The 56,847-nt window shown below is 27.9% G+C and overlaps 3 protein-coding genes across 4 annotated transcripts; 2 read left to right on the top strand and 1 right to left on the bottom strand.

Moving 5' to 3' along the window:
• Window positions 1-696: 696 nt before the first annotated feature.
• On the top strand, window positions 697-9,299 carry COX5A (Cytochrome c oxidase subunit 5A). The gene is made up of 4 exons (XM_016052794.5): window positions 697-1,028; window positions 3,020-3,282; window positions 5,571-5,731; window positions 8,178-9,299. The coding sequence occupies exons 1-4, from the start codon at window positions 953-955 to the stop codon at window positions 8,188-8,190; spliced, it is 513 nt and encodes a 170-aa protein (XP_015908280.2). The 5' UTR covers window positions 697-952; the 3' UTR covers window positions 8,191-9,299.
• A 5,617-nt stretch (window positions 9,300-14,916) lies between these two features.
• nac (GDP-fucose transporter nac) lies at window positions 14,917-25,990 on the bottom strand. Its single transcript, XM_016052793.4, has 7 exons — window positions 25,779-25,990; window positions 22,763-22,823; window positions 21,066-21,206; window positions 20,068-20,184; window positions 18,613-18,721; window positions 16,118-16,410; window positions 14,917-15,344 (listed from the first exon to the last, which is right to left on the bottom strand). The coding sequence occupies exons 1-7, from the start codon at window positions 25,838-25,840 to the stop codon at window positions 15,093-15,095; spliced, it is 1,035 nt and encodes a 344-aa protein (XP_015908279.2). The 5' UTR covers window positions 25,841-25,990; the 3' UTR covers window positions 14,917-15,092.
• A 61-nt stretch (window positions 25,991-26,051) lies between these two features.
• Window positions 26,052-45,575, top strand: Amacr (Alpha-methylacyl-CoA racemase). Of its 2 annotated transcripts, XM_087167673.1 has the most exons (6): window positions 26,052-26,354; window positions 30,022-30,160; window positions 33,244-33,387; window positions 36,102-36,259; window positions 41,235-41,427; window positions 43,075-45,575. In XM_087167673.1, exons 1-6 carry the CDS (start codon window positions 26,247-26,249, stop codon window positions 43,467-43,469), a joined length of 1,137 nt encoding a protein of 378 aa, XP_087023799.1. In that variant the 5' UTR covers window positions 26,052-26,246; the 3' UTR covers window positions 43,470-45,575. The 2 variants fall into 2 exon arrangements, with proteins under 2 accessions (XP_087023799.1, XP_087023800.1); XM_087167674.1 differs by lacking the exon at window positions 33,244-33,387 and having other exon boundaries at window positions 26,072-26,354.
• Window positions 45,576-56,847: the final 11,272 nt, after the last annotated feature.

A 56,847-nucleotide genomic window follows, 5' to 3' on the forward strand; every position in this document is an offset into this window, starting at 1 on the left:
TTGAAACTAGACGATTGAAGATTATTTTTCTAAGATAAAGTTTACGTATCTATAAATTAAAGCAAAATATAAAACAACAAAACAATGTTATATCAAAATAAAAATAGCTTGGTGGCCACAAACGATTGAAAGCAGTGATTCTTGCTAAATGTCACTTATTTTTATTTAATACTGTTTGTTGTAACACTGTTTTTTATTTAATACTTAAACCAACACAAAGCTAGCCCACCTTTCATTAGACTTTTTACAACTTTTCGAGGCCCTCAGAAATTGTGGGCCCTAGGCCCATGCCTATTGGGCCTAAGCGATGATCAGGCCCTGTGCACAGCTTGTAACAAAAACAAACAGTAATAAACAAACGGAATGGGGCCAAGTCAGGACTGCCAAAAAATGGAGTTATTCAAAATCTAGCAACCATGTCACCTTTTTTAACAATATATCTATAAATAACTGAAACAAATTTCCACTTCAAGCTAACCAGAATTACTTAATAACATTAATATCTTATGAAATACGGCAGATTTGAGATCAGAAATTATCTAATTTATTTCTTTTATTGAAACAAAATTATCCGTTTGAAAATATCGGCTCGCAGAATTAACTTGGAGCTCGAGATTGTTATTGTTTACATTTATATAGAAAACACCAACGAGGAAGGAAAACACCATCCATAGTAACCATAATTTTTGGTGTTCTAAAAATTTCAGTGCGAATATTGGAGCGTGACCATTTTATGTCCGAGTAGATGCTTGAGTAAAAGTTAAAGTGATTAATATTTTTCATTGTACGCTTTATAAATTATTATTTTTTTTATCGTTAATTTATGTTTTAAATGTTGGAGTTCATTTTAAATATCGATATATAATAATCGATAGTTTGTTTAAGGATACATCAAGACCAAGGAGTTTTAGAAGGGCAAAAATCTTCGAGACTCGATCTTCTATATTAGAAAATGTTACGCCGAGTTACTACTTGCTTAGTTCAAAATATTGGGCCTAAATTGCTTACAAAACCTAGTACTTCTAGAGGTAAGTTTTTAATTCGAATATAAAACTGAATTCGCTATCAGAAATCTCAGTTTTCTATGCACATTGCAAAAATGCTTTGGAATTTTGAAGAATATTTCATAATTTCCACATCGGTAGCTTTGAATTTATAGGTTTAGATTTTATTCCATACATTTGAAATTATTGGCTGTGAACTATTTTGATCTATGTTTTTTCCCCACCATGTATTACTCATTTAGCTGTTTCTTATACTACTTACTTGACCTTAAAACAAACTATTAAAGGCTTTCGTAACAAATAAGTAGAACAGAAGTAGTTTTAAAATATTGAAGTTAGTATGATGGGACTATTTTTTTAATTGTATATATGTTATTGATATTTTAAGAAATTATACATATATCATGCACAAAGAACAAAATATACATATGGGCAATTCCACGATTGCGAACGTAAAATTTATAGACTTTATAACTGAATTAAAATGCATCAAATATTTGTAATGTTTTTGTAAGGATAATTCTTGGTCTTCAGCAGGAGATATTTCCGGATCATAATCTGTCGCCAAGGTATACCAAATAGATTTTGAGCTTGCAAAACATGTAGATGTTGGGTGGCTATAAGTTATACCTTTCCAGTTAGTCCCTATGATGCTTTTTTTAGATTCTCGCTGGCCACTGCCCGGAAATTGCCCACTAATTGCTGTCTAGCACTAATTGAGTTGCTCTATAGCACTAATATATTTCTGCAAGATACTTTTAATAATAACCAACATATATGTTACTAATTTCAAATAACAAAAGCTCTGTGTTTAAAAAAAAAAAACTAAACAATTTTTAGAAAAATTGAACATGTAATTTTTATTAGAATATTATGTATTACAGTTGCTATTCTCGCATTTTGTTCGGAGTGGGGAACACACAGATTATTTCCTTCGTATTTTGTAAATAATCATCACTATAAAAAAATAATTAAAAATTATAAAATCTGTAGTAGTACTTGCTGAATCTCGACGAAATCGTGCGAATCGGAGACCTCAAATGCGTGTTTCGTTGCAAGATTAGGTTGTGGAGAAGTCAACTGCCAAAAATACGATAGAATTATTGCCTTAAATGTGTCGAATTTTAAATATATCGGGATATTTAAAATCCGTATGAAAATCAATATCGGTAATTGCTGAAAATACAATCGTAACATTACATCGATTTACGATACTATCGGCGTATAATGAGTGCGTCAAAAAGTGATTATCTAAATGCATCAAATATTATGTGTAAATTTCTGTACAAAACAAACAAATAAATAAGGAAATATTTTTTTTCTTTTCAAGTGAAAAATCTTTCTGCAAGAACTCAGTGATGTTCTGCGACAATGTCGCCTTGTTGCTGCGATTCTGCAACAGGGAATTTATGTAAAAAATTATATTTCTTTCTGTAACTAGTTAAACTTCTTAAAGTGTATGCAGTATTTACCAAATAAAGTTTAAAATACTGGCCTCGTCAAAAAATTTAAAGTTATTTATTTTTACTTCGATTGGTGACATCTAAAAACTAAAAGAATAACACAATCAACAAAAATAACATGGTATATATTATCAGTGATCTGTCTAGGTTTTTCTAAAGGGTATCTATTTTGGGAAAATGTAGACATAATTTGTGAAAATTAAAAATTATATGCAAAAATTTACACACAATTATGATAAAAATATAGATTTATCATTTCTAACGAGACACAAAATAAAAGTTAAAAAAAAGGTATTTTGTGAAACTACCGTTTTTCCTACAGTTGAATTTGTGAAGGTACCTCTAAATGGTAGTAAATTTGGCTTGGATAGACCTCTGATTATAATATGATGTTCATACTCTCCTGTTAGTAAGCCTCCTGACTAAGTTGATCAGTATAAGGAGCAAGTGTTTACACAGGTTTCACTGTATCATATTTCTTCAGAAGATAATGTGGTTTAGGTTTTATGTTATAAAAAACTGATCCAAATACCCTCTAATTTACTTGTATAGGGGTTCCAGCCTCTCTTTTACTAAGGTATACCCCAAGGGTACAATATTCATCAAAGAAAGAAGAGACAGATGCTGAATTTGATGCTCGATATGAAGCCTATTTTAACAGACCAGAAATCGATGAATGGGAAATACGTAAAGCCATGAATGATCTTCAAGGTATGGATTTAGTGCCTGAACCCAAAATAATCATTGCCGCTCTCAAGGCCTGCAGAAGGCTCAACGACTATGCTCTTGCTGTACGCTTTTTAGAAGGCGTTAAGGTAAGAAAAATAAATTTTATCTGTAGATATTCTATCATTTGTGATTTAAAAAAGTTTAATAGAATAGTAGATGTAGATTAAATTCAAAGAATTTCTATTTATAAAAGTAAAATTGTCTTAAACGTCTAACTTTTGATTGTTACATGGCAGTATTTTATTTTATTTTTTAAATTTTCTGCATTTAAATGTGTTATTTACCTTATATAGAAGTGAAAACTGAAAGTGAATTATTAAACTAAATTTTTGTAGAGTACAAAATTCAAAAATTATGTGTGATTTTTTTATTGTTTTTTAATTTTAGTTTATGGTGTTAAATGCTTTTAATTACATTGATTGATTTGGCTGAATTGTGTTACAGTGGCATTATTCAAATTTGATTACACAGTAATAACTATATATATTTGAACTCCTAGTAAAATAACTATATTACTAGGAGGCATCAGCCGTTATCGCTGTGCTTTCCTTTTCAGGCTTTGCAATAAAGCTTATTTTGCTTGTTCATTGGGTAGTGATTTGTTTTAGTCGAATGAATTTTGATGCTTATTTAAAAAGAAAGTATAAAAATATCGTAAGAGTATTTTTATAACTTTTTTATTTACTTTGAATGAATTTTGATACTCTTTTTAAAAGAAAGTTATAAAAATAAAAAACATATATACTACATTTTGCGACAATTTTAACTTGCATACATTATGATTGGATGTAGATACATTTCAATATTATTTGGAAATTTCATTTGAAACAAATATTTCATAAAAGTTCCCTATATTCCAAATTTCAGAATTTAGAGACATAACAATTTTAAGTCCTTTATTTTGCCACAAACTCTTCGAAACCAAAGAAAAGGTAAATAAATGGAAAAAGATAACATTTTACAAGATCAGTAAACATGACTAGTATTCTACAGTTAAAACAAACATTTAGGTTGAATTAATGAGTAACATCATTCAACATAAATAGTAAAATGATGTCTGTCTATTCTTCTCTTGTATAAATTATTAAGCATTCTTAAAACTGAAATATACAACTGAATTATGGCATAACCTTTCATAAATTATTAAACATTGAAACAAAAAGATGAACAATTTACTTTTAACTTTCCATTTCTGCCCATCTTATTTCTTTCAATTCTCTGTTGCCAAAGCAAGAAAATAAATTTCACTGGTTTTGTATAGTCACTAAAGTTTTTTGCATTAAAATTTTTTTTAAACATTTAAAAAAATAAGAGCATATGCATCACATATTTGTGTAATATTCAAAGATATGTAGTAGATAAATTATCTCTATGTTTTTATCAAACTTGGCTCAGTCCCGACAGCAGGATTAATGTTATTAAATGTGATTTTTTTTTATTGTATAAAGTTTTAGTTTATAATTTAAGATATTAAAGTTACACTGTAACATTTACAGTTTGTTTATTATTATTTTTTTTATACGAATGTTATAGCTGTGATATTTCAGGTTATATAACAATTTTTCCATAACTGTTCTGCATTTTTCAATTATTTTAAAAAATCCTTATATGGAATCTAATGAAATTGAGGTAATTATTAAATTATTTTTGTATTTATGTATAAATTCAATATTCATGTAAGTTTTCAAAGTAGTGTTAGTTAATTTCAGGAATTGAATGAAATCATTTTAGTTTGTTAATGCTCATTTGAATTATTCTTTGATAACTTCCTTTTTCTTTTAGGTAGACATCACACTAGGCCTCAAAAAAATTAAATTAGTATTATTTTTCAAATTATGGCCATTAATGGATAAGAAAAATTGCTCTTTCTATCATAATTTTTTTTTTTTACACATCTGCCAATTCTAAAAGTTTTTATTAAAAACTGATTAATAAGTATTTTTATATATCTCTATGATTAACAAAATTCTTTTGGTGATTGTCTCTGTGTTTAGAAGAGACAAAATGGAATTTCTTCATAGACATTTTTCCTCATTAATTTCACATAGAAAAAGCTAAAAAAAAAAATTCTTCATTATGTTATATATTTGTAAAATGATTATTTTTTAAAATTTTTTAGCTTGTTTTTAATTTAGCTGAATTCATGTATCAATAAGGGCTTATAAAAGTTTACTGAATTTGTATGAATTATAGGTGTAAGGGATTTCTTTACTTCATTATTTAGGAGTTTGTTTCTAAAATTTCGGTATTTTAATACAATATTACAACACATCGATTTCAAGTTTTGCTATTGAGTAATCTTATTTTTAAGCATTTTTTGGCAAATGTTTGGATGTTTTGGAGTATGTAATGTAATACTATATTGTTCTAATAGGATAAATGTGGTTACCGGTTGAAAGAAATTTATCCTTACATCTTGCAAGAAATTCGCCCAACTCTAGATGAATTAGGAATTTTAACTCCTGAAGAAATGGGATATGATAAACCTGAATTATGGCTACCAAACCATTTTGAAAAGCCAATGTTTCCAACCAGGTAATTTTTGATTGCATATTTTTCATGTAAAGCACCTCAATTATTTTAAATTTACTTTTGTTGCTCAATTCATAGTTGTATGAATGACAATTGCGAGAGCTAAATTATCCTTTGGCTAGAATGTTTGTGAATATAAGTTTTCGATTTAAATGTGTTTCCATGTAGTCAGCTTAAATATATACATAATTATATAGACAGGGTATTTGTACACCTGGAAAGTCATGAAAAATCACGGAAAGTCATAGATTTCGGCATTGAACAAAATTTGTCATGATATTAACTATTTTAAAAAAAAAAAATTCATGGATTTAGGTTGCCGAAAAATCTCATTTTTAAGATGGTATTTATCCCCCCTCTCGATTTTACAGTGTTCCGAATATCTAAATTTGTAACAAAATCCCCCTCTCATAGTCATATTTTATTAAAATATAAAATGTTTTTATCCTGTTCTTTAAAAATTATGGTGTTCTTTCAAAAAATGAAAGAAAGAACATTATTTCTAGAGCGAATTATCTTTTAAACTTCTGTGATTTCAGAATTTATCTATTTATTTAATCAATTTAAAATTCTAGTTTAGGCTTTTAAGAAGAGATAAAACTGTTTATATCGGACTGTATTTAGATATTTGCTTTTGTATTTTTTTTTAGCTATTTTGTTGCTTCAACTCTTTCTCTACTCTGTTTTTTAAGTTTATAATGAATAAATATGAAGATGCAGAGTATAACAGTTTTAGTTATACCTATAGTTTCAATTAATGCTATTATAATGCTTTTTTTAAATTTATTGTTTGTGTTTTGTCGGAGAAAATAGTAGCTTCGGTAAGTCGTGAAATGGAAAGTCATGGATTTTAAAATTTAACAGATACCCTAATAGGCTAATAACTAATAACTAGGCTAATAACTTGTTTAATATTTTGTTTATTTAAGTTATTATTTTAAAAAATAATTACACCAAAAAATTTTGAAGCATATAACAATTGAAAAAACTGATTATTTATCTAGTGATGCTCAAACGACTTTTCTGTGAATAAACTGTTTTATGAATTTTTATTTATGACCTAAACACTTGTTGAGTCATAGACAATGACTAGTCTAGTAAAATAATATTACATAATTCCCAATTGTACAATATTTGTTAAAGTGGTAATTTTTATTTTTAATTTCATCTCGTGAAATGTTTGTTGATTAAGCTTTGGTTGTGATGAAGCTGTGAATTGGCTTGTTAAAACTAATTATTTACTAAAGAATAAATTTTTTTGAAAAAACTACTTTTACATAGTTTTTCTCAAAAATTTAAAATAGTAATAGTATAGTTGACATGAATTTTAATTTTTCTGTTCAAACTTTTAAACAGAAATGACAATTATACAGTAAAATCTTAGTATTGTGCATCGTTAGGGATAAATGAAGTTGAAAGGTTTAGGGCAATAAATGTAAGGGGGAAAAAAGTCTACAATTATTTCTTGCTATAAAATATGTTACTTTGCAAAAAAGGTTAATTAAAAATAATCGGTTTAATGAATTAATAGTATACTTTTACACGAAAATACAATCAAATTGCTTTTTGTATTTATTAACTTATGTGGCATTATATCGTAATATGCATTATATCTTAAATATGCTGCTCCTCAACTTGTACAGGCGATATTTTTAGTTAGTACTAAATTGGGCAAAAAAAAAAAAATGTGCTTTCTATGGATTTATAATGAGGAAAATATTGTTCCAATATAGTTCAATGGGGAGAGGTGTTGAATGTTTGGACTTCTTAACGATAATTTCTCTTTTTATGTGCTTCATAATACGTTTTTCTGTTTATTTTAGTGTATCAAAAACATTTCGCTCACCATTGTAGAATGCCTTTTTCGAAAATTAAATTTATCAAAAAAATAATTTTATATGATAATTATTCATTTAATAATAGTTGAAAAATATTAGTAATTTTAATAGTTCTAAAGATGGTATTTACTCAAAAAGGTTTTTAAAAAAGGCCAAACTTTTAATTACTTTCCTGACTAAATTTTTGGGGCTATATTTTCCAGAGTGGAGCTACCTTCCTTATTTTGCAGGTCAAGAATCTAAATATTTTGAGGGGGGGGGGGGAGAAAACAAAGGAAAGTGTAAAATTTTGTAACTTAATTGATAGTTGGCATTTATGATAATTTTAACATCTTTGAGTTCAACCCTTTTATTAAGATTGACTGTTAGTACTTAAAACTAGTACTTATGATTAGAACAAAAGTTTTTCAAGGGGATAATTTTTTTTTTTAGCTTACAGTGAATGAGACACTGTTTTCAGTACATTATGTGGCATATGTATATCCTGATGACTTGGTTTAGTAATGCTCTATTGGGTCTTTATTAAATTATTATTTTAGAATTTTGTTATAGCTTATTTAAATATTGTTGTAATTTTATAGTGTTTTGATTACTATTTTTTTTCTTTTTAGGAACGCTAGTTAGATTTATGATAAAAGAATCAAGTAGAGAAAAGCTACATCTTCTAGTTGTAAAGAATAAGTTGTTACAAATCAAATTTAATTTTTCTTTCAAAAATATGTAAAAGGAAAAAAGAAGTTTTAATTTCTGCTTTTTATTTTGTGGCTATACTGTTACTATTTTCAAGAAAATATAAAACAATCACATTTAAAAATTGTGTTTTAGTCATTATTACCAAAGTTAATATTTTTGTGATTTATACAGTAAATATTTAAAAAAAACATTACTAAATTTTGAATATACTTACTTTTCTAGAATATAGTGTAAAATATTTCTTAGAAAATGAGCCAAACCACACTTTTTGCAATAAAAATTGCAAGATCCCCAAATGTTCCTCTTTTAATTGATTTGAAAATCAGTCTATAAAAAAAGTGTTTAGATAAAGTTAAAATTGCAATGCATGCTAACTTTGGACATTAACCAGTCTCCTCAACATTCAACATCATATTGCTGTATTCATAGATCAGTACTACAATCCTTGAACTTGGGAATTGTTCGCTATTCAAAATTTTTCATGTGAATTCAGGAAAGTCAGTGATGCTGAAGCTTCATCACTTCAAAATTTTTGTATTCTTTTAGATCATTTGATTTAATACAGATAAGATCAAATATTCCACAGCATTCGGCTTTTTCAAATGCTTTTAAACAGAAGATTTTATTAATAATATTTATAAAAAAAGTGGGGGCAAAAATTTTGCAGTTTTTTCTACATAATTTTGAGCAATTGAATAATGGTAAAAATTTTAAACTTCATTGCACAAGAGACTATATTGGATGCATTCATGCCTAATAAATTCACTTTTTCTATTTGAGATAGTTGCACTAAAATTTCATCTTTTGCTGGCAAGTTTCACAGATCTAAGATATTTTCCAAACCAGTTGACTTCATTTTATTGCAAGTCATTCAATGTCCTACGAAAACTGTAACTATCTTTACTGTGATACAAACCTCTTTTCTTATATCTGAGATAATTGTCTGCCCACGTGTACAGTATGTCAGTAATTTTGTGACAAAAGCATACAGACTGGTGAGTCCTTCAACTACAAGGTGTTAATAAATTGTCTACTTCTAACTTTTCAGCTTTAATGTTCATTATTATTTTTCAATAATCCTGGTGCATTTGTAGAATAAATGCATGTATAAACATTCATTACATCAAAAGTAATTAACAAGCAAATCTTTTTATAATTTCATTTAAATCTCCTTAAATTTTATAAACAAAGTATAAACAATTGGCATAAAAGAAAAGACAATTTATATGCAGGGCTGCCAAATTTTTACGCTTTTTGTGAAAATTTGTTCTAGTGGTAGCTAAGTATTATTCAATGTATTATTTTTTATTCATTTAAACTTATTTTCCACAACACGACATATAAATGATTTAAAAGTTCGTATGCAACACTACTTTGTTTCAGCTCTTTCGTGGTGAAGCTTTTAAAATGTTGGCAAAATTACCAAAAATTTGGAAAACTTGGGTTTTTAAATGCCTACCACTCTATAAAATATTTTGCAAAAAGCATAGTAAATGGCAGAACTGTATATGCATCACAGAAAGTAATTGTAGAATGCAATAATAAAATATATACTATTATAGGTGTAGCTTAAGGTAGGGGGTGCACATTTTGTTTTTAGAAAACTTTATTTTAAGTTTAATGTGTATATATGCATAGTTATTTTTATATGCATGTATATATATAAATGTATGGATAAAATTTAAAACAGGCAATTTTCTAAAATCAAAAAGTGTGTGTCCTCCCTCACACTACATCTATGAATAATATTATCAAAATTAAATCAGTAACACAGCCAAATTTTTTTAGATTTTCAATAAATATATTCAATATGAAATTAAATTTTAATATGAAAATATATATAATTATAATTTAAGCATATTATTTGTATAATAATAAATTTCTAAAATAAAATAACTAAAAATTTGTTAATTTCTAGAATATAGTTTTCTTTTCTTTTTTTTTTTGCTTTAGATCCATAAATTTAAGTAGATTAAATGGAAAACAATTACCCTGGTAAGTTATTCCATGATAAAACTGTATTTCTTTATATTTAATAAAAATATTTAAAATAATCAATATTTTTTAAAAAGTGAAAATGATAGATTAGTTAAAATTGAGAAAAGAAATAAAAAAGGAATACCTTAAAGAAAGCAAAATTTCATATCCATAAGACGATCAGAGAAGGCTATCTTTATAAAAAATAATCAAAGTAATAAAAAAAAGCATGGAATTAAATCAAACTTTTTAACCAGCTTTCTCTCTAAAATATAATCTCAGAAGAAATTTGTGGAGCAATATTTTCAGGGTTGCCACAGTAAAAAATGAGCCAAAATAGTTGCTTTTAGTAGCCCCAAACACGAAAATAGTTGCCTAAAACAATGAAAATAGTTGCCTGAACAGAAACAAAAATAGTAGCCAAATAACTAAAATTATAGCTTAATTGAAAAATACTATGACTAGGATTGGGTGATGTCAGAAATTTTAAATTGTGATACATCGTCAGTTAGACATCGCATTAAAGTGATGTATCGCGATTTAGCATATGTTCAAAAATTACCTATGGGAAATCTTTCAATCAATCAAAAATTAATAAAAAGGAATAAATTTATTACGAAAGAAAATATTAATTCTAAACATATTCTACTAGGACTCCAAGCTTCATTTCATTTTTCTTGAATTAAAAATAATTTTAGATTTATTGTTTTAAAAATAATAATACTGTAACAAAATATTTTACATACATGCAATGAAAATTAAAATAAAAAAAAACGAAAGTGGAAGACAAACCAAAGAAATGCTCACTTTAGAAAAAAACATTTTTTTAAAATTATTTGTTGGAAAAAAAACCATGCTTTTGAAGCATCATTAGACCCTTTTTTATTTAATTATTTAAAATAATAAAAGGTAGTATTAACTAATAGTCAAATTCTGTACTTAAGAAATACTTATTTATTATTATTTTCTTTGAAAATAAAATCGACTAAAGATTTATTTGTTTAAAAATGATACTGACTATCTAACAAATTATAAAACAAACAAATATTGAAAGAATTTTAATAAAAAAAAATTAAGTATTAATGTCAAATTATTAAAAAAGCGACAAAACATTACTAAACTCTTTTCAGGGGTCTGTCCAGGCCGAATTTACTACCGTTTAGCGGTACCTTCACAAATTCAACTTTAGGAAAAACGGTAGTTTCACAAATTCAATTTTGGAAAAACGGTAGTTTCACAAAATACTTTTTCTTAAAATTTCATTTTTGTATCCCTTAAGAAACGATAAATCCATATTTTTGTGTTAATTTTTTAATATAATTTTTAATTTTTCACAAATTACGTCTAAATTTTCACAAAATAGGTACCTGTCAGAAAAACCTAGACAGACCCCTGCTTTTATTTAATTAAAAAAAAGTTATTTGTTTTTTTTTTCTTTTCTTTTTTTAACTAATAGCCAAATTTTTTTAACTTCGTTTTAATTTTCTCAAAAATAAAAGAAAACTAAATAAATGTAAGCTTTGTTGTAATTTTTTTATAGTTAAAAACGATTGGACATTTATTGGTTTAACAATAATTAAATTATTATACTTACCAACATTTAATAGATTTAAAAAAAACGAACTTTTTATAACAAAGTTAAATACGAAATACCCCTATTAAATTGTATCGCTTAAAATGAAAAACAATAATGGAAAAAAAATCTATGAAAATCTCTTTTTATTTTATTTATATTTTCGTTTCATTGATCTATTGAGTTCAGAACGAAAATTTAAGATAACAGCGATTGTGCAGCAATCGCAAAGTAACCGTAGGTCTACTAAAAATAATTGACAGGAATCGTTTAACCCAGACAGAAAAAAAAAATGGTATATCTGATGGTAAATCTGACTGAAAATAATTTACAAAGAACCTGACAATTATTTCTGACAAAATAAAATGCACAACAATTGCAAAATGACTTGCCGCGATTGTAGCCTTATTCCGGCTGTTTAAATCAAATTTTTGATGCATCGCTTAAAACGAAAGTCACTACATCGGCCTACCGATATATGCGTTAAATCGATATTTCGCGATACATCGATTTATCGCCCAGTCCTATCTATGCTCCAATTCTAAATGTATACCTTTTTATATTTGTACAAAAAAGTTTTGTACAAATATAAAAAGGTATACATCTTAGAAAATAGGTACCTAAATAAGAGTCGAATTACAATAAAGGGCAATTCCACGGAAGTGTCAACTTTTAAGTGAATTTTTTTTTTTTTTATGAATTGCATATTTTAATTTTAAAAATATATTCAAAAATAGCCAAAGTCTACATATTGCCGTTTCATTTTTGATAATTTTAAATTTTTTGAATCTGGCAGCATTCTAAAGTAATCACATGGCTGACAAGTGAATTGTTCACATTTGTGCTCAAATTGTTTTCTTGAAAAATACTTTTAAAATAAAAGAAATGTATCTTTCTTTTGCAATATTTTGATAAAAATATGCATATAGAACAAAATTTAAACATTTTAAGTTTAATATATAAAATAAAAGTAACTTCTTTTACGTCATTCCGTCACATGTCTTAATAATGCATAAATTTCCTGAGAACGAAGATAAGATGTGACATTGGCAAGTTAGATATAAAACCTCTTCAGAGACAACCTAATTTTCAAAATGTTGAAATTTTTACTAATTCTTACATAAATATTAATCCTGTTTATCTGTTACATTCTGTTTATCATTTACATATTAATAAAACATTTTTTAAATGAAGGTTTTCTTCTAGTAAACTTTTTGTCATTCCGTCACAGCAAATAGATGTTAATAACTGCTAGCCAACCTGAGGTTAATTTTCCAAATTCACATTTTACATTGCTTACACATTATACTAAAAGTATAAAATAGTTCAGAAAAATAATAGCTGCAAAATTCGCAGAAACTACCAGTTCTAAGCGGCATGCCAAAAGCTTGGTTGCCAAAATGTCATTCCGTCACGCAAATAAAAAGTTCGTAAATTTAAAAGTAAAAAAGATAGAAAATCCTGCTTTTTTAGTTTATGAAGCGCATTATGCCAATAATAATGATATGCATGAGGAAAAAAAAATTTATTTGAAATTAGATACATAGAAACTTCAATTAATTGTTATTTTGCCAGTCAAAATGTCATTCCGTCACATATGGAATTGCCCTAAAATATGAATGTTAATAGAAGGAAAAAAACAATTAAAAATAACAAAACTGCTCCTCGGAGAGAAAAAATAACAAGTATACTTTATTAAATCTAATGGAAATTAAAATTTTTGGCTTTTTGGACATAAATAATTGTATAAAAGTTTGCTTTCTTTTATTAACGTTTTGAAAAGTAACGTTCATTTATGCGAAAAAACTTCGCTAAGAGTAAAAAAGTCTTCTAATAGTCGCCTATTCCTGAAAATAGTTGCTTTTTTAGCCTTTTCTGACAAAAAAAGTCGCCATAGTCGCCTAAGGCTGAAAATAGTAGCAAATAGTCGCATTTTAGTCGCCTGTGGCAACCCTGTATTTTGAAGTTGGTAAGGAAAGTGCATAGTAAAATGTACCCTTTTGGCATAGTAAAAAACATAATTAAACTTCATAACAATTTTGAGCTTCTAGATAATGAAACCATTCATGTTATATACTTTTATACTCTGCATAAACAGAGTTTAAAAAAATGTCTGTATTTTATTAATACAGAATTTTGTTTATTTAATGATACTATCTTATCTTTATAGTTAAATTTACTTTATAGTTACACTTTATTAAAAACAGTATCAAAGGATTTAAAAAAAGAAACAATTAAAAGATACATAGTTATTAAAAGTTTAGCTGTTTCTTATTGCATATTTAACACAGAACAACTTCAGGTATGAAAAGTATAAGGAATGTTATTGTTACCTTGAGTATCAAATAAAATTTCCATTGTTGACAGAAAAAAATAGGAAGTTGCAAAAAACAATGCTTATCTTTTTGTTAATGCAAAGCCTATTAACCCATAATGAATACAATTGCATAATACATTTAAAAAATATTTTTATAGAATTATATTTTTTAAATCATTACAGCTTAAAGTGGTTTTTTTTATAAAAGAAAAGGAGGTGTCAATAAATGAATATATTTAGTCTCAATAATAAAGAATTAGCCAGTGATATAACTATCGTTGTTAGGATAAAGTTTAAAAATTCATAGAATAAAAAAATAATTAATATACAGAAGGGATTCAAAGTAGTATGATGCATAGGTAATAAATTTTTTAGCTATAATACTAGAAAATGGTCAATTTTCGAATTTCTCCATTATTCAAAAATATCGATAGATCATTATTATTTATTAAGTCTTTCTTTAGTTTTAAATTATGTACTTCTTTGATACAACAAAGCAAAATAAAGTTAACCTACTATGAGGAATCACATAACTAATAATCTTTCATAAACTCATATAAAAAACTAGTCACTGTTAAGTTTTTTTTTTTAACGTTTTATATAATACATTTTCTTAATGTTTTATTCATTATTTTTAGAATTAAATATAAAACTTAGCAAGTAAAAACATTAATGTAATCATTTCAGTAAAAAAATAATTTTTTAAAAATATAAATATATTTACAGATCCTTTGTTTTTCAAACACAAATCATCTTGTTAAAGGTGGGCTGACAAAAAGTTTATATACAATTTGCTGTAGTAATTCAGATTTTATTTTAATAAATTAAGTAAATATACATATATATTTGTGCATTTTGTATTAAATTAAAAAAAGTGCATAATGGAAACTAGAATTTTTGTTTAAATATCAACAATATATCCGCTATACTTCTAACCCATAATATGGCTAAATTGGCAGGCTAAAATCACAGTTTAACATTGTCTTTTGTACTTTCTACATTAATGTTCTCTAATTCTCTGTGCTGTTTTAACTTCTGATAATCAGCCATCATTTCCAGTTGCCGTACCCTTGTGTAAGCTGCAGAGCCAAGAAGAACAATGGAGTTGCTTATCCACCAAATTGGAGACTTGGTTTCATTAAACCAGGCAACTGCAAAAACAGTTTGTGCACACGCTTTTGCTGTTCCACTGATATTGTGCGTCAAAGGAGAAGTAACCTAAGAAAGAAAGAAAAGTACTATTAGTTGCTCATGCATAATAAATTTTACTTTATAAGGGGGATCTGCTGTTGCTCGCTGCACTCACTGAACCAACCACATTGTTTCCCAATTAAACATATTGTTGCATCGAAATTAAAAGCAATTAAATTTAGAGATGAAAATATTTTTTTGTTGTACTAAAACAAATTAGGTGCCACATATTTAAATTCTGATTTTATTAGGATAAAATTTAAGCCTAATAAAGGGCAGAGCCTAATTATTACCTCCTTGCATCATGATCATAATATAATTGGTGAGTTCAGAGTTGCAATTTGATCATTTCACTTGCCAAACAAATTACTGTAAATACAACTTACATGAACAAACATATAATGTTATGGATAAAAGAATAGGAGAAAAAAAAGAGACAGTGAAATGGAAAAGTCAAAGAAGAAAACATGAGAAGGGAGAGCAAGTTCACATTCAAGGAGAGCAAGTTCACATAAAACCATTTTCACATGTTCTGACTTGTATCCCTTCTCTTTATATTCCTTTCCCTTCTAATCTCAAGTTTTTCTCCTATTTTTAACATGTCTTTGTTTTTTTATTTGCTACTCATCTTTTCTGTATTGAAATTTCCTTTATCATGTTTGTCTTAGTGTCATTTTAACTACTTGATGAAAAAAGGTCTGTTCTTTTCAAAATGCTTGAGTTTTATTCTTCAGTTAAAGTGTTTATAAATATTTATGCTTTTCACAGCTATTACAAATTTTTTTTTAAAGAAAACTTACTTTAATTTGAAGTCCAGTAACATATCCAATAGCAAAACCAAATGTCCCACCAACGAGCATCAAAGCCCAAAAGTAGGAATCGGAAATTAAGTGAAAGTCCATAATAACAAATATTTCTCCAAATAGCAGCATCAGTGGTATGAATAGAAACACAGCATTAACATTATTGTAGAATGTTAATCTCCATATATTACCATCAACAACTGGGAGAATCTTTTTCATGTAGATGGAGTAGAGAGACACAAAGAGACTGGCAAGTATACCGTAGATCACTCCTTTGATGGACAATGAACCTAAAGAGAGAATTATTTCACATCACAAGCTATTCCAAAATTAAAATACAGCAAACTATAGTGTCCAATGAAATTCTGGTTGAAATTTCCCTGATTTTCAGTTTTCAAGACTTGTAGGAATCAACTCAGAATCACTTTTTTTCATAATATTTTTTTAAAAATAAATCTTAAAAAATATAAAATAAGCTACACAAATTTAAATTAAACTTCATGAGCACAAGTTTAAACAATATTAAATTTTTTATACTGTCACTGAAAAAGAAAATTTTAAATATTAAATATTTACATTTAAGCGTTATTACATGTAATATTTACCGTAAAGTAAATTGAGAAAATTACAAAAAGAAGTTAAGTTGTAGACTATTTTATTCTCGCGACATAACACGAAGTTATGTTGCGAGTATCAACTCATCTAAAGAAATAATTCAGCAATTTTAACGAAGCAATATTTTTCTTAAGTACAGCTTTGGTGAATAATAGAAAAATTGGTAACAATGCAACTTTTTTCCTATATATATAAAAACTAAAAATACCTTTTAAAATACTTCATTGTTCACAAATGTATTAAAAATAATACAATGGTTTTGGGCATATTATTCAAGCATAAATAACATATGCTTAAAGACCACATGCTTTAACTCAAACATAATCACACAAGGGGACTTTAGAAAAAGAATGAATTCAATTTTCACACAAGAAAAGTATGACTGATAATTTTATTGTATCCTTTGAAACAAAAATTACACAAAATAATGACTATAAATTACAACTTAATAGGATTCATTAAGAGGTTGTGTTTACTATTCCTTCATTTAAGGTGTGATCAGGTCAAAGGAAATAATGGTTTAAGTAATATCTTTGAAATGTTTTATAAATTATCTGACTAAATTTCCTTTGCTACATTGGAATTAACAGTTCAGCGCAGACATTCCAATGGACATATCTGTTGCGTTTGTGGAATAGCAAATGGGGTTTTATGCAGTGATTGCTACAATGAAAGCGTTACTAAAACAGGGAATTGTACTAAAGAGTATAAACTGCAAAATTATTATCTTATTTTTATCATGTATGCTTACTAACTGAACTGAAATATATAGATTAAAATTTAACAAACTTTTGCAGCAACAAAATCACCCTATCAAGAAAACATGCATTTGGTCTGGATTAACAGAAAATAATATTCACTCATCCATGTATATGTGTGAGAAAAAAAATCTATTTCTTGATTATGACCTGCATGAATATTTACACAGATATCTATATACACATAAAAAGGGGAAAAATTGGGTGAGCATTAGGTTAAATTAACAAAGTTTTTGACTTTTCTTCCCTAAGCAATTTTATACTTTGAACTAAACTAATCAAAAATTAAAAAATATTCTTTTTAGTCCAGTTGTTATAAGAGCAGCAAAGAATGATTGAGTAATTAGATGCAATGTTTTGGCCTTCAACTGATATTCTAAATTATGGTTTTCAACCAAATTATAGATTCAACATTCAAAACTTTGTCTTTAAGCATGGATTTTTCTTTTTTAAGAGCTACAGTAGATATAAACATGTACAGACTATAATAAACATCTTAATATAAAATAGGGACATTTTGGTCTAATCTTTTAAAATACTCTTTACCGATATTTTTAAAACTAAAAAATTACAATATCATATTCCTTTTGAAATATTAAATATATATAATGCCCATTGATTTACTTTAACAAACCCTGAAAGGTTTACAATCCAAATAAAATATGCAGCAAGTGTTACACATATTTTGTTTATAGATAAGTAATGTATTATAATTTGGAAATATGTTTTTAAATCATGTAAAAATTTTTTCTTCATGTATTTAGTTAATTTAAATTTTGTTTTCGAAAATCCAATTACTGAAATATATTGAATAAATATAATTAACTATAAAAAGTTTCCAAGTAAAATTTAAAAGACAATAAGTTGATAATTTCTAAGAACAATTTGGTTTTATAATTGCAAAGAAAATAAATTTTAAATTATAAAAATGTGAAAATACCCACTTAGTGGGTATATAGATGGGCTTTTTCAAGATGACTCACTATAAAAAAAAAAAAAAAAACTGCCAGGTTTTTTTGGACTGGACCCTTCTTGGTGAACCCTGTTATAGAATTTCTATATTTGAATTTTTGTGCTTTTTCCACGTTGTTTAACTTAATTATGCATGACATTACAAACCTTCCATTCCTTCTTCATTTACACCCAGCACAAAACCAAAAATAATGATGGCACAACAGAAAATTGCCTTGAAAGAAACTTTTTGATGAAGTATAGTAAAAGTCAAAATCTGAAGGAGAAAAAGATAAGATAGTTTTAAATACTTTTAACAGTCAATAAAAAAGTATTCAAATGCTTAGAGTTATACTATTTATATTGAGACAGCTTAATTTTTTAAATAATGTATATGCACAATTTTGACTAAAAAATAAGTTGCATTTTAAGTTCATAATATATATATATATATACATATTTTAAGCAATTTAAAATTAAATAAAAATTGTTACTAATATGTAGAGACAAACGCAAAAATTGCCCAGCGCCCTACCGACCAGGCTATCCCGGCCTCTAGCTAACCCATCTTAGTCTAGGCTTTTCTCAAATCTGTGTACCATTTGCTTTAAAATTAAAGACACAGGATGTTAAAGAAAATGAGTCCATTTGGAAAATGTATCTCGTGAATGGTTACAGATTTCACGGGCAAATTATTATAAATTTGATAATTGTTTTCAAATATAAAAATTCTGCTTATAAGTTGTTCCACATCTAGGCTTCTTTCTTAATGTTATACGATAGTGAATTATTACATTTTGATAAGTGTTTTTTCTTATCATGAATATAAAAATATTTAAAAATAATGTCTTTAAAAGAAAGGAAAATAACAGACTGAATGAAGATAAAAAAAAAAAAAATCACTCTTTAAACCAGAATGTTTGGGACTTTTTTATTATCTTTGGAGAATAATAAAAAATAAAGATTAACGAAGTAAAAAAATTTGTTTTTGCTTTTTTTTTCTGTGGAAATTTTCGTTCCAATTTTTCATGCAGTTATTACTACTGATTTTCACATAGCTTTTAAAATCAGATATTATTTATCACAACAACAGAATCTCGAAATGAAAACACACATTCAGTTACCCCTTTCTTGAAGAGCCCGATTCGCGTGATTTCGTCGTCTATCTTTTTTTATCGGCAGTTACTACTACAGATTTCACGATTTAATTTTTTTAATGTGATGATGAATTATAAAATGCGAGAATATCGCCCATAATATTAGAATAAAAAATCACATATTCAATTCACAAAAATTATTTTATTTGATCCAATTTTTATTTATTTATTCAATTAATTAAAATTTTTTTGAAGTTTCTATATTTGTTATTGTTAAATATCTTGCAGAAAGATATTAGTATTAAAGAGGTATGTCGCAGAAAGCCCGAAAAAATTTTGCCACAGGGGTTTTGTGCATAATGTATAACATTTCTGCTGAATGTTATACATTATTGCAGATGAACAACTTAAAACTTTAAAATTGAAAGAATAAAATAGAATTTAATATCAAATCACTTAAAAAAATTAAAAACATTCATTAATAACATTTATCAAAAAGTAAATTAAAGAAGGGAGTTTTACTCACAACATTAAAGACAGTAGTCAAAGACCGACCAATATAATAAAATGGCACTCCAACAAACTTAAGACACAGATTGTTGAATGTTATCATAGCTACAAAGACTATTGATAATGGAAGAACCTGAAATGAGAAAATTTCAGAACCAAAAAGAAAAACATAATATGATATTAAATTCCTGCATGAATGCATGCAAGGTTTCTCAAGAGGATCTATATTGCATTTTTCTTTTCATTATTCTTTTGTTACATTTTAATTTGATCTAATATTTCAATTTAATTCAATTCTCTAATGTCTATGTAGATATGTTTTATCTAATACTTCAGGTCTAGATTAATAATTAATCTAACAAAATCTTCTACATGATTGAAACTAAATGCAAATACATATGAATCCATTTTTACAAACATGAATTATGTTTCATTATTCGTTAAAAATAATAAAATATAATTCATGTTTTTTTAAAAAAACAAACAAACTTAGGAACATTCTTATTGAATCTGGTTTCATTTTTATGTTTAAAATACAACATTCAAATTCTCAATTTCTAAATGTATATGTCCTATGAATTTTCTAAATGTAATTTTGGTGAAAAAGTTACAATAAAAAATTAGTTGGTGCAGAGTTGAAAAATATTTTTTACTGAAATGAAAAGTTTGTTTTCAAAACAATTTAATTCAATGAAAAATTATTAGTTTATAACAAAAAGAATAGGAGGGAATATCCTGACTCTTCTCAAAAGATTAAAACCAATTAAACTTCTTTGTCAATTTTCGATTGGTATTATTAGAGAATCTTGGAGTGAACTTTGAAAACTCCAAGTCAGGGAACTGACCCAATGATAAAATTAATGACTTTCTTGTACAATAAAATACACAGTGGTTTGTACAAGAAATGTTTGGAACATTACATAACCTCACACAAAACAGCAATTTTGTTAGACAACAATAATTAATTTAAGACTCTTTGAACAATATTAACTTATTAAAAAATTCCTTACTTACAGATTTTAATATTTCAGCCGAAATTGTGATGTCTGGAAAAGAGACAATAGATGGAACAGCTGCGGACATAAAGCTTAAAATTATACATAATAATATAGTCACTAAGCATTGGAAGCAGGTGATAAACAAAGGTGCATCAATCTGGAAATAAAAATTTTAAAAAATTCATAAGACATTTTTTAAGATATGAAGAGGTTATGAGTTTTAATTATGACACAGATTACTAGTGATAAATTATTACTAGTGCGAACATACTTTAAGGTCTAATTATATGTTAACATACAACAATTTCATATTTAAATTTTCTTTCATAACTATAAGTAAAAGAATACAAAATATTTATTTCTATAATAACAGTACTTTCTTTCATAACTATAATTTTTTCTTCTTCTGGGATTTACAGCATTTATTCTCTTCATATTTATTTTTTAGAGAAATTATTTTTGAGATTTTGAAAAACTATTTCTAACAACATTATTTATTTTTTTGCAGTAATTTAAATAATAAAAATAAATTTATAAGTAAACATAACAATATCCACAATTATATAAATAAAAAAATTATGCTAATAATCAAAACTATTATGCATTATTACAAATATCAATGGTAATTAGTAACAACATTTATAATGAAATCAATAAAGTGAATTGTTTAATAATGTTGATTCAAAAAGTGTAACAATGCTGAACGCAAAAAAATTAAATTACTTTTAAAACTAAAGAGCTAAAATCATAATTGACTTAATAAGTTCAAAAATTAAGCTGGGATTTTTAATTAAAAAAATCATTTAAATATTTTAAGACATTATCACAAAATAGACAAAGCTTTGATTTTTTTTATACAAACCCTGTTGCTAGTGTTAGTAGCATTCTAATGGAATTTCAAGTTGCATAGCAAAATAAGTTTACATTTGAGTTACTCAAGCACACTAAAATCTTGTTTAGAATGGCATTTTAAGACAAAGTCTGATATAGCAGTTTAGAACATAATTTATAAAAATTATTAAAGAACATTAAAAAATTTTCAGTTCAAGTTTCCTGACAATTCTCCAAAACTGAAAACATAATAATACATAAAAATCAATAACTGCAAATTCAAGTGAAGAATGCTTTATTTTTTCTCTGAAAACTTCAAAAGTATAAATAGTAAAACATTATCTGCTTAATCACATGGCAATTAAAAAAATGGTATTCTTTCCTTTTTTAACAAATAATGCAAATTTATATTGTGTATTGAAGATTGAGCTCATAATTGCTTTTAAAATATAAGTATCATAAACTGGACATAGGTTTAATCAAAATTTTTATTTTTTAAAAAAAATAGTTACATTTAAAAATGGCTTAGCTTTATCACTTGGGCAGACATATTGGAGCCAAATAATTAGCATACTTCATTATGGAGAAAAAAAAATGTGTCCCCAATGAAAAGAATGAAACATTTACTATATCAGTTATCATTATTTTATATCACTTGTAAATCTCTGGGAGTATATCAAACCACTTAACTTAATCAGTAAGTCCTACCTATAGGTAACAAGTATTTAAAATCAATAGATTACATAAAATTGAGTAAGATTTGAAAAATTTGTATTTATTTTCGATAGATGCAACACACAAGACTTTAATGTTAATTGGTAAAGTAGTCACAAAGAAATTATAAACTAAATTTAACCAAATTAAAATATTGCTACTACTCACCTTAAAACTATCTCCACTAAGTAAATGCTTATTAACAAATACCAATGTAATGGATACAACCCTGTAAAACAAACAAAAAAATCAGAAAGGCAAAATGCAACGTTAAAGAAAATATATTACGATCCTCTATGACAAGGAGCCAAAATGTAATTATTCAGATTATTTATAAGAGATTTATGACATAAGATATTGAGTGAAATCAAGATTTATAAATCACGATTTATAAATAAAATAAGATTTGGAGGTAAATTTCGCAATTTACCGCCAAAGCACGTTGTTTTATGTCACAACATGCTTTGTTGCAAAATTACTGGCCCCTTCATCAATATCGTCTACGGTCGAAAACTTAAACATAGGGATTGATCAGGGCTGCCACTTATCTGAAAAAATTTATTAACTGGTATTAAGAACATTCACAGGAATTTTTCATTGAGGAGGCAATGGAATACACTAAGTTAAAAAAATTTGATATATGTATACACAAAAATAATAAATATTTAAAAAAAATTTATAATATAAGGGGTCTGTCCAGACATTTTCTGAAAGGTCCTGTTTTTGTAAAATTGTGAAAAGAATATTTATAATTTGTGAACATAAAATAAGCGTTAAGTCACATTCTTTCATCCAGGGTCCTGCTCTTGTGAATTTGTGCAAATAGGGTCCTGTTATTGCAAAAACTGCTGAAAACCTTTTCAAAAAGCTTTTAAATTGCAAATAGATACAAGATTCTGCTCAACAATTGCTGCTACTATATTAGAGATGCAACATACAACACAGACTATTTATTTCGGACGAATGATGGAAACATAATCACTCACATTTTTAATAATTTCAACTGACATATTTTAAATAACACAACTTAGTAATGTATCACTTTTAATGTGTCACACATTAAGTAAACTTAAACAATTCTCAAATTTATAATATTTTATTTAAAAAATTGCCAGAAAATTTTTTTTATTAACATAATATTTAATTAATTAATTTTATGAGTAAATATAAATTGATCAATTATTGAATAACGAAAAAAAATGATTTAAGATTAATAAGAATGCGCACACGAGGTTTGTAAAAGTAGAAATATTTTCTTAGAATACTACATTTGGAATTTAAACTTAGGGAAACTTTGTTTGTCTTTCTCCCCCCCCCCCCCGGGAAGGGTTTATTTGATTAACAAAACAATAATGAAGATAAATAAATTTATGAAGGACTGGATTAAAAGATAAATTATTTTGTGAAGGGTGCATTTTCATGAAAAGATATTTTGTGTATTTCTTCTAAACAGACCTCTGAATATATATTGTTTACCTAAAGATAATTTCATTGAAATGACACTTTTTTAATTATTACTTTTCATTAGTTTATTTACAAACAATTGAAAAATGTTGTTGATCTAAAATTAATTTCTTGATCACTACTCAACTGGTCTGTATACAATGTAATTCAAACACTCTTAAACTATTATTAAATGAAACAAAGGAAATAATTATTTGCATGGAATCATTTTAGGATATTGGATTTCCTAATTATGAACAAAAAATTTTAAATCTATTATTTAAAAAGTTCTTGAGTTCTTCAAAAGGTCTCTGTTGAGAATAATACAAGTAGAAATTTATATTTTTCTCAATAGGGACCTGTTTTGGTCAAAGAGTACCCAGAAATTTGGAAGTTTTGGGTCCTAATGACCAGTACTTTTCAAAGTTTCATATAAACCTAGGATTTGGGTGTAAATATAGTGCCAAAATTACTATAGTTTCAAACAATTTTTTAACTGTCATAAATGAAACTATCAAATTAAACCAGTATCCACTATATAAGATAAGAAGAATAAATTAGCAACAATGCAACTATAAAAGATAAGTCACGTTGTTTGGATAAAGAATAATGAAAAATCAATAAAATCGTAAAAATAATCCCCCAAAGTATAAAAAAGAACCACACAAGTAAATGCTTAATGCATACTTTTCCGATAATTTCATTAAGAAATTGTCACATTTTGAGAAACATATAACTAATTTTTCTCAGAGTTCCCCATATCTGAATTATTTTATAACTTAAGGAAATCCCGATAAGGTGACATTTATTCCGCTTTTGTCAATACAATAAACTTCGAGAACACGACTTTACAAAAAAAAAATTCTGCTAGAGTAAATTAACAACAAAGGCAAACACAAGTATAAAATTGATTATCTAAATATTAATTCTGTAACAGATATTTGAAATATCGTACACTAGAAAAAAAAGGGTGATTTGTCTCATTTTTTTATACTTATAGTTTTATGAGCAGCGGTTTCACTGAAGTAAAATAGCCTCAGTGTGCGAATCATGGGTTAAAGTATTCTTTCAGTCAGGCTAACCGTGGAAGGTTTTCGATTATCTCTCCATGTAACGCAAACGGGGATTAGTTCCATCAAAAAAAATTTCACGGAGGCGAATTTCTCCCAATACTTAACTCAGAAGCTCTCTTGTCTTCTGGATTGCGTTGAAAATTACAAGGCTATGGAGTAAATTATTGGTAATTGTAAACTTAAAATTATGTCAGCTGTTCAACGACAAAAATAAAATAATATATATAAATATTCTTTTATGTGCTGATGAGAAAAAATGTGTTAGTTAAAATTATTTTTGAATGTCACTTTGTGCACAAAAATGGCAGACTATTATTTATCTTCTAAGTAAAAGCAGAAGAAAATTAAGTTCTACAAGAAAAGAGAATTGCAGCTAAGTTCTTCTCCAAACAATCACATAACTGGGATTATACTCATTTACAAAATAATTGTATTTGATTTGCAAATATTTATCATATATATAAATATATATTTATTTCCGTAATGTTTTTTTTTTTTTTTTAATTTCCTGCGGGCGGATGCCCGGAAGTTGGCAAGGCTTGGCAATTATTCTGCCACAGATCACGTTACGGAAATCTCCCCAAATTACTTAACATTTGAAACACCATCAGCACTATACCATAATAATTTAAAAAGAAACGGGTAACATATTGATTTTAATATCGTACCAATAACTTGCAACGACTGCGATAATACGCATGTATTTCGAAAAAAGTGATTCCTGTTTCATCTTTGTACTGTAAAATGTGTCAAATAAATAAGTGGAAAAATTCTATTTCTCTAGTCAAAATTAAAACCTTTTACAAGACAGAAGTTAAAATTATTCATTATCAATGTGTTTATTTATTTAACAACGCATCGAGCTGATTACATTTGTGCCGGTTTAGGTTCATAAATATCAATAAAGGTATAAAAAGAAAATGAATAGTACTTTGCTTTTTGGCAACACTAAAAATGTAACCTTTTTGGTGGAAATATTGTTGCAAAACAGGTTTATAATGGCAATAGCAGCAGGATAAAGAACTGAAAAGAAAAAGTAGATTGTTTATTTTCTATCAAATCCGAATCAGATGATCAGATGACAATTGTTTTTTTTTTGTATACTTCATTTTTATGCATTGAATTAAACTGTCAAAATGGCCTTAAGAGGTCTTAAAGTTATCGAGCTTGCAGGTTTAGCTCCAGCTCCCTTTTGCGGCATGATTCTTAGTGATTTTGGAGCAACTGTCACACGAATTGATAAGGTAATAGTTGCTCTTTGTCGTTTACATTATTTAGTTTGAGGTAAAACGTAATGTCCTTTTGTATTTCCGAGGCGCTGAGGTCCTCAAAAAGTTGCCAACTTTCGAGTTTAATTGATAGATTGTATGGTCTTATGTATTACTCCATATTTTATTAATCGTGCCCAGGAAATAATATTGCAACCATTCAGAAGTTTGGAATAATAATCACCTCTTATTTACGAATGCATCGTTGTCTTTCATTACCTTGTTCTGTCGTTGTCAAGGCAACTCTTAATAAAACTGGATCGTTAGATTTTTAGTCTTGCCATACACTATGCTGAACAAACATAAACTTTAGGATGAAATAAATACAAAATATGTATAAGCCATTACTACAAAGTACACAACAATTAAATAAAAGGTGACTATTATTATTTTAATCTTTTGATATGGTTGCAATTTTAAGGATTAATAAAATATGGAGCAATACACAAAATATATTGGTTACCATGACTTGATTTTTACTACTTGCTCTTTGCCTTTGCTGACTTTAGCTTCTACAAAACAGAATGGTATCAAAAAAATTTGATTTTATCAGGAGTTGTTTTTTATTTACTGCATAAATTTCCATGGGGAAAGGTGTCACTTCTAAGATCTTATAAGACTCCTTTGTCTGTTGTAAGATCTGTTAAAGCCGCCAAAATGGTTTGTATCAATGTTGGCAACTATTATAAAAATAATTCTAACATCAATTTTCTCATACTTTTAACTTTTCTGTACAGTTAAAAGACTTTCTATTTACCAATTCTTTGCCTGATAAAAGCTGACAAACCTCCTGTTGTGAAGATTCACTTGACTGAATTAGAATTTTATTATTGACATTATTATAGGGAGCAGCTTCATCAGGAGAAACCAAAGTATGATCCAAGAGATGCAACCTCTGTGGGTAAATGGGAAACCACATATTTAAATTTAGTTATGGGTTTGGGTTATGATAAAGCAAATAAACTTTTGCACGTAATAAACAGAAGAGCTGGATCTGCTCTATTTTATTCAGGTATTTTAACTGAACTTACCTCAGACATTTTGCAAGTGTTCTGTTTATTCCAAGTACTTTCAATGAAAAGCTAAGACAAATTCATGAAGTTATATTAGAGCTAAAAATGTTAGCAAAATGAACTCATTATAAGAGATTTAAGTAACAAATGAAATCAGTGTCGTTTCAGTTGAAACCTTTGAGAAGTCACTAATGTAGTCTTGTATATTGCTCCATATTTTATTAATCGTGTGCAGACCATACTGTTGCAACCATATCAGAAGATTAGAATAATAATAATAATCATATTTTATTTACACTTTTATTGTTGTATGCCATTATCTTGTTCTATCGTTGTGACTCCATTATCTTGTTCTATCGTTGTGACAGCAATTCACGTTAAAACTGGATTTCTAGATTTTATTGTTGCCAGATTCTACTAATGGGTTAGTTCCTCAACATAGAGCTCTTTGAGCCTGCTACAAACTGTTAACAGAGCTCATTCTAGGCAGAAAAAAGGGCAGGGTGCAAAAGTTTAAAAAAAGGGCACTATTATTCTAAAAAGGCAATAATTTCACGTTCTATTAAAAACACGAATTCTTTACACGTTCTATTAAAAAACATTGTCAATCAGTAAAATTTTTTTTTTTTACTTAACTAAAAGTAGCAAAGCAATCATTAATTACTTATTTTCATTAATAAATTAACATATATATCGAGTTAATGAGTTAATTAGCTTAGTAATTTATTTAAAATGCATGCATATATTAATAAAATAATAAATGTATGTTTTTAAGTGTCTGTAGTTATGATTAAATAATTAAAATGATTAATAATTATGATTTAATGATAGTGAAAGTAACTGCAAACTTTCAAGGACAAGTGCAACAATGGGTTGTAATGGCTATTTTTCCTATCCCATATAAATCAATGTATTGACAGCAATGACAAACTAAATAAAAAGAGTTGAAAATAACAGTTCATGAAATCCATTGTAGAGTTTGGAGAAAAAGTAAAGAAGGGTTGAGGAAAGAAAGGGTATGGAGTCTATTACATCAGGGGCAACAGGGTGAATTCTTTTGACTAAAAGGGCAGCAGGGTGCTGCGCCCTGTTTACCCTGCCTAGAATGAGCTCTGCTGTTAAGACTATGGCAATTAGAAATAAAATGTAAAGTTTAATCGGTGTTCATCTTCAGCACAGGCCTGTATAATACACATGAACATGTGAACTCCATTCTCGGAAAATTTGTCACCATCGTGGAAATTTTTTTACTATTACAGAAACGTACTATTAAATTTTTTGCTATTTATGAAGAAAAAAACTGCTTATTCTAGGAGAGTTCTTTTCAGAATTCTCGCGAAAAAATTCATTATTGTGCTTTTTTCTGACCGATGCAAACATGATTTTAAATTACATTCCCATGATTTAAAAGCCCCAATATGATTGATGTTTAAATGACTTAAAATTACAAAAATTTGGACTCTCCAAATCAATTGCTTTGGCAGAAATGGGATAGATTAAAAGTAGGAGACTTTTGACGTACAAAAATTTGGACTCTCCAAATCAATTGCTTGGGCAGGAATGGGATAGATTAAAAGTAGGAGACTTTTGACCCATTGCTGAAACTTTCAATAAACTTTTAACCTACTATTAGGAGTCTATTATCATTTATTATATTTTCTTAATTAATAAATTTATTTTTTAAACAATATTAAAAATTGTTGGCTAGATATTTTTGCTGCACATTGTATAAAAGTATCAATTAATGATCAAAAGATTTAAAATAAGCAAAATCTTAAAATTCATTTATTATTTTAAATACTTTAATATAAAAATGCATTCATTTTGACATTTAAATACTTTTTTTCATCATTTTCTTACGATTTTTGTTGTTTCAATATAGCCAAGAAAAAGTAAAGCATTGCTAATTTCAGATTGGACAAATGAAAAGTTAGAAAATTCTTTTTTAAAGATTGCATTACTGTTGGAAATGTTTACTAGTGGGCTTTAAACAATCTATAGAATTTTTTGAAACTATGCATGACTTTTCTACACTTTTGTCGCACTTGTTGGCATTAATCATAGTAATCACATTGTTTGATAAAATGTAGCTACTTAAAAATGGTGTTTTCTTCAATCAAAATTCATTGCATAGAAAGCAAATAAAGTACTTATTTTAGTAACTATTCTATGGTTTTTATGTAAAATTTTTGCCATAATATTTTAGGTACAATGGCTAAGAAAGAAGATGCAGAGTTAAAACTGCTTTGTTGAACTTTTTTTAAACTTTTGTTTGAAAGGGATTAAAGTTGTCATAATTTAGTTGTTCAATCTATAAATGGAAAGCATCTACTAGTGTCATTGTATCTGACTGCAAGATATGTAATGCATATGAGGTACATGCTTATTGGTTAGTAAAATCTGTTAATTGTTGAAAAATGCTAAAATCACCTATACAAACTATAATAAAATCCATTTCTTCAGAATGTATATATATATAGTAGTGTCAGTGGATTAGCACATTGCATTATTTTATTGCAATCAACAAGTATGTATTAAAATCTCATTTTTTTAAAAATGAAATATCCTTATAGAATAGATATTTTTTAGCAATGTATTTGTGATAAATTCAATATATTTTTAATTTTCAGCCTGACACGTATACAGATAAGGATAGTTTGTCGAGAGGGAAGAGATCTTTATCTTTAGATCTCAAAAAAACTGCAGCTGCTCACATAATTACTAAACTTTGTTCTACAGCAGATGTACTAATTGACCCATATCGACCTGGTATTATGAATATTATTTTTATTCTTAATTCTATTGCATATTGTTTACAAAATATTTTTTAATTAAACCATCCACTTCTAGTTTGTTTTCAATAGATTAATTAATGTTTGTAGTTGTTCTAATATTAGTTTCAGATATAGTCATCTAAAATATGTCTCTTTAGGAAAAAAAAACAATTCTAGAAAGGCTTTAAAAATTATGAGTCAAGTGAAAAGTATTAAAATATAGGAGGACGGCTTTGTTACAATTTATAGCTTATTTTTGGCAATGCATGGTTTTTTTGGAAAGATAAATCAAGTTTTTGAGATGGCTCTTATAGATAAACACAGTGTCAAATAATGGTCTGTAAAGTCAAAAATGAAAAACTACTATACCAGTGGTTGAGAAGTAATATATATATATATATATATATATATATATATATATATATATATATATATATATATATATATATATATATATATATATATATTGTAACAAGTAATTTGGTTATAATTATAATTATACAAGTAATTTGGCTAAAATATAAATGTATGAATATAATGTACAGTAAAACCTTAATTTTAGGATTTGAGAAGTAGGAAAGGTTTGTTTGAGATACTCAAATTTAAAGTGAGTCAAAATAATAAATGTGTTATTTAGGGAAAGCTGATTTCTTTCTTTTTTGAAATAAAAATAGTAATACTCATCAAAAGTTGTCTTGTGATGCCAGTAGATAACAAATAAATTCTTCAGAGATTACATTAAATTCTTAAGGGCCTGAGAGCATTACTCTTAAAATAGTAATTTTTAATGTTTGGAATTATAAGTTATTTTCTTTTTTTCTTTAAAAAAAAATCTGTTTCAATTTCGAAGATAAACTTAATGTCACAAGTTAAATAAAATCAGTTGTTTCCTTGAATTTACTTACTACAGGGTGATACCATTAAAATCATTTGATTTCCATTTCCGATTATTTTGAAATCATATTTTGTGTTCGAAGACTTTGTATTTTAAGTGAGAAATTTTTTTTAGAAAGAGTCTCATTTTTCTTTTAAGTAAATATTTATTAAACCTAATATTTTTAAAACTATAAACTTAACAAGTTTAACACACACATTTTTTGTCATATTTTCAGCTCACCATTAGACTTTTACAATTTAGGACTACCTACTTATGAAGATGTTATAAAATGTGATTTAGATATACAATATAACCTCAAACATTGTTTACTTTCTGGGAAGGATTCGAGTATTCAGTCAAATCATAGTTAGAAAAATCATGGCAATTTATTTGAGTGTATTAATTCCAACAGTCTCTCATGACCGCCATTTACAACTCATTCATAATTATCAGAAGAAATCCCCACATTGATTTTAGAGTACAGCTTTTTTTTTTTTAAAGCAAATCAAATGTTATTTGATATAGCAATAGCAAATGTGCATATATTGAAAAAAGTAATTGTGAAAGGACGTGAATAGTTTCTGCCAAAGAGTGATCTTTCATAAGTGATCAAAGACGTGGTAGAAGTTGGCGTAACAGAAAGACAAAGAGTAAAAAAAATAAATAAATAAAAGCAGAAAAACGAAAATTATGGGCAATAAAAGCAAAGGACTTCAATGAGTCTGTAACTCATTCAATTCTTTTACTGGTAAAAGATTTGCTCCACTGGTAAAGTTCAGCAAAAATGGGCAAAGATATTATAGATAATTAATCCCAATTTTTTGCAACTGAACTGTCTGACAAAGAAAAAATGGAACAACAAACAACCCCTTGCTACTGCAAGAAAGTACAATCAAATACCTTCACTAGCAGGTATTTGTCACAAACATTAAATGCTTAATAGATCTGCAGTCAATAGTAGCAGTTGCAGTTCTGAAAGAGATTGGAATTACTGAAACTGAACTAATCTTTGACAAAAATCAAATCCAAAGAGCTCACCAACGCAATTGCTTTCTCAAAAATTTTGAAATCTCAAAAGTGTAAGAGGACTATGTTTTGACGGGGACATACCAAAACTCTTTATCAAGAGAAATTAACACACACACACAAAAAAAAATCTTTATATTTAGGTCATACCATGCCACTTTCTGCTTCAACTAAGAATATAGCATTTTCCATAACTGAATTATTTTTGTCAAGAATTATAGATATTGACAATTTACAAGATACTGGCTGTGATGGTATAAATATCAATACAGGTTAATAAAATTAGTACCATAAAATGTTTAAACACTATCTAAATCATCTCCTAAAATTATTTATATGTCTATTGCATCACGAGCTTCCACTACAGCACTTATTTTGACATTTAGACAAAGCCATGCTTGGAACATGAGAATTCAGTGGACCCATTAGAAAATAATTAGAGCATTGTGAGCAAAAATCTGTGGAAAAATTTATCCCCAAAATTTTTGTTTTACCTAAAGTTGATGTTCTATGTACAAATCAAAAGCACCTATATCAGATTTGTCTGGCATATGCGATTACATTTAAGTCAACAAACACCCTGAATATATTTATCCCAAGCAAGATGGCTCATAATAGCAAGTTTAACATTAAGACTATGTTTCAAGTGATAAATCATCAGATGACCTAAAGATATTAGAATTTATTCAAAGAGTTTTTGCACCACTATGGATGTGGAAAATGTTAAAGCTCACTCGAAATAGCGAAAAAAATTCAGAACTTCACAAAAAAATTATCTATATTTTTTAATTGTTAAGTTAATGGCACAAATATTGAGTATAAAACTGTTATCTTAGAGACTGTGTGAAATATTCATAATCATTTAATTCTAAATAAAAGTTTTTGATCATTGCTAAAAATGTCTTGCTGTCTCTCACTATGCACTTATACTTTGCATCCACCAAACAAAAACCATTTTGAACAATGGTATAAATTAAGTTCTCCTAGAAGTAGTGACTACATTTCAGAAGTTGTTTGTACTCACTATATTTTTAAAAAAAGTAGTTATACTTAACTACTTTGTAATAAAATAGTTGTTGTAAACTACAAATATATATATATATATATATTATATATTGGTATTACTTGCATAAATTTTGTCATAGGTTATTCTAAATTTTTGCTAATATTATTAGGTGTGTTAGAAAAATACAATTTGGATCCCTCTGTACTGTGCAAAGCTAATCCTGCATTAATATTTGCTAGAATGACTGGTTTTGGACAAAATGGACCTTTTGCAAAAATGGCGGGACATGATATAAACTATATAGCCATATCTGGTACGTTGTTTTTTAAAATTTTTGTATTCTAAAACTTCTTATTCACATTCGTTTTAATGTAATTGCCTCATTAGGAGGAGAACACTCTATTCCCTGAGCCACGCATTACACATTAGTACTGAATTTAGAAATTGCTATATGATTGCTATTGTTTTGAATTCATTAAAATCTGTTATTATTTCTCGCACTTTTTTTCCTGCTATGTTGCCGGAACGGGAATTCATATGTAAAACTAATGAGTTATTGAAATTAATAGCTAATTTTGAAGTAGAAACATAAAGTAGTAAAAAAAAAATTATGCTTGCATTTGAAAATAATCGGTAACCATAAAGATGGGAGTTGATTGAAAATAAACAGTGCCTGATTCACTTCTACTAGTAAAAAAATTTAAGAAAAGCAAACTTTACTGTAGCTCAGTTAATTTTTTTTAGAAAAAATAGTAGGCCATATGCTTTCTAAAAAGATTTTTTTCACTGTTCTTTGAAATTCATTCAAACAGAGGGTTTGATATATATATATATATATATATATATATATATATATATATATATATATATATATATATATATATATATATATATATATATATATATATATATATATATATATATATATAATTTATTAGTATTAACTGGATTCAAATTATTTGAACCTCACAAAATGGCAATCAAGAATTGAATTCAAACTTGCAATTTCAACTTCATGCTACGAATTGTTTTTCGAAGCCTTGAAATTAGAAGTAGTACATTTTGTTACTCTTAAGCTATAAAGTTTGCCTTTGCGTAAGTAGAGAAAATTATACTCTTTTTTTTTTTTTTTTTTTTTTTAGTGTATTTACTCTTTTTGAAATTAGTCTGTTATGTTTTAATTTTTGTCCTGATATTTTTTTTTTTAAAAAATTGTCCTAATTTTTTCTTTGGCTACCTATGGTGCCTGAATATTTGATGCCCCAAATCATTATTCTTATCAAATTTTATCCTATACCATTCCATACCTGCCAACTTTTAATCCTTTCGACGATGATTTTTCCCAGTGGTAGTAAAATAGAATTTAAATTACAATTTTAGGCAGAAACATAGGCTATAACTTTGAGATGTTTATGCGAAATACAGTAACACTATTATATTTATATATATGCTTAATTTTTTAAGAAATAGTGGTGGTCAAAAAGATTATAAATTAAATTTATAAATGCAAGGAATACATAGAAAACATACATTTTACTACCAGTTTAAATATAGAAATAAAATTTTACGCCAAATGCGTAAAAGTTGGCAGGTATGCCATTCTGCGTTTTTTTCTTGTTTTAGTTATGATTCAGGTTTTTTGATCAATATGCAGTAGTAGTCCTTTTAACATCTCTTTATCTTCAAAGCATTCCGCCCTGTGCTGACATTTCAATGCTATAGACTAATTTTCCCATTTAATAGCATGGAGAAAACTGGTTCAGGAAAGCCTTTAAACTAAAGTTTGACAAAAGGTCAGGACTACCCAGAAGATTAATTGAGTAGAAACTGTTATTTGCATGCTTTATTTATTTATTTTAAAAAAAACCTTTTTCTACCTTAAATTATAGAAAACTTGATTCACTTATAATTCTAATATGCAGAATATTTTCATTATGTAATTAAAATTTAAGGTAAAAGAAAGGCTGAATTTAAATTAGTTTAATTTCCTGCTAATTGCCTTAAACTGTTTTTTAACTTTTACTTGAATCTTAAGTAAAGTAAAAGTTTTGCCTTAAATTACAAAAAAGAAAATTTCTCGAACAGATATTTTCCCGGATAATTTCTCCTTCTATTTCACTTTTTGTAGTTGCTACAGCTATTTAAAAAGTAATTCATATTTAATTATATTTTGTACAAGGTATTCGAAAAAAAAACACATTTGTGTTTATCTAAATTTGCAATTCTTTGTTTTTGTTAGTAAATATTTGCATTGCAATTATTTTTGTATTGCTAATTTTTAAATGAAAGTTAAAACTTTTGCTGGAGTCTGACCCTTTACTAAATGAAATGTTCTGAACAGCAAATTTTTTCAACTGGAAACAAATAATTTTGTTCTAGAGAGTCTTCATTGTATGTTGTTTATTTGTTAACTTGTCTATATTGTTTAATAGTTAGATTTCATGAAATTTTTTTTTTTTAGTACTTGTTAAATGTACAAAGTTTAAAATGTGTCCTACTTTGTGTGCTCTTATTAAATTTGAGGCAGGCTTGTTCACTGAAATTAGTTTTCGAACTCGGACTCTTGATAAAATTTTTATAAACTTTTTTACTAATTTGCTCACCATTCAGTAGATGAAGCAGGGTGAAATAAAAATTTATTCTTAAACTTAACTGTTTATAAATAGGTTATCTCATTGGGAATCTTACAGACAATAAAAACAAATGTTTACTGTTGTCAATCATTTATCTTTAACATTTCTCTTTCATATTCAATTTCGATTTTTCTCTCGATTTTTGTTTTACAAATAAATTATGAAAAAGAGTTTTAATGACAAGTTTTCTTGCTAAGACATCAAAGGCAGAGTAACAAGACAGCAAAATTTGGTATATATCCAAAGTATATCTTGGGCTGTGGCGGACTTGTGCTCTAAGTAATCCTATGTATCTAAGGCTTAGATTAAAATTCTTCGAGCTCAGGCGTACTAATTCTACTTCTGCTTCCTTTTTTTTTTATAATTCTTTGAGCTAATTAGATTAATATTTTAGGAGTATTGTCAATGATAGGTGGAAAGGATAAACCTCAAGCTCCAATAAATTTGTTGGGTGACTTTGCTGGAGGTGGTCTTATTTGTGCACTAGGTATCTGCTTGGCATTATTAGAGCGACACAAATCTGGGAAAGGTCAAGTTATAGACGCCAACATGGTAATTTTTTCATTTGCACTCTATTTCTGTTGCAACTCATTCAATTAAAAGATACGATTCATCCAAACCGAGATTTATCATTTTACAATCTGTATTTTTATTTTGGTTTATTATTATCAGGGGTCTGTCCAGGCCACACATTTACTACCGTTTAGCGGTACCTTCACAAACTAAACTTTAAGAAAAACGGTTATTTCACAAAATACTTTTTCTTACAATTTCATTTTTGTATCCAGTACAAAACGATAAATCCATATTTTTGTATTGATTTTTTAATGTAATTTTTAAATTTCACAAATTATGTCTGAATTTTCACAAAGTAAGTAACTCTCAGAAAAACCTAGACAGACCCCAGATTATAGATTATTCACTTTAAATATGTTTGAGTGATTGCTTAAAATGAAAGAAGGTTTATATAAGTCGCTGATGTTTTATATGCAGGTTGCTGTATTCTTAACAATTCAATTAATAAAATTGCTAGTGAAATATTTTTTTTAATTAGGGTAGATCTGAATAGATTTTTGTTGATTCTAATCTCTAGAAAGACCTATTGGTCTTTATGGATATTAGTCCACATATTGGTCTTTATGGATGCTGTTAGAGGTGATATATTTGTTTATGGATATGTAGCTCATTAGATAAATTTGCTAGCAGAAGTATCATTTATTAAACACAGGGTTGGCAGGTTTTTGACATGTGACAGTTTTTGACAGTTTAAACCATGGTTTAAACCGTCACGTCAAAAACCTCACTGTCAAAAATGTCGAAAATGTCAAAAACCTATATTCATTTGTGAAATTTAATTAATACATAAAATTTATATATTTTTTATAAAGGATAGTGTTTCTAAATAGGTTCTAGAAAAAATAAATTTAAAATTTTGAAGAAACACTTATATTTTGAATAGTAACCAAAATCTTGTACTTAAAACTCACATATTTTGTAATATTATGTATTCATTTTCATGTGTTATTGAAAATCTGCAGTGATATTATTAAGAAATTTATTTATAACCAAATTTAGCGTATAGTATAGATCAGGGGTGGCGAACCTTTATACACCAACGTGCCATTTTCTCTAAAAAATTGCTTAATGATGTCATAGACGTGCCGTCAAATAATTTTGACTTCGTGATTATTGGGAAAATAATAATACTAAATACTATCAACTCAAAACTCTTTATTTACATTGAAAAAAAAATACATTTTGCAATGTCTCAGTTATACAAGTAATTCAACTTAAAGTAACATCAATGTGACTTCTGTTGTTGCAGATTAGATGACTAATAACTTATATTAGGTTCTAAGATGTTAGTTTAAGCAGGACTGTTGATTTTTTTTGCTAGTTATTTATTGTTAGTTTGTTTTTTACGGTTATTAATTGTTTTTAGTATTAATTTTTAATTTTTCTATTAATAATTGTTTAATACTTTGTTTGTTTTTTGTGAATTTTAATTTAATTGTTACGCATGCTTCATAGCGTAATAACATTTGTGTAATAACAATTCATAGTGTAACAACGATTGTGATCAGTGGAGTGTCGCATGCCATAAATGGCACGCGTGCCATTGGTTCGCCATCCCTGGTATAGATTATACTAAAAATTAGAAATTTTTAAAGATAAACATTAGCAGTTTTGTACATTAGACATCTTCTTTTAAAGAAAAATCTTTTTAATATTCTTTTAAATCTTCTTAATAATCTTTAACATAAGACAATACAAATTCAAGTGCTTTCTGTTAAATACACAGAGTAGTTAGTGTCGATTTACAGTATATTCAGCCTATTCATTTACTATGCTGAAAATTTAGTTTATCCAAATACTTGTGAATTTCATTTTGCTGAATACGATATAGTTTTGTTGAATATCTAAATATTCAGCTGTTGAATAATTACTTCTTGCTTTCAAGATATGCATTATTTGTATTCTTAATACAAGTGGAGAAAAAAAAAATTAAGAGATAAAAATTGTTTTAAAATGATAAGTGTAATAATTATAAATAAATATAATAAACAATATGAATTATATTTATCATTATTCATAAATATAACTACTTTTAAATTCAAATTAACGTACTGGATAATAAAGATATTCGGTATAACATTAAAGAAAAAATTTTATACACTTGTATCAAGTTTGTATTTATACAACATAACTTGTAAGTTCCTTATAAATATTAGTTATATGTTCCTTATATGTCAAAAATGCATAGTAATAAACTTTTAATTTTCTTAAGTATCAAAAAAAAAATTTTTTTAATATAAATATTTAAACAATTTTTGAGCAAAATTTTTCTGCACATGCATTTGAATATAAATTTCTGAGATTTTAAATCTGTTATTTTACCTTAATTTTAATTAAAAAAATATTTTAAAACCTGCTGATTACCTATAGTGTAATTAAATTTCAATCTAATGCATGGCAACTGTTGGTAGTTTTGAAATTTATATATTTTCTTGGCAAACTTCAGTTTTTGACGGTTTAAACCAGTATTATACCCTTGTCATGTCAAAAACCACTTTTTGACGTCAAAAACCCAACCCTGATTAAACATGTTGTAGAAAGACAAAAGAGTTTTGAAAATCATCACCAACCAGCAGGATAGCTTAAAAGACTTTCAGCTACAGTTAAATTCCAGATACCAAATGAAACTAGGTGAAATAGAATAACAGTCTTGAAAATCATCAGCATTCAAAGACTAGTAAACGATTATAACTTATTTAAACAAGCAAGTCCAGTCGGTAACATACCTTTGAACCATTTCCAGAGTGAAGAAACAAAATAACTTATGCGTTTTATGAGTGGCTAACTGTTTTAAATAATGCCTCATAAAAATTTTATTTTAAAATGAATGTATTTAACATTAAGCCCTTTTCACTTAAACCTTGTTTTTGACTGCTAACTGCTCTAAGTTGCAATACACAATAGCAATCACTGAGGACTGAATACCTTTTTGCTTGAAATGGATCTTTGCGGTGGCTTACTAACCACTATGTTATAGTAAACAATCCAATTATTGTTACTTTATCCACTCCAAAATGTAGCAAAACATTTATTTTCAATATACATTGATAATTCAGTGAAATCACCAATGGTGAAGTTTTATCATGCTATGATTTGATAGTTATAATGTGTGTATTGCCTTATACTTTGGACCACTCTCCGGTTCAAACTAAATGGGCCATATTTCCCAGATCGCTGCTACTCCCTATATTTTGGTGGTCAGCAATTCGAATCCATCGAAAAAAAGGTATGTTTTTTCAGAGAAAGTGAGTGCGTTTTTGTGTCTGATTTTGTAACTAAAAATATCGTCAGCACTAATTAATTACTATATTTAACATCACCCCCTTAAACTAGATTAAGATTGAGCCATAGAATGTGATCAGTAGATATTGAGGGTGGTCCATATTTTGTTTTGCGCACTGGACATCAAAATTCTTTAAATTTGAATTCCTTCCTTCTGTAGAAGTACTGAGTATTCTTTATTCATCGTTATGCCTTTTAGACATAACTATCCCATTATTAATTTCAACATCTTCCAAATCTAGGTGTTTCTTGTGCATTTCACTATTATAATCTTCACTAAATCCAAAATTTTATCTAAGTTACTGTTTTCTCTCGTAAAAAATTTTTGATCAACAGCAGTATGCAAAAATCATGTGCAACACAAATGTCATATTAAAAATTAGTATGTTAAGGGAACAATCACGCCTCTGGCAACATACAAAACAAATTTAAGACAGAGAAGGACTGACCAAATAAAAGAGAGAAACAAATATTGAACTTATTCCGAATGCACATGCATAGTCTATATCTGTTTTAAATATCTATAATTTTGACTAATCTGTCAGATCTTCCCTCATATTAAGCTTTTACTTATGTAGTGCAATGTAAAAATAAAATTCGAGGCTGTAGTATTTTTCCTAAAAAGGTTACATACTTTGTTTATAACTTACTATGATTTCAACATGTAGAAGGAAGGTTACATTAGTTGTTCTTTACTTTAATGATATGCAAAATGTTCAGTGTATTATAAATTAGTTTACGATGCAGCTGAATCTGAGCTGTTACAATGTAGCTGATACAAACCTAAAATGTTTTAATATTGCTCCCTTTTTTTTAATTTCAAGCTTGCTTGTTTATCATCATTATGTAATTTCCTGCAAAATTGAGTGCTAGAATACGTTTTTATTTAATTTTAATCATATGTAAATACTTACGATCATTTTGTTATTGCCATCATTGATAGATTATAAAAGTTTTGGATTATTGCTAAATTATCTTGCAGTTTCTCTCTACTTACTATAACCACACAATATTGATGCATCCACCATACAATATTGATGGACACTTGACTTGATGGACAGCTGAATCTGAGATGTTACAATATACAATACAAACCTAAAATGTTTTGATATTGCTCCCTTTTTTTTATTTCAAGCTTGCTTGTTTATCATCATTATGTAATTTCCTGCGAAATTGAGTGCTAGAATACGTTTTTATTTAATTTTAATCATATGTAATTACTTACGATCATTTTGTTATTGCCATCATTGATAGATTATAAAAGTTTTGGATTGCTAAATTATCTTGCAGTTTCTCTCTACTTACTATAACCACATCTGCATCCACCATACAATATTGATGGACACTTGTATGTGCCCATAAGCAGTCAAAGGGATAATAGCATATATAGATCATCCAAATCGTAAAAATTATGAAAGACTGAATGACAATCAAAATGAAAAGAATAGCTCATCTCAAAACAGAAGTAGTTTTCTTTTTCAAAACAAATGATTTGGAGTTTGGTGCGAAGTCTTTAAATAGTAATGAAATTTGTCCTGAGTTAACATATTTCGTTCTAAAAATTGTTGTATATAAATATGTTTTGGACATTTTGCTATTAATTATCCTATGTACTATATATGAATGTCTGGGTAATATGCCTCATAAATAAAAATAAAGAATATTGTAGGTTGCTGGTTCAGCTTATGTATCTAGTTTCCTTTGGACCACAAAGTATGCCAATATACCGATCTGGTTAGGACCTCGTGGTACAAATGTTTTGGATGGAGGCACTCACTTTTACAACACCTACAGAACAAAAGATGGAAAGTTTATGTCTGTGGGAGCCATAGAAACCAAGTTTTACACTCTTTTATGTAAAGGTAGGTACTCATGCTTAAGTTCTATTTTGTAATTTTTAAAAACTGGCTCAGTTTGCCTAGTTCAAACGTTATTTATACAATAATACTACAAGTTAATACTATCTGGTTATTAATTCTTTTCTAAGCATAGTCCCTAAGTGTTATGTTGTATTTACATTCTCTAATAATGTATATTCGTATTGGCTGTTATTTTTTGTCACTTACATGTTAGCATTGAACCTTTTCTGTTATGACTGAATTTTTTAAGGGCATATGCATATGAAATTTAATCTAAAATTATTTAATTTATATAATTTTAATAATTTAAAATTATATAAAATTATTATCTTAACACAGAAATGTTTTTGAAAATGACTTTTTTTTAACAAGAGATGTAAAGATTCTAAAATTTTACTGGATGCCCAGGACAAAATGAATACTTACCTGCAAAAATTTCATTTATTACCTGGATGGTTCTGGTTGCCTGGTGAAAATTCAATATATTCTTTAATCTGGTATTTTAGTGTTTATGCAAAACAAAATAAAAGTTTTTTGTGTAAAACAATTTTCAAGATATAGTTTTAAGTAAAGTTATTGCATACATATATAAATAAAAACATTTTTTTAAATGTTTTAAACCATAAGTGAAAATTTCATTAAAGAAATTTAGGATGATTGATCAAAAGTAGAATAATTAACTTATGACTTCGTTGTGTTTGTGTTTTAATTTCTAAAAAACACCCGCTTTATATTTTTATGTTCTGAAGTATGATATTAAACATTATGCAAAAAAAATAATAAATAAAAATGCTAGTTTACTTTTTCTTTTGAAAATTATGATGTTTAATATTATGGGGAAAAAACTAAGTTGGATAAACTTATTTTACTCTAAAAAATTCGTGAAATTTTCTTAAATATTACCTCAAAAATAATTTCAATTCTAATATTAAAAAAACTTCTATTTATGTTTCCAGCATTTTAATAGTTCTTTTTCTTTTTGTGATACCAAAATACAAAATTGGCTTCTAAATAAGAAGTATTACTTATGTCATTTTGTTAAATTAAGACAAATTTCAAATCATCTAATAATTGTTTTGTTTCAAGAAATTTGAAGAAAAAAAATTTAGTTTAGTCCTTTCTTATGCACTTTTCACAAGAAAATTTCTAAAAATCTGTGGCAGCAAGGCAATGAGTTTCTTTTTTATTCTGTTACATTCTAAATGTATCTTTCCTTTGAAATTTTTGCTGTAAGTTCAATTTTGTGAAAAATTCTTAGAGTTTAACTTAAAGTTAAAAATATTAATAAAATATCTTAGAATAAAAATCGATTTTCTGATGCATAAAAGCTGTAGTATTATTCATTAATTTTCTCTTTTTTCTTTTAAATGTTTAGAGCATGAACTTAAGAGTTCTAAATAAATTATGGTTTTTTCTTTAGTATAAGCCATTGCCGATAATAATTTTTTTAAAAAATCTGGTTCATTACATTTTCCTTCCATTTTTTTTAGATTGATCATTGTTAAAACTTTGCAGAATTGTAAAATATATCATCTTTCTTTTTCAACTGTAAAATGATTAACTATAAGTTTACTAATTTTGCTTTTGGTGAAATGACATTAAGTTCTACTGAATCCACCCTTCAGTCTATAATTGCTTTTCTTTTTGCAGGTCTTGGTGTGGATCCAGAGAAGTGCCCTCAGTTTGATAATTGGGATGAAAACATAGAAATGTTTTCAAAAATTTTCCTCACAAAAACTCAAGAAGAATGGTGCAAGATATTTGACCTCACTGATGCCTGTGTGGCTCCCGTTCTACCAATGGAAGAAGCTCATCATCATCCTCACAACTCCTGCAAGGGAACTTTTATATGTTCTGATGAAAAAGTTGTTCCTTCACCTGCCCCAACACTTTCTAGAACACCTGCAGCAGTCAAACTGACTGAGCCTTTGAATGGACAACATTCCATAGAAATTCTTCGAGAGGAAGGTTTTAGTTCTGAAGAAATAAAGAAGTATATTGATGATAAAGTAGTTCACGCTTTAAATGTGAAGTCTTCTCTTTGATATGAATAATTTAATATGTGTTTTGTTAGTACTGAGCTGTGATAATTGCTACTTATAATAGATTTTATGATTGAAAATGATATTTTATTTTATTTGAGTTGGTGTCAAAACGGGGTTCATAAGTAGAGAGGAAAAACTGAACAACTCAGGGAATTTAAAATTATCCTCAACAACTCGAAGAAAAAAAATTTAATTGTTTTTCTCAGAGAAATTGCAATTATGGGAACTTTACCTACCCCTTTAATGAAATTCTTTTAAAGGAAATAAAGTTATAATTCTTTGCTACGATTTTAGGCTGCAATTTCAGGTTAAGTAAAAGCTTTAATGAAACTTTAAAAAGATTTATTTGTTGTAAAGTTTGATTTATATGATGTTGATTATTATGCAATTATTACTTGAATGAAGGTTTTGATTTACTTTTTGAAATAAATATAAGAGTTTATTTATTTCAAGGTTTATCAGGGTTGATGTAGGGGTAAATATTATCAATGAATCTTTTAATTTTACATGTTTCTATCACTATTTCAGAGATGCCAACCGCTCCAGATGCGCCATAATAATTTAAAAACGATAATCAAATACAAACTAAAATGTGCAAATATTTGGCTAGTTTTCTTTACTTTTTAAACGGTGTAGTGTGAATAAGCTGTAACATAGTGACAAATTATGTAACCCTTCGAATTATTTAGAAATAGTGGTGGATAAAAATCTAATAAATTGAATTTATTAACCTAAGAATCACACATTAATAAACTACCACTTGAAAATATTTATTTGCTGTCCGGAGCAAGTTAGCATCACTGCTTTTTTTTAAATTTTTTTTTTAGTCTAAACATTACTATTTTGTTTTTATGAATGATGTTTGCTGTGAGTATTATTATTATAGCTCTGGATAATCTGGGAGTTTTTCTCAGAAGTTAGGAAGTATGAACCCTGCATAAGTCTCAGTTATATTTGAAACTATACCAATGTCTGATTGATGTTTCGTTTTTTTATAATTTATATAAAAACAAAATATTTTTGTAATTGTACGAAATTAAATGATTTAGAATCATCAATCGTTAAGTGAATGTGCCGTAGTTGATTATTACTAAAAGCTTCTTCAAACCTAATATGAAAAATAAACATAAAAATGTAATGTGGGGATTCTCTCCAGTGCTATCATTCATACTTAAAGAAGGCACTCTTACTAACACAAAAATGTATCCGATTTTATTTTTATGGAAGGCTTTGACTTTTTTCACATATAACTGTGATGTGAAGCATGGCTGTTTTGGTTCCATAACTGCTGTATAGCTCAGTCATTGACCATTTAAAATATTCTTACTAGTTAAGTACCAACAAATATAGTTTTTCCTCCATGTGGTGCTAAAATAATTTATTATCGGGTGGAAAGAATTTTTTAAAAAAAGCATAACTACCCCAATGCTGAATCAGGAACTTAAATTTATCTTAAGGTTGGGGGTTATAAAACTTTTAAAAATGCTAAGAGATTGTCTTCATGAAGTGCCCTAAATATACTGTGTAGATTGTCAATTTAACATATAATATAAATTTATACCGAAGCCTAGTAGAAATTTCCTTTATTTGCAAAATTACTTATCATTTAAAAAAATGTTCTATCAACAGTGATAAATTTTGAGAATTGTTTATTTTTAATGATACCCGTAAATATCTAAAGTTTTGTTGCAGAACTTTAGTTATAATTTTGCTTCTGTATTTTAAGTTGAAATGCTGCACTATTTCTGTTTGTGAAGGAAAAAAATTTGAAGTATTTCAATTTATAAGGCTATAATAACATGAAAGACATTTCAAAATTTTGTTTTAGAGACAGATATTACTAAAAAAATGTTTTTAATTAATAATCGATAAGCAACTATTGTTGCACAGGATTTTTTTAAAGTTTTACTTGTACATACTAGTTAAATTTATAAGTGAATTTATGAAAAATATTTGCTTTTATAAAATTATTTTGTTTTTGTGAAATGAGTTTTGAATTCCCATTACTGTTTAAACATTATACGTCTGAGAAAACGGGATTTATATGAAGTTCATATCTATAAGATGATACTATGCAATACAAATAGCTTATTTTCCTACCTATGCGATTTTTAAAATATTGTTAATTTTAACTAAATGCAAATCAAACTCAGGCTGCGGTCTCTGCTAATCTAAAATTAAATTTTGTTACTTACGCAAAGTCTCGTTAACTGGACATTTATTCCGTCCTTAGCAGCGCCCTCTTTTTCAAAGATTTTTTTTTACACAGATTTGTCACAGAAAAACTCACTTTCGGATGGCAAAATGGCTAACATTTATAGGAACGTTTGCTAGAAGAGATTTTGTTGCGAATTCCGATTTGTAACAAGAATTATTTAAGTATGATATAGTTGCCCTCTTTTTTATGCTTCAATTAAAGTAAATTAATTTTTAATATAATGTTACGACATAGAAATTTCGAATTGTGCTTTTTAATAATCATTTTTCAATGTGCTCAATACTCTCATAAATCTATCTCTTTATCTTTTCTTTTAACACGATAGATTTTCTCATAATTTTTAAATTCCGATATGATTATGATATGCAAAATTTGAATCACACATTTGAGTAATCACAATCACTTTTTGATGCGCTCGATTTACGTCGATACCATTGTATATCCATGCAATGTTTCTATGATTTGATTGGCTATTATTGCTATAAATTTTCTCAATGTTTTTTTTTTAAAAATCTCTATTTTTTAAACATTATTATTACGACAATCAAAATTCAATTCCTGCATTTATTAGTCACTATTTGTCACAATAATAACACTATTTTTTTGTTGACTTTTTGACAGTTTTTGCTACTGATATCTGCGTGATTTCTTAAATACCAATATTTTCATATTATGTTAAAAAATAAGAAAGTCGAATCGTACATTTAAGTAAATACTTTTTAAAGTGCTTGGTTTGCGCTAAATCCATGTGGTATTTCAATAGCGTTTTTTCCCAGTTATTGCTATTGATTTCAACATGATTTCTATAAAAATTTTGATATTGCGTATATATTTATATACCAGCATGTGAATCTTGAAACGTACATTTAATTAACCCCTTTCTAACGTGTCTCGTTCATGTGATTTCGTTGTAAAAACATGTGGTTTTATTAGCAATCTTTTCACTTTTTTTAAAAAAATTTTATTTTATATTTCTTTCTTTTATGCCATGACAACTCCTAAGTACGAAAAAAGGAGGAGTTTGTAATTTTTTTTCTTACTCTCTTTAAGTTAAATAAAAGAGTCATTTTTATGCACCGAAAGTAGCATTTATTAATCTTCCATGTACCAAAAAAAAAATAGGTACTTAACATTGAGGAAAAATATTAGATAATTTCTTCGTTAAGCAATCATATGTCTGCAAACTTTGCTTTCCATATTTTTTTATTTTCTTAAATTTGCCTCCTTAAATAAATAAATAATTATGATGTATTTTCACAAAAGCAATTAATCTCCATATGAAAATGCCTGCTTAGTTTAAAACTATTTCAAGAGTTAAAAATACTCTCATATTAACATGAAACTTTAATCAATGTATTAAAAATGTTTCTTTAATTGTGAAAATATTTCAATTATAAAAGAATGACATATTTTGCAGTGATTTTAATTGTTTAAATCACTAGCATTACAATGCTCTCAGGGAAAAAATAGAGAGGTTTAGGTAGGATATCTGGTCCAAAGAAAAATAGAAGGGTTTGTTTTGGTGTTTGCTGACAGGGATGTTTATATACATATATATGTATACACTGATAGGGAAAAAATCCCAACACTAAGAAAAAATTATTGTAGATTAATGAAACTTCGGTAATGCGTTCTTCTGAGTAACATATTTAATTGATTAAAGTTTCAAGATCATAGGTTAATGCAATTAAGAGAAAAATCATTTCAAATGTGAAATACTGGTACATTAATAGCCGGTGTAACCCCCAGAATTTTGAATGCTAGCATGCTTTGTGTCATGCAGATGCCGTATGTCATTTTGTGTGATGGAGTTCCACACCTGTTGCACTTTGTCAGTTCATACAGGGATAGTTAATGCTGGTTGTGGATAGGCTGAAGTTATTGCCCAATGATGTCCCATATTTGCTTCATTGGGGAAAGATCTGGTCATCTAGCAGGCTAAGACCACATGTTGACATTCTGTAGATCAGTGTTTCTCAACGGGGGCGATAACGCCCCCCTGGGGGCGCTGGGAGTATGCTGAGGGGCGTTGGACTTGTTTTGGGCGGCAGGGGGGCGGTAGGGGGCGATGAGCAGGTTATGTTATTCAAATTTAATTTTAATACTCCCAAATAAAATTATTAAATTAAGAATCATTTAGTAAATAATATTAATCTAAAATTAATGATAAAGAAAAAAAAAAGATTAAATTAATATAATAAATTTAGATTATCTGATACAACATTAGTACCTGCAGTAAAACGAACTTATGCAACACATATTCTCCGATCCGAATCAGCACAGTGCATGAGCCAGTAGTTTTTGCCTCTTACATTCAAGCCATTTGGGGAGAATTAAAGTGCACGCACTTTTTGTAAAAATATTCGATTTGACCCGTGTTTCTTATGATGGTTCAGTTTGCTTCTTAGCAGTTTTTTACCAGTTTCGATTTGATTTCATTGTTTATGTGGCCAGGTACGTTTGTGAATTAGTTCTTAATCGTAAATTATTTATTAATTTGAAAAAACAGGTGATTTCATTCGTATTTTGCTGCCACCAACAATGTCGGTTAACGTAAAGAAGTATATTCCATACAGTGCCACGTACTTGAAGTTTAGATTTGTTCAATCGCTGTCGAACTCTCAACTACCCATGAATTTATTTTATAACAAATTTTAATATAATGAGACAATGAAGCCTTCCCGTTAGCAGAAGCATTTGCAAAATACTCATTCTCACAAACAAAATAAAGATTTGTCATTTTTCACGAACATCAAAGACAAGTTTCTGAAGGCACCTCTTTGGTCTCTGGCTTACTAACAACCTAATCACAAAAATGCGATGATGGTTTGATAAGTTCTTATAATATATCAAAATTAATTGCTAAATCTGGGAAATGTCATACCATCGGCAAAGAATTTAATACTGCCGCTATTAAGGAAATTTTAGGAACAGTTATCGTATCTTGAAAAGAATGGCGAAATTTCCTCTGATGATACACAAGAATATAGTTAACACCTTGATTCTTTGCACATGGACTTTTCTGACCGTTATAAATATGTTTTGTTCTGTTTCCTTCAATGGGTTATTAACCCTTTTTTAAATATTGAAACAGAAGAGGTTCAGATTCAGGAGGAATCGGGCAAACTTTCAACTAATGAAGCTTTGAAATGGTGATAACTCACAGAATTTTGGCTTCAAGGTAACATCAGTCGCCTCTACTCTGGACTGTCAAAATTCTTTTGTCAAAATTCATTCTTATTTTTAAAATTATTTCCTTCCCTTTCTCCTACTTCGTCGAACGTGGATTCAGTGCTGTTATGGATCAAGTCACAAAAAAGAGAAATGGACTCGAAATCATGCAACGAGGGGACTTGCGTCTTCACCTCAGTAAAAATATTGAACCGAACGTTAAGAAATTGGCTATGAGCCATCAAGTACAATCATTCCACTGACATAGTAACTTGATTGTTTCGTTAATACTACTTTTATTTTTGAGTGTTTTTTTAATTATCTAATTAAGAACAGGTGACTCTTTTTAAGTATAGTTTTCTTTGTTGAACATTTTTTTTTTTCATTACAGTATTTATTTTTATTATGACAAATAGACTGCGATTACCTGCCTGGAGAAAATTATAGAGTTAACGCACACATAAATTTTTTTTTTAAAAAAACATGCAAATTTAACGCTTAAAAATTGCCTAAAAATGCATCTTATAACTCTGCACCCCCCCCCCCCGTCCTCATGCTCTAAATAACTGGATTATCACAAAGGGGGGCGTTGATATGTTTTTTGCTTATTAAGGGGGCGGCAACGTTAAAAAGGTTGAGAATCTATGCTGTAGATCATATTGGTTTATAACAGTAGTATGAGGGCTTGATCAGTATCCTATTGGAAAATACCTATTTGAACGCTGCTTATGAATGGCAACAAAACAGTTTGAATCACCAGGTTGACGAAAAATTTACAGTCGGTGCTCCCCTGGCCATAACTCCAGGTATAGCTTCGGTATGTCTGCACCGGAGACAGGTTGGTAACAGGCGCTCACCCGGCTTCCTTCTTTATGGCTAGCACTGGCACCAAGACAGAAACGACTTATATCAGAAAACACAATAGATCTCCACTCTGTCCTTCAGTGAACTCTAACCCAACACCACTCATGTCGTAAACGGCAGTGGTTCGGAGTGAGTGTAATGCAAGCTACAGGGCGTCTCGCTACTTGAAGTAGCTGATTTGTTACAGTTCGTTGTGTCACTGTAGTGCCAACTGCAGCTCAAATTTCTGATGCAGATGCAGTACGGTGTGCCAGAGCCATATGCTGTACAGGGCGCTTTTCTATCTGAGTAGAGCCATGTGGCCGCACAGAACCTGGTCTTGAAGCAATACCTTCCCTTAACCACTGCTGCGAACAATCATGCTTAGTGAGCCGTGGTGGCTAAGGGGATAGAGCGTTCTCATTCCAATGAGGAGAATTGGGTTCAAATCCCAGCGATAGAGTCAATACAAATTCCATACCCTGTTCGCACCGACCACAATGGTAGACAGATTATGGGTTGGGGTCCCCTTGCCATCAGGATAACCGTAGGAGGTTTTCCTCTCCATGTAATGCAAAGGCAGGTTAGTTTACTCTAAAAGCTCGTGAAGGCAAATCTCTCTCTATACTAGATCTTGAAGTTCACTTGTCTTCTGGATCAGGTTCAAAATTACAAAGCTACAGAGTTGAGCATTAGTAGTTGGAAACACTAAATAGGGTCGGCTGTAAATGACGGTTATAAATTAAAAATGAAATCATGCATAGTGGATACATTTCTCCCCAGTCTTTCTAAAATATCTTGGAAAGAAAACCCACTTTCTCGCAGCCCTATTACACAAGCACGTTCAAAGTCAGTGAGCTGTTGATAATGGTTTCTTCGTCTTCTTAAAGACATTCTTGACTAACAGCAACTCACGATATCAAAATTTAACGTCAAATAATGGTAATAAACTGTAGAACACGTATTTAAAGCAACCTTGATTTGCATGTTTACAGTGGCGCTACTAGCGCTAAATTTGAATAGACATCTTTTAGTTGAAACAGCCTACCAAATTTAGTTTATCTAGCACAACTCCTTCTTAGTGTTGAAATTTTTTCCCCGTCAGTGTGGTGTATATATATATATATATATTTTCTTTATTCAATATTTATAAATATTTAGAATCAATTTTATATTGTTTTAAATTATTCTGACAAATATAAACTTATTGTTTTATTAAACTGAGCATATTACTGAATCAAAGCAATTTATTCATAATAACCATAGTCAGTATTATATTTTAAGTGTATATGATCAATTTTATTAATAAATTATCTTTTTTCTGCAAATTTTTAATTATATTTTTGTTTAGAATAAAGTTTTAATTTTTATGGTGTATTTAAATGTAATTATTATATTGAATATCGTTGTTAACGTAATTGTTTTGTATATGATAAAAAATATTTATAATAAATATATTATAATGCATTATAGTTTCCTTTTTTTAGAAACTAAAGTTTATGAAGAAGACTAATTTGACATGCTTAAAGTAAAGTTAGAATTACTAACATAATTTTTAAATTGATAACCTTTTAATTAAATTTAAATGATAAATTATTTTATCTTCTTTATCATATTGAAGTATTGTCTTCAATTCTGATTAAATTATCAAAATTACTAAATTATTATTTTTAATTATAAAACTTGAAAAGAAAGGAAAACTTTTTGTATTCTCTGTTAAGAAGTGCTGCAATTGTAATATACAACAAATTGAGATTAACCCTCTTAAGATTTTATTGTTAACTAAATATCATTCCATGAGTACTGAGGTGCTTTAATGAATTTTACCTCTCTTTTTCTATGTTCATTTTCTATCTTTCTTTTTCCACAAGGGGCTTACCTTTTAAAGGTAAACGCAGGTCCCATGACCCCTAGTGATCTTTCATTTTATATCCCCCCCCCCTTTTCTTTGTCAGATATAATTGATAACTCTTTTTATTACAACAAAAACGCGTCTGTGCATGTCACAGTATGGTCACCAGGGGCGCTGCAAGTTATACTTTTGGGTGGGGTTAAATTTCCGTTTTTCTGAATGATATTTCAAATTTGACCGAATCATTTGTAAGTATGTGATTCATTAGCTTCAATAATTTATTTTGTTGCTAATATTTTCACAATATGTAATTTTTTCTAGGAATATATTATTGATTAAACGACTATTATTAATTATTCTAGTCATGAGTTGCTATTGGTCACTGGGTAAGGCAGTGAACTGTTGTGACTAACCGGGGTTCGATCCCCAGTGGCGCTTTGAAGCTAACACAGCTTAAGTTCTATGTCTATCAGTTTGTCTGAAAAGTAAAGTCTGCTAGTGCGCAATGCTGAACACATTGCCAAAAATCAGCGATTGCCACATTGTGTATCTTCAAGCTGCATGAACTCTCGGACACACTAAGGGCTGTCACTGGAATGCTTTACTTTTATTCTAGTCAATAAGTTTTGAACCTTATGATAAATAAATATAAAATAAAAGAAGTAGAAAATTAATTTGCAGGTAAGAAAAGAACACAATTTTTCATTCACAAATCATTTCACAAATTATTTAGTAATCGGCAAATCTCGTCGAATACCGCATGTATATGAAATAGATATTCTGTAATAACATACAAGGGGTCACAGTACCTTTGCAACAATTTTTTAAAGTAAAGGTATAATAATTAATTTTGAGGATGCTTTACATGCTCATTTAAGTTATAATCAATAATTTATCTTCAAAAAGTAATTAAACTGTTTAATTTTTTTTAAATTTTAAAAAAAGTTGAAAAAATTCTAAATTTTTAAATCCCTAAGGCTTTTTTATTTTAACATATTTTCAAAAAAAGTTTTTTTCATAGTGCTTGCAATATTTATCTTAATAATTTTGTGCATTCATTTGTTGATATATCAATTAGAATATTTTTTATAGATTATTTTGTAAAAAAGTAGAAAAAAAGGGGTAAAAATTCCTGTTAGGTATATATAACATGCCGTAAAAATTGTAATACCTCATAAAATGCTTATTCCATGCACAGTTTAAATAAGTGTATTATACTCAAGATAAAAAAGTTTACTTCAAAGCTTTATCTTAAATAGAAAAAATTCCTTAGGGATTTAATTAAGATTAGGACACAAAATTATCATCTATGCGAAAAAGCACTTTAAAGTCACACTGCTGAGCAAGTTTCTGTATTAGAATAATTAAAAATCAATTATAACTTTTTTAAAAATGTAGATAGAGAGATTAATTTTTTTTCTGTACATTTGAAATACTTTGAAGTTTTATTATAAGCAATAAAAAAAATTTTGGTATTTTCGTCATTTTTTGGGTACTGTGACCCCTTACTCAATGATTGTAAATAGAATTTAATTACTTCAGTTGGGTATCCACTGCTTTTTATCAAATTTTGAAAGAGGTTGTCTATTTCTTTTTTGGATAAATAAATATTTACTACACATTCTTTTAATTTTATGCATTTGATCAAAAATGGTATTTAAATAGATATTTTTATACACATTAGAATTCCAAGTTAATAGTTAATTTATTTTAAAATTAAAATTATTTCTTTTATCGTATAAATCAATTTTTATATTATTTTAATAATTTTCTTTTTTTCTCCTTATTCTGTAATTTTTTCCATGTTTTCTCTACCTTTTGAACTTATTTTATGAGTTCTATATACTTGCAGCTTATGCGCAGTAAATAAAACTTTTTAATTTTCTTCGTTGTTTTTCTTTTTACCAACACACACACACACACATATATATATATATATATATATATATATATATATATATATATATATATATATATATATATATATATATATATATATATATATATATATATATATATATATATATATATATATATATAGATATCTGCACCCCAGAGCCCAGGCCAAGGAAACTGAGATGGGCACAGTAGGTATTGGACCTCTAGGGCTGTCGCGCCGCTGAGTTTAGATATCTGAATATATATACATATATAATCTAATCTGAAGTGTTAAAACAGGGAGAAAATATTTCATGCTAAGAATCGTTTCAGTACTTTCTATAAAAAAAAAATTTAGTTGAGAAATAAAATAATAACATATCTTCATTTAAAAAAAAATTTCTTATATAAAAAACCTGTAAAATAAATTTTTTTCTCTTTTCCTCAATTAGAGTTTCTAAATATTGAATTTTAAAATATCGAGAAAGCATTCATGATGCTCGAAATCGTCTCAGCTTCTTCTGCAACAAAAAATTTTTAAATAAAAAAATAACATATTTTTCATAAAAAAATAAACATCTTAAATAAAACTCATTTTAAAAAAGGAAGGAAAGAAATACGTCCCATTCAATATCCCCACTATTCACCAAAATTATTCACTAAAATATTGAGAATTATTTTTATGAAAATAGCGGTTTCATTTTGGCTATCATACAGCATTGCAGCTGCTAAAATGCGCATATTCCCACATAAGTATGATATTAAATACATAAATTTACAAACGATAAGTTTCACATTATTATGAATCGAGCTCTCAAACAAATTATAAAAGTCTAACCATTCACAATGATTTCCAGAATATTTATTCTTGTGCAGCTTAGGTAAATTTACGTTTGGTTGTTGTAGTTGTAGCTCATTTACGTCGCACTAGAGCTGCACTTTGGTCTATTGGCGCCTGTTTGGGAAGCATCCCTCAGGATGATCCGAAAACATGCCATTACAATTTTGATCCTCTGCAGAGGGGATGAAACCCCCGCTTCGGTAGCCTGACGACCTGCACGCAAAGTCGAGCACTTTACGGTAGAACAGTTTAACGAGGACCAATACCGCACACCCTCGGTCCCTACACAGAATGATCCAAGTGGTCACCCATTCGAGTACTGACCGCAGCCAGTGATGTTTGACTTCGGTGATCTGCTGGGAACGGTGTCTTAACGATCAGTCCACTGCGGGACAAATTTACGTTTGAACACATTCAGAAATATCAAAAATATTTAATAGAATATTTTGTTAAACTGTATTAACTTAGGATAGAATTCGAATTCATTTTCTTAATTCTTGAAGAAAGTTTTGTTTTTCATAAGATAATGCTTTGCTTTAATTTTTTCCGAAATTTTTTTTTCCAGTAAGAATTAGTTATTTAACTACATTATTCAACAATTTAAACTGTTTTCTTTCAGTTTCGCCAGTTAAGTTCTTTTTTAATTTCGCGATTTCTTCTACCATAATCTTATTTTTCTATCCTAATAATTCAATTTCAAATAAAAAAAGGTTGCTTACATCTTTGTTTCTTTCAATTTTAAAATGATTCAGTTATACACCTTTCATTTATTACCAGTATGATGCATCAGTATCTAAGTTCATAATCCCAAACAGGGGATTCAGTGGTTTTAGTTCGTTAAAAGAAAGGTATTCGAGTTAAGAACAATAAAAAGATGATGAATTACATATCTGTAATTTCATTAATTGTAATGATTTTCATTAAATTAGAATGTAAAAGTGAAGTTCATTTCATTAGTAATATGTTTATATGAAATTTGATTGTAATACATATTGCTTTTGCCTTTCATTTGATTGATAGCAGCTGCATGCATAAAAACCCGAGCATTGAAATATGTCTTTTGAAAATTGATGGTAGGAAATACTTAATTTATTATAAACAATTGTTTATAAATTGAAAATAAATTTTAACAAATTTATTTTTATAATATTGGTTTTGTTGGATTGAACCATCTCTCTTCTCTTGAGAGATTAAATTTACAAGTTTTAATGTTTTATTTCATAAATCAATATTAGATGGTATTTGACTCTTAAAAAGAAGAAAAATAATTCGCTTCTTTTACAGTCAAACCCCGCTATAGTGAACCTTCAAGGGACCGAAATTTCGGTTCACTATAACCGGGAGTTCACTATATCCGTTACGCAGGCAATTTCACTAATGGTTCCCAAACTCCTCCCTTTTATTGCATTATATTCATATAAATGACTGAAAAATATTATGTTGTAGCAAAAAATGTGTTATTTTTCATCACTCTTCGTCTTGCGTACATATAAAAATTAGTAATCGTTAGCTGATGAGCAATCCTCAACATCAAATATGGAAACACTTCCCGACTCTCAGATAATTTTTCCTGAATTTCAGTTATTCCGCTTTTTAAACCTGTCTAACCTGCCATTCGAGCACATAAAAGTAGTTTCTATAGATGGTTTTAAAAATCGGTATATGTATTTATTTTGAAGTAGAAATTTCAAAATTATTACAAAGAAAATGGGTTGGAAATCAGTCCAAGACAGAAAAAAGTTCATTATATCCAACTTCTTCACTTTTTTGGTTCACTACATCCACTAAAAATAACATTATACGTGTATAGCAAGGCACGGGACCGAGCATTTTGTTCACTATATCCAGGAGTTCACTATAAGCCGTGTTCACTACAGCGGGATACTTGTGATGTGATTGGCTATAACCAGTAACGGATCCAGCGGGGGGTCATAGGGGTCATGACCCCCCCCCCCCAAAAAAAAAATTGAAAAAAAAATTAAAGTAATAATTTTTTTTAATAGTTTACTGAAGAAATAACGTCTAAGAAAAGAAATAATAAAAAGAAAAGAAATAATAAAAGGAAAAGAAATAATATAAAAGAAATAACCAAGTCTCAAAAGTTGGCTTAGAGCAACTCAGAATTAAGAACGATTAAATGGACTCGCACTATTAAACATTCATCGAGAAATTGATTTGCCAAAGTTTCTAAAAAACTCATTACATTTATTATTTAAAGATTTTGAATACTTGAATTATTTATGTATTGTTCTATTGTTCATTATGAAAAAAATAAATGAGAAGACTAGCATTAAAAACCCTAGTTTTTTTTTTCCTTCAAAAAAATATTTAAACGAAATTTTTTTTATAAAAAAAATTAGTTGTGGGGGGGGGAATATGAGTCTATGATCACCCCCAGGAAAAATATCTGGATCCCCCTAAATTCGCCAAAAGTTTAACTGAAAGTTAAAATCAATTTATTTCGAAAATACGCTAGTTACAAAATAATTTTCTCGAAAAGATTGCGTGATTTTGAAATCTCCAAAAATAATAAATAAATAAGGTAAGGCACCTCAAAATAATTCTTAAGTCACAC

The sequence above is a fragment of the Parasteatoda tepidariorum genome, chromosome 7, assembly GCF_982258835.1.
Source record: "Parasteatoda tepidariorum strain Cologne lab strain chromosome 7, Ptep-v5.0, whole genome shotgun sequence".
Taxonomy (NCBI): Eukaryota; Metazoa; Arthropoda; class Arachnida; order Araneae; family Theridiidae; genus Parasteatoda; species Parasteatoda tepidariorum.

Excerpts from the sequence above, each read along its gene's own strand:
- Amacr (XM_087167673.1), top strand. The coding sequence starts at position 26,247 with ATGGCCTTAAGAGGTCTTAAAGTTATCGAGCTTGCAGGTTTAGCTCCA. Across the intron at positions 33,388-36,101 it reads AAACTATATAGCCATATCTG|GAGTATTGTCAATGATAGGT; the intron begins GTACGTTGTTTT and ends TTAATATTTTAG. Across the intron at positions 36,260-41,234 it reads AAGTTATAGACGCCAACATG|GTTGCTGGTTCAGCTTATGT; the intron begins GTAATTTTTTCA and ends AGAATATTGTAG.
- nac (XM_016052793.4), bottom strand. The coding sequence starts at position 25,840 with ATGAAACAGGAATCACTTTTTTCGAAATACATGCGTATTATCGCAGTC. Across the intron at positions 20,185-21,065 it reads CGGCTGAAATATTAAAATCT|GTTCTTCCATTATCAATAGT; the intron begins GTAAGTAAGGAA and ends TTCTCATTTCAG. Across the intron at positions 15,345-16,117 it reads TTACTGGACTTCAAATTAAA|GTTACTTCTCCTTTGACGCA; the intron begins GTAAGTTTTCTT and ends TTTCTTTCTTAG.
- COX5A (XM_016052794.5), top strand. The coding sequence starts at position 953 with ATGTTACGCCGAGTTACTACTTGCTTAGTTCAAAATATTGGGCCTAAA. Across the intron at positions 1,029-3,019 it reads AAAACCTAGTACTTCTAGAG|GGGTTCCAGCCTCTCTTTTA; the intron begins GTAAGTTTTTAA and ends TTACTTGTATAG. Across the intron at positions 3,283-5,570 it reads GCTTTTTAGAAGGCGTTAAG|GATAAATGTGGTTACCGGTT; the intron begins GTAAGAAAAATA and ends TTGTTCTAATAG.